General features: G+C 50.8%; 4 protein-coding genes across 10 annotated transcripts; 1 reads left to right on the forward strand and 3 right to left on the reverse strand.

Moving 5' to 3' along the window:
• Positions 1-130: 130 nt before the first annotated feature.
• On the reverse strand, positions 131-14,921 carry LOC122393975 (serine/threonine-protein kinase 10-like; the record flags this gene model as incomplete). Its single annotated transcript, XM_043390500.1, has 15 exons — positions 14,471-14,921; positions 13,663-13,827; positions 12,896-13,094; positions 12,426-12,604; positions 11,991-12,161; positions 11,256-11,357; positions 10,377-10,499; positions 8,642-10,058; positions 7,717-8,370; positions 6,441-6,598; positions 5,706-5,921; positions 1,461-1,724; positions 1,011-1,190; positions 442-705; positions 131-244 (listed from the first exon to the last, which is right to left on the reverse strand). Coding segments are annotated over exons 1-15 (4,368 nt in total), but the record flags the coding sequence as incomplete, so codon positions are not given.
• Positions 14,922-20,228: 5,307 nt separating this feature from the next.
• On the reverse strand, positions 20,229-29,027 carry LOC122393969 (PRA1 family protein 3-like). 2 transcript variants are annotated; one of them, XM_043390484.1, is made up of 4 exons: positions 29,014-29,027; positions 24,269-24,470; positions 22,842-23,059; positions 20,229-20,997 (listed from the first exon to the last, which is right to left on the reverse strand). In XM_043390484.1, exons 2-4 carry the CDS (start codon positions 24,451-24,453, stop codon positions 20,855-20,857), a joined length of 546 nt encoding a protein of 181 aa, XP_043246419.1. In that variant the 5' UTR covers positions 24,454-24,470; positions 29,014-29,027; the 3' UTR covers positions 20,229-20,854. The 2 variants fall into 2 exon arrangements, with proteins under 2 accessions (XP_043246419.1, XP_043246421.1); XM_043390486.1 differs by lacking the exon at positions 29,014-29,027 and adding an exon at positions 24,625-24,637.
• LOC122393967 (ankyrin repeat domain-containing protein 13C-like) lies at positions 26,719-45,460 on the forward strand. 6 transcript variants are annotated; one of them, XM_043390479.1, is made up of 12 exons: positions 26,719-26,771; positions 38,681-38,912; positions 39,281-39,322; positions 39,723-39,827; positions 40,169-40,300; positions 40,615-40,826; positions 41,587-41,718; positions 42,220-42,390; positions 42,697-42,849; positions 43,126-43,255; positions 43,736-43,853; positions 44,240-45,460. In XM_043390479.1, the coding sequence occupies exons 2-12, from the start codon at positions 38,741-38,743 to the stop codon at positions 44,253-44,255; spliced, it is 1,383 nt and encodes a 460-aa protein (XP_043246414.1). In that variant the 5' UTR covers positions 26,719-26,771; positions 38,681-38,740; the 3' UTR covers positions 44,256-45,460. The 6 variants fall into 6 exon arrangements, with proteins under 6 accessions (XP_043246414.1, XP_043246413.1, XP_043246415.1 ...); XM_043390478.1 differs by having other exon boundaries at positions 26,729-26,750; XM_043390480.1 differs by lacking the exon at positions 26,719-26,771 and adding an exon at positions 26,788-26,798.
• LOC122393959 lies at positions 29,449-36,083 on the reverse strand. Its single transcript, XM_043390466.1, has 4 exons — positions 35,924-36,083; positions 32,253-35,775; positions 31,846-32,006; positions 29,449-29,624 (listed from the first exon to the last, which is right to left on the reverse strand). Exons 2-4 carry the CDS (start codon positions 35,513-35,515, stop codon positions 29,449-29,451), a joined length of 3,600 nt encoding a protein of 1,199 aa, XP_043246401.1. The 5' UTR covers positions 35,516-35,775; positions 35,924-36,083.
• Positions 45,461-70,338: the final 24,878 nt, after the last annotated feature.

Below are 70,338 nucleotides of genomic sequence, written 5' to 3' on the forward strand. Positions count from 1 at the left end.
TATCAACCTTCGATTACAAGAGAGTCATGCTATTGCTCTTAGTCAGCTATAGCCAATCTGTACGGTATCCCCGACACTGTGCTGCACCTCATCCCGTCGCACTCTGCGGCGACCTGCCACCCAGACAGACCTGATGTCGCTGCAGGAAGAACACCTCCTTGACCTGATGTTTGCTCATCTGGTGTTTCTCGTGGATCTGCCGCTCCTCCAGCTCCCACACGGCCGACTCCTTGGCGCGCAGCAGCTGAGGGTGACGCAGACGAGAAGTCAGGCAACGTACAATTATACAATCCTACCGCTCAACTTAAACTCTCACGGATAATCTCATGACTCGGAGATCGACTCACGACGACTGACAATGACTCCACTGGCAACAGGCCGCAACACCGGCGGTCAGTTCATTGGGAGTGGAACTGCGGCCGGCGGCGGGTAGGTACGTACCTGCTGTTTCTGCTGCAGGAACTGTTTCTCCATGAGGGCGATCTTCTCGCGGTGCTGCTCGGCCAGCCGCTGCAGGGAAGACTCGTGCGACTCGTTCAGCCGTTCGATGAAGTCGCGCTCCTTGGCCTGGTGCTCGGCGTCCAGCCGCTCGCGGCGCGTGCGGAACGCCTCCTTGCGCCTGTCGCGCGGCAGCATGTCCGTCTCCTGCTTCAGCAGGCGCACCTCCTGCTTCAGCGTGTCGCGGAACGTCTTCAGCTCGCGCTCCTGTAAAGTGGTTACGGAGACGGGGCGTCGGTCACAGTGCAATTACTATCTCCGCTCTAGAAACCGTGGTCGCTAAATCAATATTCGGATCGGTGCACAAACAACGTCAGCTCCTATTATGATACTCAGATAGTCACAGTCTGAGGAAGACGAACTTCACGGCAGTCATGGCCGTCATAGAACCATGGTGCAAACTAGCAGCCAGCACCAGTACCAAATCGACCTGAAGGTTTTCTATTTGATGCTTATAAACAAGACACCCCTCCCCCGTCTCCATCCCCTTGGTGCTCCTAACTCTGACCGACCTGTTCGGCGCGGATCTTTTTGCTGGCGGAGCGCAGGTCGCTCTCCTGCTGCAGCTCTGCGCGCTCCACCTGCGACTTCTGTTGCCGCTGCAGACTGTCCAGGTCGCTGTCGTACTGGCGCACCAGCTGCGCCATCTCCGACTCGAACTTGCGCTGCTGGTTGTCGCGGCCCAGCTGCGACTGTGGGCGGACGGGCGGGACCAGACGGTCAGCGACACAGCCGGGGCGGCGGGAACAAAGAGGTCGTCGACAATGAGAGGGGGTGGAGAAAATGCAAGCCAATTTTATCGAGGCACTTGGACCGCAATTGTAAGGAGTGTTATTGCAAATGACTTCGAGATATTTGCGTATCCTCTATATCTCAATCTATTGTCCAATAATTTTGAAATAATAAGTTGGCTTTGTCAGTTAACACATCATGACATCATACACAATGAGACAATTGATTACCTTGGCGTTAAGCTCGCGGAACTGTTTCTGCTCCTGTTTCTGCAGCATCTTGAGGTCGCGCAGCTCCTGTTTCCTGAAGACGTGCTCGTCGACGAAGGCCGAGTCGTCGTCGCCGTAGAACACCTTGTGGGTGGTGGTGGTGACGATGACGCCGTCGATCTCGAAGCGGCGCGTGCGCTTCCGCGTCTTCTTGCGCAGGTTGGAGATGGCCTGTTCCTCCTTGGTGCGACTCATGGTGGAGGAGCGCGACACGCCCGACGTGTCCTGAAAACGCAGCGACGGTCAGAGAGCGCGACTCCCGACTACAATAAACCAGTAAAACGCCTTTTGGGCGAAGAACGAACGAGCGAGTTAGTGAGCCCTGCACGTGCGGAAGGGCGAGAGGGTACTTCCAACGGGCTTGCGCAAAGCACCCTTCTAACCGGTCGCTAGCGGTGTACCAAATTTGAACGCAATCGGCCCAGCCGTTCCTGAGATCTGGAAGCGGCATTCTGCACGTGCGCACGTGCAAACGGGGTCCAAACTGACTATTGCACGGCACCCTACTAACCGGTCTCCAACCGTGTACCGAATTTGAGCGCAATCGGCCCAGCCATTCTCGAGATCTGGAAGCGCCCCCTGCACGTGCGCACGTGCAGTAGCACCTTAACCGCAACACATGGGCATGCATTGCCTGGTGGGTGCCTACCTGTATGCCAAATTTCAGCGAAATCGCCCCAGTAATTACCGAGTTATTAAAATGGGAACAAATTTGACACCTCTTATTGTTGTATTTTGCACGTGCACTGGGGGTGACCCACATGCATCGAGAGTATCCTATTTTTGGTAGAAAGGATGCAGCTACCCTATAAAAATTACCGCAAGTCAATCGCCCAAGCAGCTGCTGAGATATGAGCCTCTCAAAATCACTACTTTTGCAAAACAGCTTGAACACCCTTGACTTTTCACGTGGCACGTGCCACGACGGTCACTGAGATGTATCAAAAGTAGTCAATTACGGGGTAGAAGGGATGGGGCTACCCAGCAAAAAAGACCGCAGGCCAATCGGTCCAGCGGTTGCTGAGATATAAGCCTCTCAAAAGCGTTACAGGCCGGGCCGGGCCGGGCCGGGCCGCTCATACTGAGATTTTTCCGTTATATTGAAAAGACTCGCTTCGCTCGCTGCGCTCGCTCGCTCGTAATAAGCGCACCAGCGACGAGATAGCATACACTGAACTGGTATGTCTCCTAAGTACAGCCCACCGCTAAAGTAATGTAGGGTTTTACCCTACATAGTAGTAAAGTACAGAGTACAGAGTACATAGTACAGAGTAGTAAAGTAATCTTGGGTTTTACCAATCTCAACGGTTGGCTTTGACTGGCGATTGTTTAATGCGGAGTGATCGAAAAGAAGATGTCAATAGCTAAAGTTGCAGCTGCAAGGGTAACGATACAATACATATAAGCTACATTCAAAGTTTCATTGTAGTCTGGCTAATCGTTCCTAAGCTTCAGAAGGCTGCAGAACATACCCATGACTGAAACCCCACATTACTTCTGCTGTGGACTGTACCTACTGCGCGGTGGCAAGCCTGTAACGAATAATGAATCCGACGTTTGTTTACGAAAAGCATCGGCTGTTTCGGGCATAACAGAAATTGTATTACTATATATTTATTATTTTTCATTTTTTATTGCGAACATGACAGAAAAGAAAACCCCATACACACAAAAGCGGGTTGCATCAGTGAACTGGGGTACATTTTTGCGCCTGCATCCAAAATATGTGCTATACCAGTGTCCTTTTTCATAAAGATTCTACAATCCGATTGTAGTTTGTACATTTGTAGTTTTCAAAGTACAATTTTACAAACTACTACTTTTCATAAAGCCTGGACATGCGGCGTCAATAGAATTGTACTTTCGATCCGGGAGCGTAGTTTTGCGGGGCTTCGTCTCCATGGCAACGGAGTAAACAAAAACTTCTGCAACAGTTTTCGATGTTGTGTTGCAAATTGCGTATGGTGTGCTGACAGTTTTTTGCAATTTTTAAAAGAAATAATTATTGATAAATAACTTGAATTGCTTTTAGGGATCAGCCATCGCTTTGCACATGCATAGCTAGAACTTTTATGCTGAAAGTATTAACATTTTCAACATTGCAATCATTTCAAGATGTACTTGTTTCGAGATTTGGTATCTGGGTAAGTCCAACAAGTCATTAGTTTCGTGAAAGAATTATTCATGAATTGTTCAGACAATAATGCAAAAATGGCTGAAAAAGGTTTAGGCTAAGCCTATCCGGGTTATAGAGTGGTTATTATGGATATTGTTGACCGTCATATTACCTAGCGACGAGCTATGTGACCTCAAATTGCTTTGAGCCTTGAATTACCCGTTTTGATAAGTAATGCAGCCTTGTGAAACATGAAGCAACAAGAAAGCCAGCGAATCAAATGCCAAAATCAAAATGCAAGAGCATTGTGACGAAGCGAGAAGCAAATAGATGGAGGCTGGAGCCACCCAGGAGACGGGATGAAAACTGATAAAAATACAAGCTTTCCTACTGCGTGAAAGGAAATGGGCTACAAGTCTTGAAGAGAAGATGCATGGTCATTCCATTGTGTTGGTTGAAGAAACTGAGCCGGAAACGAATAGGACATGAGCGTAGGCTGCTCTTTTTTCCCAGAGAACTTTATCCGCAAAAAAACTGTTATGTTAATGTAAGATTATGAGCTACCTATGTTAAAAAAAATGTTACATGAGTCGATCGATGGTAGGTATAGTACCTAGCATAATGTATTCAGATATTGATATCAATAATAGCTAGGTACCTATATATTTATCCTTCACTTTTAGATATTATTCGTGAACTTATTATGACTACTTACTGACAAAAAGGTTCGTATGAATAAGGAAAATAAATTGTTGATAAAATACCGTCTTTTTGTCGAATTATAAACAATGAATAGGCCCGAACGATGCTACGAATTTCAGCGCTTTAGTTCCTTCCGTTCAAAAACGCCATTGGCGTGGGTCAGCCGGATCGAGGGGGGTCGGGTCGAGCCGTTCAATGCCGGCATTTTTTCGGAAATGCGGCACACATGAAGTTGTATATAAACAGGAAAATGATGAAAATAACCAGTTAAGTGCCTTTTGGGCGAAAAACGAGCGGGAACAAAGTTAACACCTCTTCTTTTTGCTTTTTGCACATGCAGTGGGGGCCACTCACATAGGTCAAGAGTATGCGACCTTTGGTAGAAGGGATGCAGCTACCCTACAACAATTACCGCAAGACAATCGTCCTAGCGGCTGCTGAGATATGAGCCTCTCAAAATCACTACTTTTGCAAAACAGCTTGAAAATGAACACCCTTGACTTTTCACGTGGCACGCAGTAGCGGCGTAACACCTTCAATTAAGGGGTCTGCCGACTGCCGACTTTTGATCCCATTCTTTCCATGCAACGTCCATAGGGCTAATGATAAAATAGCAAAATCAAAGGGGGGTACGGTGCCCCCCACCCGTTCCATAGCCAATGGTGGTACGTGCCACTGAGGGTTTCTGAAATGCATTAGGAGTAGTCAATTACGGGGTAGAAGGAATAGGACTACCCAACAAAAAAGACCGAAGGCCAATCGGTCCAGCGGTTGCTGAGATATTAGCACGGCAAAAGTGTTACTGGCCGGGCCGGACCGGGCGGCTCAATACTGAGATTTTTTCGTTGACCTCGCTTCGCTCGCTGCGCTCTCTCGCTCAGTAATAATATATATCGTGTATCTGAGCATTGGTTATTATTGAATTAAATTATTAGCAACGTTAAGCTGATTCCTATGCTTCATCTCCGAAATTCTACACACGGTTAGGGCGTTGTAGATTTCGATTGTATTTTCCGTCAAGGAAATCCCAAAATCAGAGGAACCGTTCTTTTTATGAAACAGATTGCTAGTTTTTTGGCTGATAATTGCGGAATGTGAGTTGTAGGTTTGTGGAATTGTAGTTTGTACTTTCGGATTGTACTTTTTCCTTTATGAAACAGATTTGTACAATCGAAAGTACAAACCTACAAACTACAACTACAATTCTACAATTCCAGGCTTTATGAAAAAGGACACAGAGCGGGCAGCGGGGGAGTGTAGCGTAGCTTCTTTACCTGAGCCGGCGGCGGTGGAGTGTAGTGTGTGTTACATGCCCGGGTCGGTGTGGGGTAGTCTACCGAGTTGTATACCTGAGCGGGCGGCGGGGGAGTGTAGCGTAGCTTCTTTACCTGAGCGGGCGCCGGGGCGGGTCGTTTCTTCCTGAGCACCACCTCGTCATCGTCCTCCGCCTCCTGCTCAGCCGGCGGCGGCTGCTTCTGGTTCTGTTTGGAGGCGGCCGGCGGCGGCGGAGCGGCAGGCGGAGGCATGTTCTCCTTCTGGCTGCCAGCAGAGTCGGATCCGGTGCGCTCCTCGCCGCTGTCCTCGCTGCTACCGCGGGACACCGGCTGCACGGAGGGAGAAGAGAGGTCAGACACACAGTGGATCACGGGTAGGAGGCGAGTGGATAGGTCAGATACCAGCTGCAAGGACAGACAGGAGACAGATCAGACAAGGTGGGCGGAGAGAGCGTGGGCCGTGGAGAGGTCTCATTGATGTTATGTAAACTGAGGGACATCGGATAATCACTAGGTAGCGGCAATGACCTAGTGTCGTTGCATGGACGGAGCAAAGGTCAGACTAAAAGTAAGTGTTTATAGGACGTGAGGTGAGGGTTAATCAAGAAGGTTATCAGTATAATACAAAACTAGAACAACGATCACTTGTTATTTTAATAAATGGTATCGTGTGACCATGTTGTATGAGAAGCATGGTTACATAAGCAGCAACAGTCGTTGTGATTTGGAGATCACTAAATATAAGTACGTGCTACGTCGCACGCAAGGGAAGTGTCATCTAACCAAGTACAGTCGCATCCACTTCAATAACCGCCCCGCCAGCGACAGCGGCTGTCGCCGGAGACTGACCCGCGCCGTGGAGTTGTGCTGCGGCGAGAAGACGGTGTCGTCGTCGTCATCGTCTTCCGCATCGTCTTCCTCCTCATCATCCGGCAGCTGGTCCACGTCCGAGGAGCCGACCGTGGTGCCGGCCACCAGCAGGGACGTCGGTGAGGTGCCGTCGGCGCCTGCAGTGAGCAGTCGGTCACAGCACACCAGGTCACACCGGGGGGGGGGGGCATTAGCAGGGTCACAGCACACGTTATAAAGGGTAACACCAGCAGGGGCGCCTGAGTTGCGCCGGAGAGGTACCGTCGGTGCCTGCGGGGTCGGTCACAGCACACCATATCACACGTGGGACCACCAGGCGGGGTCACAGCACACGTAACACAGGGTGACACCAATAGAGTCACAGCAGAGCACGCCATGTCACACGGAGGTAAGTACTACCAGCAGCCAGTACGTCAACGCGTTTGAAAGCCAATTTGCATGGCAAACATGCCGTATTTGGCGTATAACATCCGGGTCCTATTCAACAAGGCATTGATATAAGCGGCTACCGGTACTGTCGGCACTCCAATTCTGCATGGTAATCGGGTCTAAGACGCATCAATTAGTAAGTTGTGACGTCATCTCGTAGGAAATTGTCGCGAACGCCGAGATCCCAAAGCGTTCCAAAGTGTCATGCAAGGACGATCAGTGCGTGACGTCACCTAAAGAAACACTAGTAGACACTGACAGTAATGTGGAATCGAACGAACATCCTGACATCAGCTAACGAATGTTCCATCAGCGGCCCATTATAAACGTCAAATGACCAAGAGCGTCATGCTGGTCGGACTATCACCTTCATCAGTATGCAGCGCAAACATAAGGAAGGTAAGAGCATCTACATGAAATCCTACATGAAATCACATAACGCGTGTTGTGCCCATGCCGTAATTCGCACGCACCATGAAGTAATTAATTCATCAAACTGTAAAACCAGACCCGGATCTAGAACGACAAAGAGGCTATTTTCGGTGAGCTCAAAGAAAATACGGACAAAGTTCACTGAGGCTCGAGTCTTCCCAAACCATCCCTGATGGTCCTGGTAGCTGTGGCCTTCATCACTCACACAACAATACATCACCGACGTGTGCCCTCCCCGAGTGTCCCCCAGAGACCCACGCCCTCGAGCAATAACGTCCATCACCGACAACCTCTCCCTGAATGTACCCAGAGACCCACGTCTTCGAGCACTGACGTCCACCACCGACAACCCTTCCCTGAGTGTCCCCAGAGGCCGGAGTCCCCGAACACTCACCGGCAGCGGTGTGGTCGTCGGCCGGCTCCACCTGCACCACCGACACGTGCGGCTCGGTCGTCTCCTGCTCCTGGTCGGGCAGCTCCTGCTCGGCGGCCTCCTGTAGGGTGAGCTCCAGCCGACCGGCGGCCGCCGCGCCGTCCGCCGGCTCCTGCGGGCCGCTCTGCACGATACTGCAGCCGTCGATCAGTACCTCGCTGTCGTCCAGCCGGCGGCCGGCCGCGGCGCTATCCACCGCGTCCCCCTCGGCCGGCGCCGGGCCGTCACCTGTACCGCCGCCCGAGCCGGGCTCGTCCACCGAGACGGCTGTGTCGCCGGTGTCGGCAGAGGCCGGAGCGGCGTCTCCCGCGCCGCGCTCCGGCGGCAGCTCCGACCAGACGGCCTCGTCGTCGGCCGAGGACGCCTCGGAGCCGAGCGAGATAAGCGCCTCCTCGAGCGACTGGTCGAGTGCGGCGGCGGCGGCGCGCTCCGCCTCGCGCTCGGCCTCCTCGTGCTGCAGCCGCACCACCTCGCCGATCAGCGAGTCCATGATCTGGTGGGCGCTCAGCTCGGCGTCGCTCTCATCTTCGTCGCCGGCTACCGGTGACGGCGGCGGGGAGAGCGCCTCCTCGTCTTGCTGCGGAGGGGCCGCGCCCTCCGCCGGCTGCGGCCAGTCTGACGGCGACACAAACACAACATCACACACCCAGCCGTGAGCCCGAGATATAACGCTGATTTATGCATAAATTATCAGCGGGTTGTAAACGTTACACAAAATATAACCATGTAACACTGAGCATAGCAAGCGCATGAAGGTGGGATGATTGATTAGATATTAAATAACCTTACAAAGACGTTGAGAGAAAATCAAATCACCATTTGAGAGCCACCCTTATCCTAAATAGGCGTACCCTACCGACAGAGCGGTCGCCCATCCTGAACTCACCGTCGACCACCTGTATGCGCGCACCGTCACCGCTGCTCTGGATCAGCGTGGTGACCGTGCCGCCCGACTCAGTGTCGTCAGCCGACACAATGACGCGCGCGGCGCCGTCACCCGCCGCCAGACCGACGCTGGGCGTCTCGGCCGCTCCCTGGTCCACCGGCTGGTCGTCCACCTCCATCGGAGCAGCCGGCTCCGGCTCCCGCTCCGGCTCCGTCTCCGTCTCCATCGCCGTCCCCTCCGGCTCCCCGGCAGTTGCCGGCGCGGGCGGACCGGTGGCGGTCGCCGGCTCCGCGGGTTCCCCTACAGCCGCCGGAGCCTCGGCCGCCTCGGCCGGGCCTGTCGGCGGCGCCTGCTCGGCAGGTGGAGACGGAGACGCGGCAGGGACAGCCGGGACAGGCGCCGCCGCCGACTCGGCCGGCGCTGACGGCTGGGGCTCCGCTGGTGATGACACCGGAGCGGGCATGGCCTCCTCAGCCGGTGTGGGCTGCTCTGCAGGCGGCACCGCCACTGCCGGCGGTGCGGCGGGCTGTGAGACCGGCGCTGTCGCTTCTGGCTGAACTTTGGCCTGGTCTCCTGCAGCTGCCGGGGCAGAAGGAGAAGCAGGGGCGTCGGCAGAAGACGGGGCCTCGGACGGGACAGCAGCAGCAGCAGCGGTCGGTGACGGTAGAGCATCACCCGCTAACGCTTCGGAAGACGCTGCCTCTGAAGGAACTGGGTCCTGGACGGTCACCGCCGCTGCCGCTACTGATGCTGCTACTGTCGCTCCTCCTGCCGCCGCCGTGGTCGCTGCTGCTGCTGCCGTCGCCGAGGGCGTTGTTGCAACAGCTGCTGCGGGAGGTGTTTCCTTCGCCGACGTCGCGACTGGAGTCGAATCTGGCGCCAACTCTTTGACTGGTGCAGGTGACGATTCTTTGCCTGCCGTCGGAGCTGCTGTTGGTTCTTTGGTTGGTGCTGGGGGTGGTGTTGGTTCGTTGGTTGACGCTGGGGGTGGTGTTGGTTCTTTGGCTGCTGGTGGGGGTGTCGGCTCCTTGGTTGCTGCTGCTGGAAGAGGCGTTGATTCCTTAGTCGGTGATTCCTTGGCTGGGGCTGGTGCTGCTTCTTTCGGCGCCGCTGAAGGTGGTGTTGGTTCTTTGACTGGTGTCGGTGTTGGTGACGCACCAGGAGCCGGGCTTGGTGACGGTTGTTTGACTGGTGCCGGCTCCTTGGCGGGGGCGGCTGCTGGTGCTGGGACAGGGGCGGACTTTTTGGCCGGCACTGAGGCTGGTGCCGGCTCTTTGGCCGCCGCCGGTACCGGCGTCTTCTCCTCGGCCGCGGCAGCGGGAGCGGCCTCGGCAGCCGGGGCCGGTGGGGGCGGCGCCGGCTTCTTTTTCTCTGGCGACTTGGCCGGCTCGGCCACGGCTGGCGGCTTCGGCGCCGGCTGCGGGGCAAACAGACCGTTAGCACCATCAGAGCACGTGCATTTGTTCGCAGGTGTCTGGAGGTAGGCAGGCAGTAGTTGGGTCATTTTCGGCACAACGAGAGACCAAAAATGCACGGCTCAGTAGGAAAACGGACTCGACCGAAAACAAATACATAGCAACAAGCTTTTTCCACTCCAAGTTATTTCAATATCGTTACCACGTTTTTGGCCTAAAACCTACCAAACCAAAAAAAAAAAAAAAATAGAGTCGTTTTACTTGTCTAATCACAGCATCTCTTAACTCTGCCCTGCCTGAGAAGGAGACGAGACACCCACCTTCTTTTTGGGTGATGCCGGCGGCGGCTCGGTGGCGTCGGCGTCGGCGGGCTCGGCCTCTTCGTCGCCTTCGTCGGTCGGCGGCAGGCCAGAGTCCAGGCTGAGTCGGGAGGCCCGCGTGTCCTGCCCGACGGAAGACGCGTCAACGCAAAGGTACACACACATTGACAGACGGACAAGGGCGCGGAAGAGGACCTAATGTGGACAGGACATCCGAATCCGAACCACTGTGCGTCGGTATTTTGGTCACGTTTAATATAAGCCGATATACTTCCCGGTACTGAAAAGCGGTTGCTGGTTGAGTGAGCGGAGATAACTGCCCCCCCCCCCCGCGACCTCGGACTCGGAGGCATGAATGACTGATTAATCCCGTTTCGTGGCGCATTTACAATGAGAACCCACTTGGCGCTGGTCCTACCTTACCGCCGTGAGCGGAGCACGGTGTCTGTCTCCGCCTCCTTCCCTTCTGAGCCGCGTGTAACACACAGACATACGGGGGTAGGGGCGGCACCGTGGCCGGGTGCGCAAAGCAAGGAACACAGAAAAGCCGCAGAGAGGCGGCGGAGAAAGGATCCGCAGGGCGAACAGACTGGTGATAAGACGAGAAGAAACAGATATGCGCTCATGAAAACTGAGACTCCATTCGCCCTCTGAACACATTACTGGCGTATTCGGTGCGGCGTAGGCGTAGACTGGCGGAGAACGAGCTGATACGCCAAGTACACAAAGCGTAATAGCCAGATGAGATAGCGACACGGCGATTAGGCAATGGGGAGTCTCCAGACCAGACCACACGCGCGGGAAAGAAGCATATGTGGCGTTGACAGCGAGAGCGATCCCCGTGGCAGTACTCCCCTCTCCCCCCGCCAACCGACCTACCTCGTCGGTGGCGTCTTCGATACCCTCGACCACGTCCGCCTTGTACTCGAGCAGCAGCTCGCGGATCGGCTTGTTATCCAGGGTGCGGTTAATGAACGGTAGCTGAGGGCACACAGTCACAGACGGTCAACGCACGGGCGGCCCGCAGTCGCACCGACCGGCACTTTGCAGCAAACATAGCTCGGCTCATCGTCCAGCTGGTGTTCTGTTACAGTGGAAGTTGAGATTGCACTGCTTTCGTTAAGCCGTAATAGGTTCACAATAAACTGTAAATTTTTACGCTAATGTTTTCGCAAAATTAAAATGAGTGACAAAAACGCGCATCTTCAGGCTCAAATTTTACAATTTTTTTCAAATTTTGTTAATTTTTACGCTAATGTTTTCGCAAAATTAAAATGAGTGACAAAAACGCGCATCATCAGGCTCAATATCCACTATCCAGTCCATTGTCACCTGAACCAGCGGTAAGCAATTGAGTCAAGTCTTCCGCGCGCAATACAATTCATAGGCGTCATTGAATTACAAAGCAGATCTCGCGTCCGATCTACTCAATTTCGCTCACGAAACGAACTTCTAGGAATCGTTTACTGAGGAAAGCGCCGCTTGGAATATCTTCTGACTGGCGGGACAAGTAGCAAATCCAATACGGCTGAAAACTGAGCACTCTCATCCAACTGCAAAAGTTCAGGACGTCACCGGAAGCCGCCTCCAGCAGTTCATCCAGTTCAGACCGACCTGGAGCAGCTCGCTGGCCTCGGCCCGCTTGCTGGCGTCCTTTTTCAGGCAGGCGGCGATGAAGGCGTTGAACTCTCGGCTCCACTGGCTCGGCCGGTCCAGGGTCGGAGGGTCGTACTTCTGTATCCGCAGCATCGCCCGCACCGGGTTCAGCTCGTTGTACGGCGGCTCCTAGATAGGTAAAAATCACGGTTACATGTCAAATATCGTGCACACTTTCGCCATTAATTAATAGTGGCACAAACAAGGCTGGTTCTTTTTGGGGCGTCAAAATAATGTCCGAATAAGCAAAACAAAATTACATGACTATTGGCCAAAAAGCAGCGTCATTCTAACCGAAAAGCAAAAGAACACTTAAGTCAATACAGCTACGTTCCAACACAACACACCAGCGGACCGCTCTGACTGACGCCGCAGCCCGATGTTCCCGCTCACCTTTTGCGCGAACTCGATCATGGTGATGCCCAGTGACCAGATGTCTGCCAGCCGGTCGTACGGGTCGCTGAGCGAGGTCTCACAGATGATCACCTCGGGAGCCATCCAGAATGGTGTGCCGATGAACGTCGTGTGTTTCTGAAGCGTGTGCTTGTTCTTGGCAGACACGCCAAAGTCGGCTGCGGGAGAGGATGTCACGGTAAGCAATAAGCATCGGAGGAGGAGATACAATGGTGGGCAGCTGGCGACAATAGAATGGCGCTAAAATAGGCTATACTTTTCAGCGAGACAGAGACAAGGCAGTGCGGCTCCAACGGCTCCGTCGGCACCGGCGACCGGATGACAGCAGCAGAAACTCGGACACTCAGACACTCACTGAATTTAAGGCCGAGGTTGAAGGCGGCCGTCACTCGAGACTCTCCAACACTCAGACACCCTCAGTTTGACGAGGTTGCCGCTCGGACACTCACTCAGTTTGACGCCTCCGTCCATGGTGAGCAGCACGTTTCCGGCCTTGATGTCCCTGTGGACCACCTTGTGCTGGTGCAGATACTCGAGGCCCTCCACCATGCCACGGGTGATGTAGGCGATCTGGGGCTCCTTCAGTCCGCGGTCCAGCTCGACCATGATCGAGTCCACGGCACCGCCGTCACAAAACTCCAGCAGCATCTGCACGACACACAGACAGGTGGTGTCAATCGCACCGGGAAGACACACGATAGCCGTCATTTATCAATCCATGCCCCATGATCCTTCGATTTCTAGCTAAAGTGTTGAGCAATTAAAGTTTAAGCATACCGTCAAACAAGCTGTTTATATCGAAAGTTAAATAAGAGTACGTTTCTATCATATCTGTTCTGATAGTCGTGCTTGTAGTATGGGTTAAATCAGAGCCCACCGTGCGGCAGACTGCGGTTTTACACAGCTGCTGCCAGTCAGGTCTCCAGACGCTGTCTTATCGATTACACCTGCACCCACCGACCACCGACCGGCTTCCCGATCAATACCGAACGACTGAAATGCCTGCCGTAAGTCGTATTCCCAAGGCTTCTGACCGACTGTCTGAGTATGCACTCGGCTTGCCGATTACCTTAGCGACGGGCGGCGGTCCCGCCCCTGCAGTCGGCTGGACAGCCTTGCGACACAAATAGCGGACCCCAGAGGAAAAGAGAAAGGAGAGGAAGGTATGGGAGGACAACGGGAGGGGAGGAGAGGGAGGGGCAGCGGTGCGACTCACCCAGAGCTGCTTTCTCTGCAGGTAGGCGTCCAGCAGTCTGACCACGTGCTTGTGGTCCATCTCTGTAAGGATGTCGATCTCGACCATGAAGTTGTCGAGCTCGTCGTCCTCTGCCATTTCGCACACCTTGGCGGCGCCCACTTGGAACGACTGACGGTGCACCGCCTACGGAGGGGGGGGGGGGGGCAAGACAGGTCAGTCTGGAAGCAGGACCTGACCCCGTTGAACGGAGCGGTTAGACTGGAGGGAACGACACCGGGCCCGATTGATCGACATCGAAACACCAAACGCAAACAACGACAGTCTGGACAGGGAACAAAACTTCGACGCCCCGCTTCCTACATACATAGGTACATAGAGGGGAACGAAGGATCAGCTATGGCATATAAATGGAAATCGGTACGACTAACGCACATGCAAAGTTGAGTTTGCGGCATTCATATTTGTCACGTGACCGTGTTATGCAATAGGTAACCACCGTTTAAATTAGAAACCGGAATCGGAGACGACTAGTTAGTTCCAGAAAAAAAAACATCAAACAGACAGGAAAATGAACAGCTCATATGCATCAAATAAGTGTAAAAGCATAGGAGAATTATAGGAAAACAGTCGCTTGAATGACGGCTGAATAGCGTGACACAGTTATTGATACTAGTATGATACATAAAAGTGGTGATAGACGATGAACTAAAGCTGACACGATCACGACATTCAATACACGCCGCGTCGAGCTGCGTGTATTGAAGTAGAGCTTACATAAAATAAAACTAGCACAGGATAAAAAAAAGGTCTGACGATCGGCACCTACCTTATAGACCTTCCCGAAGGCGCCATCTCCGAGCTCGCCCTGGAGCTCCCAGACGGCCTCCGGGTCGATCCCGACCTTCACATTGTGCAGCACGCGCCGCTTCTTAGAGGCACTCTCGCTGCCACCAGTAAAAAGAGACTTCAGATTCTTAAAAAATGCCATCTTCGCGTTTCGTTATACCATTGTCTGGTTCTGGAAAAGAGGTAGGTTGTAAGCCTTTTACTACCACATAATAAAGGCTTATTTGTAACAAACGATTTTTAAAAGGTAAGACGCCTCAATTAGTCACGACGTAGGGACGCACCTGTGGCATTAGAATACCAGCGCTAAAAATGCAATCAACGCAACGATCCTTTGAAGTCGGTTACAATAGCCCGAATCACGTTCCGTGATTCTACATCCACGAGCGACACTTTCAATGGACCTACACACGGCCTGTTCACATCATCGAGTCCGACTGCATTCCGCTGCAAACTCCCAACACAATATAATCATACAACACTCATACATACACAAATATGACTGCCTCATTCTCGTAAAACGGGGGAGGGGGAGGGGTGGGGCAGACCGGGCAACTACGGGAGTGACAGCCGCCCAGTGAACGCTACCGCCGACCCCGCGACACGCGCGCTGCACGACAATAGCGCCGGGCCGAAACGGTATCAGCTTACGCCGCACATTGCCGAGTTAGAATACGGTCCAGCTCGGCCGATGCAGCACCGTTTTCCGATAGTCAAAAACACATCAGCAATTTAACCCTCGCCGGAACTGTTGGTTTTCTACATACGCGTCGGCCGAGGAAGGGGCTTTACGACCCCCCCCCCCCATCTCGCCGTTTCGCTCCTGATGGAGCTAGAGCCTCGCGGAAAAAACAAGCGTGTGCGCCGTTACAAACGCAGCAACTGATACCCGATTTTAGGGTCTCAAGTCAACCGGTAACCTCTGAGGTCAGGTCAAGTGGCCCAAGTCACGGGTTCGGTTTTTTGATAACTTCGCAGTGAAAAACGGTCGCAGAGCCCGCGAAATATGATGCATCGGACCGGACCTTGCAAGGAGTGCATGAAATCACGATTCCGTGTGCTTGAGGTAGTTTGAGATCGTTCCCAGCGCCAAAATAGCAGTTTTCATTTTTCCCCAGGACTCATAATACTAATAGTGACTAGTGAGGTCACATAATGGTGAGGTCACATGACAGACAAGACCTCATGTGACCTTCAGGAAAAATCATAGATATTAAAGTTGTGAGACCTCTGGAGGATACTACGTCCTGTAAGTTTCATCTCCCTGTGAAAATTCCTCTGGCACTGAGGGCGTTGCGAATTTGCGACACCTGGGGACTGTGCAGAGGTTCAGTTATGACGCCATGGGTCAGTGACCTGACCTGACCTGAAAATGCAGTTGGTGTCACAAGATCCGGCTTGAATCTAAGGTGAGGTACGCCCAGTTTCAGCTCTCTACCGCCGGCGTGTTCGGAGCTTTCGCGAAAAAAAAACTGTGGGCGAGGGTTAATTGCCCTATAACTACACTGACACTGAAATTGTTTTGAAAATATCCACCCATCAATAAGATTAACAGGAATCTTGGCCATATACATCCCAAGGTCCTGACCTAACCAAAGTTCAGGTCTATTTTGCAACCTCTCCTTTATGAGTCGATGGTAGTGTAGCTGAACTGCAGGTGCTGAGATGAAGCAGATGCAACTGCAGCTGAATAGTTAAACTGACACATCTCAACAAGAGAAATAGGTACCCTGATACTAAACAAAATGTGATTGAACATTTTTATCAAGCCATTACAAAAAAAGCATGTCTACAAAAATATGTCTTCAAAAAATGGCAATTTTTATGGTTTGCAATATGGATGGCAAATGACCACAGGTCAACACTGAGGACAAATTAGTGACACAGCACTAAGAGAGAGCTATCAATTCATATGTTTATTTGTAATACCTTTTCTAAATAGGTAATTTATGATAAAAGCTAGGTATAGGTAACTATAACTGCTACATTGCTGTATAGGTCATCAGCTACGACAAGTTAAACTAGCACAGCCAAGCTGGTAGTGCAGGCATTATTCATTAGCTGGTAATCTCAAGATTACGGTAATCTCACTCACATACTACCAATTACACTGCTGTGCTGGAGGAAAGTGGTGAGGGAAATACTAAAGAGCACACTACAATCATAATCCCAAGCTTTTTATGAACCTCAACCATGAGCAGTGAGCACCAAAATAACACAATCCTCACAACTTCTATTTGCAAGATTTAAAATAAAGAGAAAACTTCACAAAAATAAGAACATCATTGTTGACACTTGATAATTTTGATTTCTGTATCTATATTCTATGCAATGCATGGACATAAGCCATGCATGGCAGTGTTTCATTTTTCAGCCTTTTTGGTGGCAAATCACACCTAATGGGGAAAATATTTTCATCTCTAAAATATGAATGACCAACTTTACTTCATCTCTGAAAAGAGTTTCATGTATTCCCAACAGCCAGTTCACTTGTCACTTGACAGTTGATGCACCCACATCCTTTTGTTCCACACCCTGTCAAGATCCTGACATGAAATCCTGGTTTATCAGTTAGCATAAAAATTGGCATTAAACCATTTTGCAAAAATACTGCAGTTATTTACTTTCTTTTTTTTTCATCCTAAGATTTTTTTTCTTCATCGGTACACCCAACCAATATCCAATTTTAGAACACTGATGCATGGTGAGGTGATAACAGCATAGTGCTGCAATTCAGGCTGCAATGCAATAGCAGCAATAGTACGGCAACAGCCTCTGCCAAGCCATATGGATAAGGTTTCCCTCCTACCTCTGTTCAATTTGTTTTAGATACACTCAGTAGAGAAATGACATGAGCACTTTAGGGCAGAAGTGAATGCTGAATAAACACTTAAAACATCAGTAGGTGTTATATAAAAACCTCTAAAAAAAATCAAGAATCCAATTAAAAATGACAATTAGAGCAAACCAGTTCAGTACAACTGAACTGAGACTATTTCAACTTTCAATTCTACTTTCAAATCAGGCTATTTTTCCTTTAAAGTTTGCAGTAAACTTTAGAAACCACATGAAAAAATAACTATTGATGTGCAAGAAGATATCTGATTAAGGTGGGTGATATTTTTCACAATTATGCGGCCCGGTAGCACAGTCGGTTAAGGTGTCATCCCGCGGTGCGTGCGCCGTGCAGTGACGGGTTTCGGGTTCAATTCCTGATTCTGCCCGTTCCACAGGCATTGTCCCTGGCTGTGTCACCAGGTGTGGGGTAGGCTCCCAGTTCAGCCGCAGCCTGGGGGTAGGGTTAGGACGAGGAGAAGCAGCTGTGCTCTCTCCTAATTGGCATATCTGCCAGTTGGACAGGCCCAAACAAAAAAAAACATATTTAGTGTGGTTGGCAAATCTCATGGATGACTTTGGACTAAGAATAAATGCAGCTGGCAACTTCTCTAATACTCACTCACTGCTCATGCTGCTCACGGATCTTTGGAACGAAAAGCAGGAAACGTTGAATCTAGCCACACCCTAATAGCTTGATCACCTGAGAAAGTAAATTATTAATAGTGCCAAAAATCTAAAGCTTCGGAATAAATATCATTTTACCAAACAATATTCAATTTAATAGCCCAATGGTTTGTAACACACATCATGGTTAGCTTTCCAGCAAAATATCCACACCTCAACCTACTGATTCACAGGAATGGTGCTAGACTACCCACTAAAGCAGTTCAAAACAATTATTTTTTATAAGAGCACACAAGTCAAATGTTACAAGGATATTTTCAATAAAAAGCCTGTTCCATCAGTTTTCGATCCCAATCCACACCACAGCGCCAACAGCAATACATGACATCGAATTGTAATCCCAAGACGATAAAAGGTATACAAGTAAATAGAAAGAACAAAACACGACTCGAGTTCGAATCAAATCGCAATCAATGCAATCTCGATTACTTACAACCCTGCCACTGTATAAACAAAGTAAGCCACGCCTCCCACTTTCACAGCGACAGGCTTTGATGACACACCGCGCACGGGCCCGCTCTCGCGCTCTGCAGTTTCTGTTTCTGTTTCCTCCACGGAAACGGTTCCTTTCCGGTCAAGCCGCGGACCCGAGGGGTGTTCACGGGCACCGCACACTGCTGCGTGCGCTGTGTGCGGTGCGTCCAGCAGGCGTGGGGGTAGGGGATGGGTAGGCGGCTCTGACGTCACGGCTGCGTGCGGTGGACGGTCCGCTGTGGCCAGTCCCGACCGGCCACAGCGATCGCTGTGTGCGGTGACGGAAGGCTGACGTAGAGACGAAGTGGGCGGAGCTTCGAGGCTGTGTGCGGTCCGACCGCACACAGGGCCCGTGAACAGCCCTCCGGACTACTAGTTACTCTCATCACCGCCAGATGGCAGAGGCTGTCGCAAACCGCAGACCCACGGACCAGCTTCCTCTTCATCGAACGAGACGATGTATAGGTGGATTAAATACGGCTCCCTCTGAAATTAGATATGGAAAGCTACTAGCTGCGACTTCTTTCAGTCTTATAGAATCGCGAGCCCGTAAGATGGATGGGCCGGTGGTGAGAAAGTCGCTTTCACAAGGCTCCGAACCTGTGCACCAAACTTCGTAGCGGGCTCGGCCACCACGGATGAGTATCAATAGATTGATCACCTGTCCGTGCTTCTATCCTCAGGATACTGATTACTGAAGTCCTTCTCCTCCACGCCACAACCCCTTCCGGGCTGGGCAGGCAACTTTATCTCATGCGGGCTGCTCCCTTGGAGCGGCATCGCTGCTCCCGAGGGAGCGCACCCCGTAGCCGGGTGCAGTGAGTGCCTTGGGGCTGGGTGGCCTGTCCTCTGGACGGGCTCAGCCCCGGCGACTCACTAGGGTGCCTGCCCATACCAATGTCTCCCCCTAATTCCTATCATCCTTCCGGCTCTGCAATGGTCTTGTCAGACCGAAAGGGCCTAACCCAACAAAACAAACAAAATAGATTGATCACCCCGTTCCGTGCTTCTATCCTCAGGATACTGAAATCCTCCTCCACGCCGCAACCCCCTCCGGGCTGGACAGGCAACTTATCTCATGCGGGCTGCTCCCTTGGAGCGGCACCGCTGGGCGCTGGCCGCTGCTCCCGAGGGAACGCACCCCGTAGCCGGGTGCAGTGAGTACCTTGGGGCTGGGTGGCCTGTCCTCTGGACGGGTTCAGCCCCGGTGACTCACTAGGGTGCCTGCCCAGACCAATGTCTCCCCCTGATTCCAATCATCCTTCCGGCTCTGAAATGGTCTCTTTATACCGAAAGGGCCTAACCCAACAAACAAACAAACAAACAAACAAACATAGATTGATGAAAACTGAGATGAGTGCCTGACGAACCTCGAGCGTACCTCGCAAAAATTGGCTTCAGGTCGGTGAAAATCAGGCAGTGTCCTCACTTCTATTGGATGTGCCCTTTTTCTGGCTGGCGCACGACGGAAGGCGGAGTCGGAGATCGAGCGAGCATCCATCGCGCCCCCAACGCACACAGATCGGGAGAAATCAACCATAAGAAAGATTAATGGTCCAACACGATAGAAATTGGAGTTCATCACGAGTTTTGTATTACTACCGTAAGCAAAAATGGAATAAGCCACCGTTCATAAGAATTCGGAGAGTTCACTATCCCTCGTTCAAAACGTCGCGCTCAATATAGACAAAGTACTAGTAATAGACAAAGTACGATGACACGGCACAGGCCCATAACATAACGCTGCCTTTACAAATCAGTTGGTATTGCTTCCTTCTACACAGACATGCTCCTCTCCGGTAGACCAGGCTACATCAGGATATTCCTATTCCCGATGACCAGCGCAAGCGCCTGGACATCTCATCACTAGTAAACAGCTGCCCACCAGTCCCAACGTCTGATCATACCGAACACACGCAAACACTGGCCGTCGAACCAATGGCGAGCTCACAGGAGCACTGGCCAGCCAACCGTAAATAACATTCTTTTGGCATCACCGATACGCGCAATGCACATGCGAATATAAATAAGATATGTCACAGCACACTAGAAAATATCATGGCCATTTCTGGAATGACTTTGGAATCAACAGTAGAAGGAATAAACACTCAGCTTCATACGCAATAAAACAAATACGACCAAAATGCATGCCTCTGTCCTTCAACTCGGCTATATAAGCCCGATAGCATAACCCTAAACCGGTAAATTATGGCACACATACAACCCCCCAAGTAGTTAGCAGCAAATCAGATTTCAGCGTTCGCATTCAGCAATAAAGCGTCTCAATTGCTCTAGCACCAACTGGCAAGAAGCGACGCAAAACTCCACACATGACCTCAAGCCATCTCTCAGGTGACGCTGAGCCTGCTCACATGACAACTTTGTCGCTTTCCATCCCCAGCTCGTCAAGAAAGAGTCCCATCGGCGAGCGGCGCATGCCGACCGACTCCATGCGGTTGGTGAGCTTGTTCCTGATGCTGCGGAGTCGCAGCGAGGCGTGTAGCAGCACCGCTGGGAGTAGACGGGGGGGAGGAGGGGGCACGGCCGGTCAGCGGAGGGAGTGGTGGCCACCACAGCCGGCATAGCCGGACGGAGGGACGGTGGCCGGCCGTCAAAGCGCCACTACCTACACTCAACACTGAGACATTCCGTTCGGTGAAATAAATACCATCAGAAAGGCCCAGACGATTTCGCACATCAACATCTGTGATGGTATGCGATGACTTGACTTCATGAAGTCTCGTGCCAGTACCCCCAATGGCATATGCTTCACTAGCCTTTTGACAGTCATCAAACATCGTAACTATTAACCCGCGCGGGGCTGGGGTCTCCAGCCGAACGCGCGGGGCTGGGGGGGGGGGGCTGTTATCTCCCGAACCAATGGTCCAATTTGGAAAATTCAAACGCCAATCGAAAGATCTCATAACGAAACAACTAAAAATATGTACTTAATTTAAAGTTTGAGGTCAAGGTCAAGGTCAGGTCAAGGGTACAAATTGCAAATTTCTACAGTATGGGCCTTGCACCGTAGTTGCCGAAGAATGGAGTCATGGACTGAGACTGATTGCCCAAAACGTGTTCTTAGGCTACCAAGACAATATTCATTGCATAAAATATCATTCAGAGGTCAAGGTCAAGGTCAGGTCAGGTTAGGTCAGGTCACAAAATATAGAAAAGGGCATGTGCGACACATGTTTTATGGGTCATTTTATTCATAGAATTCAATAGGCACACTCAATAGGTGATATGGACCACATCTGGATGAATTTCAGGTCGAGGTCAGGTCAAGGTCAGGTCAAGTGAGGTCAAATTTTGAAGTTGGTTGTTAAGGCCTAAAAGGTGTCTATCTGATGCAGTTTTCCACGGCGAATCGAATGGCGCTATTTTTGTTTCCGTACGAGGTAAAGAACTTCCAAAAAAAATCATTTTTCAAAAAATTTGTTTGTCGTGACGTCATAAAATTTTGAATAACTCCCACATTTTTTAACCGATTCTTCTAAAAATTGGTATGTAGGTGCACATGGACCACTTCTCTGACATATATTCCGGTTTTTCCGATACACGCAAAATTTTGGATTTTATAATTATTTTCCAAAAAAAAGTCAGCTTTTTGAAAAAGTTTGGGCCAAAATAAAAAAATATCAAAAAACCGAGATAGCCATTTGATAGACAAAGTAGAATCACGTATAACCTTTTTCTGTTACGTCTTGATTCCCTTGAAAATGAAGATGTTAGCGGCGTTTGAAATTTTGCCGTTTTTGAGACGAAAATGGCGAACATGACGTCACTAAAACGTCATCTTCTCAAAAAAAAAAAAATCCAAAGGATTTCGCCTAAAATTTTAAGGGAACGTGTCAAATTGATGTAAGAAAAGGTACTGAAAGTTTGGCGGCGCTGCGCGCCGTCGTGTTTGAGATATTGCAAATATTCGCAAGGGGGGTAAAACTTATCCCCCCAGCTCCGCGCGGGTTAAGCGAGGATTCCGTAAACAGGAAACACATTTCGCGGAAACAAAGAGACAAGCCAATTACATCCAACCCCTAATGAGTGATGTATATACTATACACGTCCTCTCAAATGAGCGTGTGCCGTAAACGTTTGTGTTATATGCATAGTATAGGAGTGGCGTCGTTTGCCGAAGCGCAGCAGTTAGACGACGAACAAAAACACCGGTGTATTTAGCGTGTGACGTCATTTACCAGACAGCGGCAGGCAGACCCCGAGCACTGAGCAGAAACACCGGTGTATTTAGCGTGTGACGTCATTTACCAGACAGCGGCAGGCAGACGCCGAGCAGAAACACCGGTGTGTGTATGCGTGCGTGTATGTGTGTGTATGGGAATGCCGTCATTTACCGAAGAGCGGCAGGCAGATGCCGAGCAGGAAGACCAGCACGGATCCGAGCATGGCCATGATGAAGTAGCCGCCGGTGAGGATGATGGTCAGGCTGAGCAGCGGGTGGTCGCGCCGGAAGCGGGACGCCATCGCCTTCCGGTTGGTGACATAGTAGAAGACGGCAAACAGCACGGCCAGCGCCGCCATCCCGCACAGAAACTGCTGCGGGTGCATCACCCTGGGGTGGGGACGGTCAGCGACAACGGTACACCCATGCGGTCAGCGGTCAACGGACAGCGGTCAACGATCCACCATCACCCTGGGGCGGATGGTCTGCCGTTCACTTATCATCCTGGGGCGGGGACGGTCAGCAGTACATCAGTGGTCCTATTATTCACGGATAGAGTGCAGTGAGCGGCCAGAAGTGATCGGGATTCTGTATAAAAACATCGATACTGCGAAGTATGATACGGCGAGAGCCACAGTGGGTCAAACGAGATATAAAAGAGTACCTACTTATATACAATACACATCTATGTAAGGAGTCACCAGCAGCCAGCATCGAAACCATTTCAATAAGATGCAGCACAATCAGCATGGTACAATCTGCTCCCTTTATAGCAGACTTAGCGCCAGGTGAGAATAAATACGCGAAGAATCAATTGATCTTTTCCTCGAAGAAGTAAAAACAATGCTCGTTCCTCGCTACTTCACACCATTAATTACGGAGCGAGCGAAGCGAGCGGAGTCTTACGTAAAATAAAGGAAATTTCTTAGTTATATGAGCGGCCGGCCGTGGTCACGCTTTTACAACGCTTATATCTCAGCAACCACTTGACCGATTTACATGCGGTAATTCTTTTAGGGTAGCTTAATTCCTTCTACCAAGTATTGAACTACTCCCGGTGCATGTGGGTGACCCCTTATGCACGTGCCACGTGCAAAACGTTCGTTAGAGGTGCCAGTTTTGTAATAGTTGCAATGTCTCGGTAACTACTGGGCCGATTACGCTGAAAGTTGGCATGTAGGTAGGCAGTAGGCACCCACTAGGCAATGCATTTGCATGTGCCACAGTTGGGGTGCTGCTGCACGTGCGCACGTGCAGGGGTCGATTCCAGATCTCGAGAACGGCTGGATCGATTGCGCTCAAATTTGGTACACGGTTAGGGACCGGTTAGTAGGGTGCCGTGCACAAGTCAGTTGGGACCCACTTTGCACGTGCGCACGTGCAGGGTGCCGCTTCCAGATCTCGAGAACGGCTGGGCCGATTGTGCTCAAATTTGGCACATCGCTAGAGACCGGTTAGTAGGGTGCTGTGCACAAGTCAGTTGGAGGTACCGCCTCGCAATTTCGCACGTGCAAGGCCCATCCTCTCGCTCGCTCCGTTAGTCGCCCCAAAAAGCGTTATACTGGTTTTATCGCCAGGTGATATAGCTGCAGCACTTACCCCACGAGGGTGAAGATGATCACCGCTGAGACAAAGTAGTTGGTCTGGTAGTAGAGCAGGTTCTGCAGAACACGGTTCGTCCATTTCTCCGGTTCCCGGTAGTTGGGAATTTGGAAGCGAGCCGAGTGTGCCAGGAAGTCATCGAAGCTCCGTAACGGCGCTACCTCCAGCTCCATGCCTGCCATAGTCCGCTACTGCGATTCTGCGAAGAAGGGAAGAAGGAATCAATTAGAGTAGGTAATGCAACATTCCTCAACGGTAGAGTTGTTCATCCATCGCAATTCTCTGTCTTCATGTGACTTTGTCCATACTCTTTGTCCCTGAATATTCATCCCCGAACTTTTACCACCTTTTACACTTTATCCGCGCCGGTTTCGCCTAAGATTCAAATAGGCATTTTACCCCAAGGCTTTTACCCCGACTTATGATACTTGCAGAATCATGACATCATTGTTTCTGTTTCACTAGCAAGTGTATATCTATGATCAGTATAATAAGATATAAATAAAGATACGAATAGCTCACAAAGCTTTTGACAAAATTTATTTTCAATATGACCATCTAATTTTTACAGCAAAGAAATTCAACAAAACAGTGGCGGCGGAAGCAGGGGGGCAAGGGGGGCAGCTGCACCCTAAAGTTATGGAAAGGGGCGCCTCGAAAATCTGTAGAGGAGGCAGGAAGTTAAGAGGTGCGGCAGCCATAAAGCTGAGCAGTGCGACACCGCAACTGATAAAGGCACTTGTGACACGAAGAGGGTGGCAATGACGTGAGAAAAGTATCTTTTGATATGCTGAAGAGTGGAGGGCATCCTTATCTGAAATAAAGGCAGATGCTGCCGACCCTGTCGAATATAATCTTGCCAGGCGATAAAGGCTAGGAGGGCGCAGCCACTCAAGAAGCGCGCCATGCGGAAGAGGGGCGCCTGCATGCGAAAGAGTGTGTGGGCCTGTGTGTGGGACGAAAAAGAAACATTTATGGAGACGTCTTTGAAGGCGATAGCCTCCGAACGCCAACACGAACATATGAGGGCTTATAGCGTTGCAGGCTCCATGCGACAAAAAGGGGCGCCTGATGGCCGATATGCGAGAGGAAATTAGTTTGTGTAACATTTATCGGGGGCGGTTTGCCGTTTACAACATATGAATGTTAAGGGAGGTCCGAGATTGGGGCCTGTAAAATTGCACTGTCCGTATGGGTGGTTACACCCCTAGTGCTAGGGCGTATTTTGCGTTTTTTTTTTTTTTACTGGGGAGATGATTATGACCAGGAATAGCACTCTGCAAACTTCTATGGGCGCCTGTATAGGGGCGAAACTGATTTTCCAGTGCAGGGACGGCCATCGGCATTGTGGGGCGGCATTCATTCCACTGGGGCGTCTGCCAGTGTTGAAGGGCGGTATTCATTTCAATGGGGCACCCGTTGGTGTTGGTGGGCGACATGTATCACCTGGGGCGCCTATCGGAGATTGGGGCGGCATTAATTTCACTGAGGCGCCTATCGGCGTTGACGGGTGGTATTTATTCATCCGGGGCGCTTATCGGGGCCGGCATTCGCTTCACTGAGGTGCCTATCGGTGTTTTAAGGCGGCAGTAAATCCACGGTGTCTGGGGCGCCTACCGGCGTCGAAAGGCGACATTCATAATTCATTTCACTGGGAGGCATATTGGTGTTGATGTGTAACATTCATTCTCCTGGGGCGCCCGGCAATGAGGGGGCGGCATTTATTCCGTTCCCCTGGGATGGGCCCCTATCGGTGTGGAGGCGTCGCCGTCGTATTAGTTTGAAATGGGGGCACCCCTGGGTGGTAATAGATGCATTCATTTCGCTGGGACGCCCGGACACCTACCAGCGTTGATTGCCTGTATTCATTCATTTCGGGCTCCTATCGGTGTTGAAAGGCGGCATTTATTTCACTGGGGCGTCACAAACCTGCTACTCCCACCATAAACCTCAGCCTATTCACTTCACGTTAGCAGTAACTAGAAGTCTCTTAGTCTCGGCATAGAGTCTCGGGTATCATTGCGTCGCGTCGGAGCGATTAGAAACCGGGTTCTAACGATCGAAATTTCGCAGCTCTAACCAACTTGATATGGTGATGAGGTTGTTTCTAAACGAACATTATGAAGGTTACATTTACGCTATGGAATGTACCTAACTATTTCTCGTTACATAAAAACTGTAATTCTGAACGTGTTAACAGGTACATTGTCAAACGTCTCTTCACTGTTTGTGTTACTACAACCTTGTATATGGTAAGGGGCGCCCAGCGGGAAGGGGCGCTTCAATATCGTTTGCACCCCTATCCTAGAATACCTTCCGCCGCCACTGCAACAAAACAAGAAGAAATCGCAGACGATCGTTTATCATTGATGACGTAATTTTATTTTTTCAACATCAAGATTGGAGACTTCCGAGATTTCTCTGTTCCTTGATTACTCCATTCGATGGGTGCTCTTTTGTGTTTTGTGTGATTGAAAAGGTGAATAAGGGTTTTTTGTGGGTAGGTGTTATTCATAGAAATAAACCCGTGGACTTCTTTTTCTTTGTTTTGTTGTACTTTCGATTGCTTGAAAAATTACACTCATTGATGTACAGCTATCTTTTCTTTGACTTTATTAAAGGAAAAGGGCCACCTTTAACATGGGGATTGAAACTGAGATAGCCATCTTGTAGCCCGTGTCCGAAAACCATCCTGTCTACCTCCTTACGGCCGATTTCGGCCTCCATTCGTAGTTATCGGCAATTTTAAAAGAAAATACGCCAGGAATGCGTCCTTATCCCAGGAATGCGTTCTTATCCGACAATACAGCCACCCGCGGCGAGGCTTTGGTTTTTTACCAATCAGCTCCAACCAGCTCAGCTTTAACCAATCAGCTTATCTGACACAATCCGACGAGTCTGTCTTCTGAACGCTGATTGGCTTGAGTGTGACGTCATCGCTATGCCATCATACAGTAGGTGCCGTAGAGAGTATCAACATAGTACCAATATGTTAAATAGTTTTAATTACTTTTTAGCGAATTGTGCACTTCTGGCACCAGTTTTAAAAAGAAAATGAAAAATAATAATGTCAAAATGAAAAACAACGATATCTTCATATTTCACGAAGGTGGCCCTTTTCCTTTAACCCGCGCCCCAGTGGCGGTCTCAGCCAACTTCGCCCTAGTGAGGGGGGGCATATGTTACCACCCACCTCTAACTCAAAAACTAAGAGGGCTAGAAAGACGCGGTAAAAAGCAGTCGATAGCTCTCAATGCGTACGTTTGAAAGTATTTCAGTCATTTTTCACCTTAGAGCAATATTGGGGTCACCAGAGGTCATCAAAGGTCAAAATTTGCCAATTGTCATTATATTTTTCAGAAAACATGCCGCTATCTCAGGAACTATGGTAGCTAGAATAACGCAGGGAAGAGCAATCGATAGCTTTTGAACTCTTCTTTTGAAAAGGTCATCATCAATATTGACCTCAGGTCAACGGTTTGGCCTCCAGAGGGCAAAAAGTCCAAAAATAGCTGTTTTTACGAAAAGTGTTTTTCGACAATAACTTTCGACTACAAAAAGCCACGACATTTCTATTGCCAGAATCGTGTTCCTCTCGCCGAGACACGTCGAATGAACTATAATTTGACCCTGAAAGGTCAAGTTGAAAATTTGACCTCAGGTCAAGGTCATGACCTTACCGGAAAAGGTCATGTTGCATATCAGTCGATGCGTCTCAACAAGGCAAACACAATGAGACCATCCCCAGCGTTCTATCTCTTTCCAATCGCGAGTTATTGGCAAAAAACTGTTTGTAGCCTCAAGTGACCTCGGATGACCTGTCTAGAGGCTATCAGCAAAAATGACACCTTGGTCATCACGAGTGGACTAAATCATTGTGATTCTGAAATATTTGGACTGTTCCGATGCGTACACACGGATCTAGAGGCATTTTCATTTTTCTCCATTGACTTGTAATGGAAAGGTTTCGCCACTGACCTGACCTTAGGTCACGGATATAAAAAATCCGAGATATATAAATTGTAGGCGCCCATAACAGCATGCAACCCACCAAGTTTGAAACCTTTCTGACAAACACTGCAGGCTGGACATGATTGCAAACTTTTTTTAGGCTTGGTCAGTTAACTTGACCTGGTGACCTTACCTGACATGACCTGGGGTCAAAAATTTCACACATTGTCCAAAATTGATGTACCAAAAGCTACCCCAAGCGGCGCGGCGCTACGCGCCGCGGTTTTTTATTCACACGCAAAAAACGCGACAGGGTGGTAACATTAAACATATTGTAGCGGTCTTTGTACTCCCACATGCTTCTGTACGTTGAACGCTTTATTGTACACAAAAATGAAAGACGTAAAGGGAAGGATACATTGAAAGGCAAACAAAGGAAAAAGATAGAAACAGAAGGAATGGCACAAAACACAGCCTTGCGCGCATGCAGCAAAGTGGGGTTTCTGCAAGCAGAGACAGCACATAACACAGTCAATGACACAGAAGTTAATGAGCGATGACCATTGACAGACAAAGAGCAAATGAAGATGGCAACAACCAATGATAAGCAAACATATGAAAAAGTAGATCATATGCAAAGTAAAGCGTTACCGAAGTTTCCGCTCCCAGTTCATGCCAGTCTCAGCATAGCAGTCTCAGCATGCCATCTCATCATGCCAGCTTGTCAGTTCAGGCACACACAGTTAATATTTATACATGTCTGTCAGTGCAAGACCTGAGAAAAGAGAAACCTCAGTAAGACTCGGTGGTCGCAACACTCCCCCCAGTGCTTATCCTAGGCCTGAGGAGAACACTAACTGGAGCGACCATCGTTGATTATTCAGCGTTCAGCTCAATGACCGCCGAAAACTTACGCTAGACACATTAACTCAAAATACGCACGAACGCACGCGTCAAGCACTGCACATTTCAGAGAAAAGCAGATATCGTACAGCAGCTTCAGTATCCAGCACTCAGCCTCCATGCACTATCACCTGCCCGTTCTCCGGCCAGTCACTCAGATATCGTACAGACGCACCGCGCCGGCGAACCGTAACGCCGAAACCGTGCGCAAAACTATAGAGTCCATCATCCGCTACACCTCTCCACTCAGCGTTCGTCCGAGCAGCTCACGCAGTCGTCCGCGCCAGGCAGACGCCGTCTCTCCCCAGTCTCGCATCCTCCGCTCAGCGGCCAGAGCTCAGGAGACCCCGTCGGCGGCGGGCCAGGTCTCGGAACCAGTCCCGAGCACACAGCCGATCACAGGTCCAGCGCAGCACGCCGCCACCCCTCAGCTCCAGGACGCGGCCATGCCGTACGTCAGCAGCCCGAGCCTTCTCCAGGTCGAGCATCGAGCAGCACGCTGGGCGCATCGTGTCAGTGCCAATGGATGAGGTACTGCTTAACAGGTAAGACAGGGGCCAGGACGGTACTTGAATAAGGCTAGGATAAAAGCGCCTAGCAACAGAACTTTCACTCTTCTTGACTTTCATTCTCGCTTTCACGGCCGTTTGCTCAGTTTCTTCCCTGAACGCAGCTTTCTAAAAAGCATATCTTGTTCGCTGGTCGTCGATAGGTAGATCCGCTGGAGGTCTGCACTGTCACAGTCCGGACACGACCATCATCTCCCGGAGAAACTTCCGTGACCTTGGCCAGCGGCCAGTATCCTCGTGGTGACCCCTGCTCGACCATGAGCACGATATCTCCAACTTGCAGATCGCGATCTTCATGAACCCATTTCTTCCTCTGGATGAGCATGGGCAGGTATTCACGCTGCCAGCGGCGCCAGAGCTGGTTGGCCAGAACCTGGGATTGCCGCCATTTCCCTCGACCCAACGCATCACCATCAGTGAACATCCCTGGAGGAAAGGCAGCCTGAGGGCTACCCAGAACGAAATGGTTGGGCGTGAGAGGCTCAGGGTCATTGATGTCCGAACTCACGTAAGTGAGTGGGCGACTGTTGATGGTGAATTCTACTTCCACCAGCGCGGTGTGCAGTACGTCCTCACTGACACACTGGTTGCCCAACACCACTCGCAAAGCGCGTTTGACCATCGCCACCAACCTCTCCCAAACACCGCCCATGTGGCTGGCGGTGGGCGGGTTAAAACGCCACTCGATGTGTCGCTGACTAAGTTCGTCGGTGATCTGTGCCTGATTCCACGCATCCAGACAACTCCTGAGCTCCTTTTCACCTGCGACCAGATTCGTGCCATTATCTGACCAAATGACACGCGGACGCCCCCGGCGGGCAAAGAAGCGCCGGAGGGCCATGAGGAACCCATCTGTATCCATCGAACTCACAAGCTCCAAGTGCAATGCACGCGTCGCCAGGCAGGTGATAAGCAGCACATAGCGCTTTTCGGTCTTGCGGAACTTCCGAACGGGGAGTGGGCCACAGTAGTCAAGGCCAACACATGCAAACGGTCGAGACATGTCAAACCGACTCGCCGGTAGGTCCGCCATCATTGGAGTCTGGGGCTGCGCACTTCTCCTCCTGCAGTACGCACAGTTGTAGATGAGCTTTCTTGTTACTGATCTTGCCTTGGGTATCCAGTAGAGAAGCCGCAGCTCACTGAGCGTCTGCTCCAGACCTGCGTGCAGTGCCCGTCTGTGGACATCGGTGACGATCAGTCTGATCACGTCATCGTTCTTACTGATGAGGAGAGGATGACGACAGGTCTCAGCCAGTGGGGCATTACGGAGACGTCCCCTCGCTCGGAGCAGTCCCCGCTCGTCGACATACGGGGAGAGATGGAGAAGCGTGCTGTCCTTCGGCAGCCGAGATCCACTGGCGACAGCTTGCAGTTCGGCATGGTACGCCGCCCGTTGGAGCTCTCTGAGGACGAAAACCTCAGCTGACTGGACCTCAGCCGACGTAAGAGCTCCACTTACACGGCTGTCTTTACTCCGCCTGGCGTTCTCGCAGAATCGCAGCACCCAAGCCACCGTGCGTTTGTACTTCACCCACGATGAGTACCGGGAAGGATCCACCAGTGGCCCCTCGCTGCTCTGTGCTGCAAATACTGCTTCATTTGGAGTCTTCATTTCTGCGTCTTCTGCGCTTTGCGTTGACGTGACGCGTTCCGGAGGCCATTCTTCACGATCCTTGGTCAAGAACTCGGGGCCCGACCACCACAGTGAGCATGTCTGGAGGTCCGGGCCTGACATCCCGCGAGAGCAAACGTCTGCTGGATTGAGCTCACCGGGAACATGGTGCCACTGCTCAGTCTCTGATGAATCTTGTATTTCTGCGATCCTGTTGGCGACGAAAGTGTGGAACCGACGACTTTCGTTTCTTAAGAACCGCAGCACCACAGAGCTGTCGGTCCACAGGAAGATTTCATCGAGACTGCACGTGAGCTCTCCTTTGACGAAGCTGGCCAGCCTCACCCCCAACACAGCAGCCTGCAGCTCAAGGCGAACAATTGTCAATTGCTTCAAGGGAGCGAGACGAGTCCGTGACATGATGAAGGAGGTGGTGTTCGTGCCGTCGGCACATGACATCCTGAGGTATGCGACTGCACCAAAGGCCTTTTGGGATGCGTCACAAAAGATGTGAAGCTCTCGACCTGTGACTTCACCATCCGGCGGAACATCAGCCGCGTAGCATCGCTGGATCTCGATGGTCTCGAGATGAGGCATCTCCGACAACCAGTTCTCCCAAGCCAGGAGTTCTTCTCCGCTCAGCTGGCAGTCCCAGTCGAGCTTCAGCTTCCAGAGGTGCTGGACGAGCAGCTTGGCCCTGAGAACAAACGGAGAGACGATTCCAATAGGGTCGAAGACCATAGACAGTCTTCTTAGAACGCCACGCTTGGTAGCTGGGACGTCCATGTCTGTTACCTTCACGCCGAGAACATCGCTACCAGGCCTCCAGACGCATCCTAGGGCACGCTGGGTGCCCTGGCCGAGATGCGCCAAGTCGAGCCCGGATGCACTCATTTCATCAGCTGGGACACCTTGGAGAGCTTCTGGTTTGTTCGTGGTCCACTTCGTCAAACGGAAACCGCCCTTGGCCACCAGCTCAGTCACGTTCGTACGCATCTTCCTCGCCTGTTCTACATCTGGAACCGAAACAAGCAGGTCATCCATGTAGAAGTTGCGCTTGACAGATTCAACAGTGGCTCTCGACTCATCTGTGTCCTCCTTGTGGTCCTCCGCCGTTCTTCGTAGAGCGTAGTTGGCCAGGGTCGGGCTACATCGGGCGCCAAATATGACGACCATCATTTGATATGTATCTGGAGGCCTGCTCCTATCCATGTGCCGCCACAAGAAGCTCAGCGCCGGCTGGTCCTCCACTCTCACCCGCACTTGGTGGAACATTGCTTCCACATCGGCCACGAGCGCCACTCTCTCCTGTCTGAACCTGATCAGAACACCAACCAGACTTTGCAGGAGATCAGGGCCGGTGATGAGGGCATCGTTGAGGGAGATTCCTTCACAGCGGGCAGCGGCGTCGAACACTACGCGGACTTTCGACTTGTTCGGGTTGCTTACCGCGTGATGGGGGAGCAGCCATCTCTTTTCGCTGGGCCTGGCCAGCTCCTCCGGTGACACTTTGCGGGCGTAGTTCTTCGTCACATAGCCCATCAGAACGTCTTCATAAGCGGCAGCTTTTGCTGGGTCACGAGACAGGCTCCTCTCCAACGATTGCAGTCTTCTCTCGGCCATCTTCCTGTTGTCAGGCATCTTCACGCCGTCTTTCTTCCACAGCAATCCGACCTCATAGTGACCATCTCGCAGCTTAGTCATCTCGTTGAGAGTAGCCTGCGCTCGGATGTCATCACGTGAACGAGACACTTGCCCTTCAAACATACTGCCGAACGACTCAGTAGCCCAGAAATCCTTCACAGCATCACAAAGATCCGATTCCTCAGTGGCCCGATGAATCAACATCACATCTCGCACCTGTCTGGGAACAAGCTCAGCCACAGATCCGGTGAGCGTCCAACCGAAGACAGTCCTGATTGCTACAGGGTCCCCTGGGTTTCCTGTCCTCACCTCGAGCTGGAGAACTGCCTCGATGACGTTAGCCCCTAAGAGGAGCTCTACCTTCCGTCCACGGCAGTCCGGTAGCTTCAGGCCCTGGACATGATGCCAGTGCTTCACTGGGAAGTGAGGCACCGTCAGATTGATTTCCTTCACTGAGAAGGCTTCCGGCACTACGACTGCGTAGCCTTCATCTCCGTCAGTGATCAGCTGCAACTGCAACCTCCTCGTCCTCTGCTGGGAGCCACTGCCTTCCACGTTTCGCAGCCGAAGTGTCTGCTGCTCTCCCTCCAGACCAAGTTCTTCAACAACATCCTCTGCAACCAGGGACGTCTGAGAGCCAGGATCAAGGAGCGCACACACCTTCCTGGTCTTACCACCTTTGCCGACAATAGTGACCTGCACCACCTGCAGGAGAGTTGTTACAGGCTTGCCACCCAGAGATGCGGCAGCAACCACTCGCTGTCCGTCCAGCTCAGAGCCTGGCACCTGGCTACTGGACTGAACGCCGACCCTCTTGCTGCCATGCAGCAGCCTGTGGTGCTTCATCTTGCAACCCTCGATGTTACATCGTTTTGCAAAACGACAATGTCTGACTGCATGACCTTTCCTCAGGCAGAAGAAGCATGCTCCGGACTTGGAGACAAGGATGGCTTTCTCGTCCACAGGCTTGCTGAGGAACGTGGGACAGGTTGTTACATCATGGAGAGCTTCACAGCAGATGCAGACCTTGCCCGACATGTGCTGAGCCTCCGTCACCAGTGCCGTTCGCTGGACTGTCCGTTCCATGGCGCCTCCTTGTTTCCTCCCCTCGTTGGCACTTCTTCCTGTTGGCTGCCTGCCAGGCTGCTTCGAGACAGCAGCATAGTTCAGGGCTATCCTGACTTGCCTGCGCAACCAGGAATCCAGGTGCAGAAGACTGGGTCTTGCAGGCTCGAGACTCAGAACATGTTCACTCCACCTTTTCATGAGATCTGAAGGCAGCTTTTGCACGACACGCCTCAGATTCTCAAAACTGTTCAGGTCCCCATCGTATTTCATACTTTCAAACACAGCTATGGCGCAATGGATTGTGGACTGGAATCTTTCTAGGCTGATCGGGTCCTGCAGAGAAGGAGAGGGACATGCAAACACCTTCTCCAGAGTTGAGCTCACAATGTCCTCCTGTCTGCCGAATCTTTCCTGGAGCATCTTGATCGCCTCACCGTACAAATTCCCATCATACAGCAGCCCCTTTATGGTCTGTTGCGCCAATCCGGTTACTGCAGACTGAAGATGAATCATCTTTTCAGTGGGCGTCAGCATCTCCTGATCATGTACCAGGGTGCGAAAGAGCGCAAACCACTTCACCCACTCTCCCGGATTACCATCAAACTTCGGAAGTGTGAGTCGGGGAAGGGCACAGTGAAGCAGTGGTTCTGAAACACCACGGGTTTGTAGTTGAGAAGCACCTGGATGCTGGTTGGCTCCATCAGTGGTAAGCTCATTCCCATTCCGAGTGGGTACATTGACACCAGCACTGGTCACAGCAGCGTCAGCTACACCAGCTGTAACAGGACACTGATCAGGATGGGGACGTTCAGAACGATCACGTGGTACATTGAGACAATGGGGGAGGTCTGAACCCAGTGTCGCAGGTTCCACAGCAGAGCCACGATCCAGCCCAGGACAGTCAGTGGGAAGCTGAGCCGCGGGTTCTCCAACAAAGTCATCCATCCGATCCCTGTTAAGATCATCCCCAGTCTCTGCGGCGCACAGAAGCTGGGCCTCGAGTTCAGCAGCTGCTCTGGCGTCCTCTGCCGCCTGTAGCTGAAGTTTCCTCTGTATTTCCTGTTCTTGCTTTTGCAACTCCAGCCGTTGTCCAAGTTGCTCAGCTTCAAGACGCTTTACCTTTGCTGCAATCCTGGCTCTGTCAGATGCCGTGGACTTGGAATTGGAGACATGGCTGCCAGATGCCACAGATGGTGCCTCGTCCTTCCGGCTGATCAAATGCTCTTCGATTCTGCTAACAGCGTCCTCATATTGTTTCTCTACATCCTTCATGTACACTGCAGCTGATTCGAGCTCCACGTCTTCTGTCAGCAATGACACATACTGCTCATTCACCTCCTGAATTGCCTCCAAGGCCTGATCCAGATCCTTCAATAGCTCACTTAGCTGGGTGCGGCTTCCCTTTGCATCGATGATGATGAAGGCACGTCTCCTGATCCTGGTCAGGTTTCCCAGCTTCTTAGCCCTGGCACCTTTCAGCGACTTGACATCCATTTTGTACAATAATTCAATAGACTGAGCAGCAGAGAGATGAGCCGATCCTTGTAGGTATGAGACTTCAATGTCCAACACGGACTTCGAAACTGTAGCGGTCTTTGTACTCCCACATGCTTCTGTACGTTGAACGCTTTATTGTACACAAAAATGAAAGACGTAAAGGGAAGGATACATTGAAAGGCAAACAAAGGAAAAAGATAGAAACAGAAGGAATGGCACAAAACACAGCCTTGCGCGCATGCAGCAAAGTGGGGTTTCTGCAAGCAGAGACAGCACATAACACAGTCAATGACACAGAAGTTAATGAGCGATGACCATTGACAGACAAAGAGCAAATGAAGATGGCAACAACCAATGATAAGCAAACATATGAAAAAGTAGATCATATGCAAAGTAAAGCGTTACCGAAGTTTCCGCTCCCAGTTCATGCCAGTCTCAGCATAGCAGTCTCAGCATGCCATCTCATCATGCCAGCTTGTCAGTTCAGGCACACACAGTTAATATTTATACATGTCTGTCAGTGCAAGACCTGAGAAAAGAGAAACCTCAGTAAGACTCGGTGGTCGCAACACATATGCCCCCCCCCCCCCCCCCCCCCACTGGGGCGAAGGTTAATAAGCAATTAATTGAGATAGGTTCTGAAGATAGCTGTAAGCTACATAATTTTTATCTCAATTTTCATTTTAATTTCATTCTTTCCCTTTCATGTAGATGTCAATATTTGACAACTAATATGTGTAAAGCAGGTGACCGGTATGGTAGACACCTGACAGGACACTGATTGATCTGTACAACGTATCTGGTCGAGCGATTTAAACGCAGTTCACACTTGCCCGTAAGGTCTGACGGTGACGGGCCCGACACCGTCAAAACGGCCGAAACCGACGGAGCGACGGCCGTCAGGTCGACGGGCATGTGTGAACCGGCAGCGTTTGACGGCCGGCAACAGCTGACTGCACCGGCGCCGGACCTGACGGCCGTCGCTTTGGAAAGTTCAGCAATGTTCAACTTTTGACGGTGACGGGCCCGTCGGTCTGAATGTCTGCGTGTTGGAGGATGAGGAAAAGGAACGTTATCATGGAGCATGGAGCTTAAATGCATTTTTAAGATAATTTATATCATTTTCTATCCATTTGTTGAGATGAAAATGTTTATTACGGCACGATATCTTGAGATTCGGTCCCTGATTTAAGTCAGCGAACCGATGTGTCTTTCATCAAAATAAAATTGTAGCATTATTTGACATAAAAATGCAAAAGCGTGGTTTTTTATTTCTGTAATTCAAAGAATATCTCGGCTTCTACCATCCCCATCCCCTTCCCCCATCTGCGTCCATCTCGAAAATGGTGCGCCATTTCTGTCACAACATATGGCAGCCAATGGGAGCTACCAAATCTCAACTTTCGTTTGACGGGCTGCAGGCCGTCAGGTCGACGGTGACGGGCCCGACACCGACAGACTGACGGTCATGTGTGAACTGCGTTTTATATGCATTACCTGTCTCTACCCTCTTCAGTCTTCACTCTGGTCCTCTTGCCATTGCTATAAATAAATTGTCATATTCCAGTGTAGAAATTTAACTCAGAAGGAATGGTTTTCAAGTAAAAGAGCGAAACATGATATTTGTTCATACAGGATCCCTCTATGACTTTAAAGCCATGCAAACTTTCTTTGCTCTTTTGGTATGCCTGATAGTTGATTGGTACAAATTGAAATTAGAAATGTCTTCAATAAACATGTATTTTGAAACATATTTGAATTCTGGGTGTGGCTCACGTGTTGTGATGTAACGATGATGTCATTGAATCATGGTGAATTTCCTAATATAAATATCATCATTCATGATTCACCTACTTACATCTGATCTTTCAAAATCAAGTAACTCATTCAGGAATTTAATCAGAGGGCATGAATGGGTGACTTATCACATGCCTTAACCCGCGCCCTGCTGGGGGGGGGGGGTGTTTGAACACCCCCCCTTGTGGTTTTTCGCAAATATCTCAAAAGGTACACCTTATCATACATCAATTCTACACATGTTGTGAAAATTTCAGACCAAGGTCATTCAAGGACCTGGTCACTTGAAGTGACCTCACCTCATAAAAAGTTTCAATGTCTGTCATAGCTACACCGAGTAACCGATGGCTTTGAAACTTTCAGCGATTGCTAAGAGCAATAGCATGTACAAAATGTATATCTCAGAATTTTGATATCGATGACCTAAGGTCAGGTCAATTTTGCGACCTCCCCATTATAAGTCAATGGGAGAAAATTGAAATGCGCCTCTTTTGGACGAAAGACATTATAAACACTCCCAAACACTGAATTACAAGTGGTTTAGACACACTGAACATGAAAATGGTGTCCGTGACCCCTGTTTATGCCCTGAGGTCATCTTAGGTCACGAATGGTATCTAACAGTTTTTCGCAAATAACTTTTGATAGAGGCATGCTAGAGCGATGAAAACGCCTTAGATGTGTTCACCTCGACGATACGGATCGACTGATATGCAACATGACCCTTTCTGGTCAGGTCATGACCTTGACCTGAGGTCAAATTTTCAAGTTGACCTTTCAAGGTCAAGTTTTAGGTCATTCGATGCGTCTTGACGAGAGGAACATGATGCCGGTAAAAGTAAGCTCGTACAAGGCTTGGGTCAAAAGTTATTGCAGAAAAACTTTCCGAAAAAAAATCGGCTATTTTTGCAGTTTTTGCCCCCTGCAGGCAAAATCGTTGACGTTAGGTCAAATCTGAGTGAATTACTCAGAACGGGCGTTAATAGGGCTATCGAATGCGCTTTTCCGCGGCGCTGTAGCTCTATTGGTTCCCGAGTTATGCGTTGGCTTCTTGGAAATTGTCGACATTCGACGTGGAAATCGACGAAATTTTGCCTTCAATGACCTCTGGTGACCTGACCTTTGACCTGACCAAAAAATTGACCGAAGTGAATTCCTCATTATTTTTGACGCTCTTTCGAACGCCGCGTATCGCTACGTGGCCCAGGAGCCGAGTTAGAAGGGGGGGGGTCCCCCAGCAGGGCGTGGAAATCCAGGACCCCCAGCCGGGCGCGGGTTAACCTAGCTTATTACAATTATGGCTAATGTGGTAGAGATAGAGCCAAAATTGCTACAATAATCAATAAATATTCTTATTTATTTCAGATCCAACCAATATAAATTGAAGTGAACTGCATCATATATGGTACCTCAGTTGATGCTAAAATGATGGCAGCCAGACAGTCCAATTCTGCAGCTCCAGCATTGGAAACTACAGATAGCAGTGATGCCTTGTCAAGAACTGAATATCCACTCCATGAATGTGTCTATAAGGGAAAAATTAAGAAAATACCCAATCTTCTGAGGCAGCATGACATAGATGGAAAAGATAAACATGGTAAGTTTTTCTTTCATTAAGTTGAACTTCTGCTTTTGGGCTACCTGTTTTCCCAAAATGTCTACAAATACCACTTCTTGCTGATACCTTTTTTCTTAATGTGTATTTATTGGTCCTTAAATATTGCAGTATGTACTGATATGATGCTGTTAATGCATTTACCAACTTTCTATTATTCTTAGCAATGTGTAGTTTTTCACCAAGTTTTATGTAAATGTTTGTATTTCCATTATTCAACTCTGACCAATATGCTTTAAAGCTCAATATTTCTTATCAGCCTGTTAATTTTCCTATTATTATTATCATTATGTGGTGTGCACTTTCCCTACTTGGTATGCAGCTTTTTATTGCTGTTATTTGATTTGCAGGAAATACTCCACTACACCTGGCTGTTATGCTGGGCCACAAAGGTAAGGCATACGTTTTTCAAAACTGAAAGCTGCCTTTGCTACCTATGCTAGTTGATTGTTTGGCATGTTTGTAATCACAAAAAGGCTGGAAATGGATAGCTTATGTGTGCTGAAATAGCCTCGAATCGCTTTCCTGGCCTGACATGTCTCAAGGGTAATATCACTGGTCAAAGGTCATTTGGGTCAAGATCATGCAATTTTCAGTTGAGACAGTTGAGGTGCAAAATTGATTAACTCGATTGTACTTAGTGTTTCGTCGCGATCCGTTGCTATTGACGCGAGTTATCCGTAAAAAAAAACGATAGTGGTCCGTCTGACCCCCACATCTGCCCCCTTTAAATACGAGAGTTACGGCTAAAATCGTGAGACTCTGACCTGTGATACTGTACCGATGCCACAGAAATCGTGCACTTGCTGCTGGCGAGGAATGCCACTGTGAAAATCAGGAACGGACACGGCTGGAGCCCTCTAGCTGAGGCCATCAGCTACGGAGACCGACAAACAGGTGATTTGACGCACTAGCATGAAAGTCAGCGAATTGTCCATCAGCGTGGGGATCCCATGGCTCGTGCTATGCTTATTTGTAGTTCCTTATGGGCGCAAAATGACCACCGTAGTCGACGCGCCCTAAAGCCCTAATCAACAAACAAACAAAACAAAGAACATGTCACCAGTTGTAATGGCCCTGTCCCAGTGTGCTTAGCTGTATCCAGCTCCAAATACAAATCGGAATCACGTCACTGAGCTGCGGAAATACGTAAGTTGTAAGTTTCATCTATTAGCGCTTTCTCCAATGTCGTCGCTGCTGAGGCTATCCGTGTGATGGCCTCTCTGCGCGTTTCTCAGTGTCGTCTCTGCTGCGGAAACTGAAGACCCAGTCACGGGAGCAGATGGACCGCCGTCGGCCGGCGCTGGTGGCCGCCCTCCACCAGATACCCGACTTCTACATGGAAATCAAGTGGGACTTCCAAACCTGGGGTGAGTCGCTGTGACGCTCGGTAACTGTCGGCTCCTAGGTTTATCTGTCGTTATTCTCGTGATTATTTATGCTTTCTATGTATATTGGCCCATATTGATGGTACGATATGGCTGACGCTGATGATTCCTGCTGTGTGTTATCCCGAACCGAGGGAGCTTTCTGTTATCGTAGATTGATAACCCATGCTTCGTAATACCCCTGACTGATGCTGCGTGCTCAATGATGACGCTACAAACTCGATGCTGTCCTCAGTTGACCCAAGTTGTCTGTTGTTCCTGACTGAGTACTCACCCGCCGCTCTGCCTGTTTCCAGTCCCGCTACTTCACCGCATCCTGCCGTCGGACACGTGCAAAATCTACAAGCGCGGCGCCTCGATCCGACTGGACACCACGCTGGTGGACTTTGCCGACTTCAAGTGGGAGCGCGGCGACATCAGCTTCCTGTTCAACGGCGACTCGCCGCCGTCGCAGTCGCTCTCGGTGCTGGACAACAAGCTGCGCGTCTACCAGACCGTCCGATACGAGGTGAGCGCCGCCGCGGGCTGCGGGTGGGAGCGGCGTGAGGCCCGCGGGACGGAGTCGCAGGTCACGGGGTGGAGGCTCGGGTCACGGTGTGCGAGACCGGGTTTACGGTGGTTCGCTGGGCTGTTTCTGGTTGGGGCGTTGTTTGGGCGGACGGAATATGGGGAGCTGTGCAGTGCGGTAGTGTTCGTTGTGTAGAGCCAGTTGCGCAGCTGCGGCTGAGTCACCTGCCTACGCAGGCGACTGTCGCTGATCTAACGCTGTTATTATCATGTAACAGAGGGTCGTGGCCTTATCGTGATTCGTCACGCTCGGGGGTGTCTGTTTCATGCTGCTTTACTCAGCCGTTGCACTCGGCGAATGGTGTGCTGATTCATTCATTTCTCCATTCATTGATTTTTCATTCATCTGATTATCAATTATTTGTTCATTCATTTCCCAAGGCACTCCATTCACCGTAGCTCTTGCGTCGTCAAAATAAGTAGAAAAAATTGCGCCGTATTAGAACCACATAGCATAGCGTCAGTCATACCCAAGCACCATAGAATAATGCCCAGTTCAATATAATTATTTGACAGATGTGTAAAAATGCAAGTGTCAGCAAGGCCGGTCCGTGGGCAAGGGAGTTAAAGTGTTTTTTACAACGTAATGAGCGACGGAACGGCCTTGCTGACACTTGCATTTTTACACAAATGCCCAGTTCGCTGTGCGCTCGTTTGAACGTCTGTGCCCCTTTCTGACCGCTCGCCGCTGCCGCCGCCAGGAGACCGAGCTGGAGATCGAGGAGGAGATTGACATCCTGATGAGCAGCGACATCGTGTCGGCGCAGATGTCCACCAAGTCCATCACGTTCAGCCGCGCTCAGCAGGGCTGGTTCTTCCGCTCCGACCGAAAGGTGTGTACGTCCGACGCCGGGCGCGAGGTGGTTCATAAGGCGGGAGAGTTCTGCTTATACACATCACAGTTATAGATGGCGTTGTCCTAAACCTTTGGCCTCGCCTAGTGTAGTGCGACGCTGAACACAGACGTGCGCAGATGTTTGTAAATCTGAAACCGTATTTCTGAAATCAGTAGCAAAATTTCTCAATAATTCACGGGAAATACAGAGTTGAAACCGTTTTATAGTGAGAAACATAACTTCTTGTATAAAACTTTTTAATAGATTAATTATCTAGTTCTCTGTTTAAATCATTCCAATATTTTGCGTTCTTCATCAAGTGAGATATAGTAAATATAATGTCATTACATAATGCACAATGCACATGCCGGTTGCCGTTATCAGTTGCCGAGCACTGTCGAATCAGCGTGGTCCGTCTCAGCTCACTGGAGTGTCACCGTGTCTATATACCCTCTCATTGCGCCATTACCGACCGATGGTCCCTCGCCGCCCCCTCAGGAGCCGGTGGGTAAGTACGAGGCCGAGTTTTACGACGTACACGGCGTGGTGCTGGAGACGAGGAAACGTCGCGAGCACCTGTCAGCCGAGGACCTGCAGAAGAACAAGGCGCTCCTGGACACCATTACCCGCGGCAGCGCGCACCAGCTGGACGCCGAGGAGGTCCGAGAGGTGAGCGCAGACCGGACGGACGGGACGAGGGGGGGGGGCAGACGGATGGACTGACACGGACGGACATGTAGACTAGTATGGACATGCGCAAGGCTAGAATATGGACCGATGGACGTATCGACAGAGTTTGGGGCGGACAGGGTGGCGGCTTCTTTTGTTAATATATTGGTCGTACTTAAGGCCACTGTTATGCATTAATAGGATTATTCATCTCTCTGTTTTTGTTTGCCCGCCCGGTCTCCCGCACATGTATTGCCCATGTCTCCGCGCCGCCTGTGGTCTGACCCTCTGTTCCGATGTCGGCAGCTGCCCCACCGCAGCTCGCTGGACCCACCCAGCACTCCACCCGTCTCCTGGGAGGAGTACCTGGCCGCCGACCCGGCCAACCCGCCGCGCGTCGGACGAGCCATCATCTCCAAAGTCAGCTGCAAACGCTTCAAAAACGCCACTCTGGCCATGGTGAGATCGGCCGAACGGGAAAGGGTGGGCCCCGGGGACAATTGGTTACCAGTCTATGGCGTTTGTCAGGCTATGGTTTGTTATGATAGATTGATCGGCATACTTCAAAAGCTTTTTTATTGGACTAGTGGACTATTCATGTTCGTGCCCGTTTTTAATTGTCTCCTCGATTTATTGAGAGCATTTTGTGTTTTACTGCATTGATCGTAGCTCGCTCTGACCCTGGCGGTGGGAACCCAGTCCTGGTCTAACCGGGTCCGTTCGGTGTCTCTGCAGAGCCAGGAGTTCCCTCTGACGGTCAGCATGCTGCTCGATGTGCTGGACGTCATAGCGCCCTTCAAACACTTCAGCAAGCTGAAGCAGTTCGTTGAGTGCAAGCTGCCGCCCGGCTTCCCCGTTAAGCTCGGTGAGTCTTGTGGGCGTATAGGTACTGCCCTAAAATATCCCCTCTATCTTGAGGTTATCTCAAATGTTTTTGTTCGCTTAGTAATTCCCGCAGGCTGTGTTGTGTCAGTGTGTTTGCGTTTCGTTTGTCTTACATAATACTGCGCCTGGTTTTGTTTGCGGGCCACTGTGCCTGATACCACTCTATATAAGGTCTGTACCGATTCGGCAGTTGTGCTGTTGTCAGGCAAAATAAGCTCCTCCCACCGCATTTTGCTGACGGCATGGTACCGATCGGCTGACGAAAGCTTTAATAGTGGCTGACCGTCTTCAAATGGGACGTTGTAAACAATTATTACGCCTTATCTTATTTCCCTGCGTGGAGAGAGACCAGAAACCCAACAAGATTAGTATTTGATATCTATGTTATTTTTTGTCAACGTCACGTATTTGTTGCTACCCGCTGATGGTCTAACGCCGTGCCGCCCGCGCTATGTTCCAGACATCCCGCTGATTCCAGCCATCACGGCACAGATCACCTTCCAGGACTTCTACTTTGACGACAGCCACCCGAGCCACCTGTTCGCGGTGCCGGCTGACTACACGGAGGACCCGGCCCGGTCAGTCCCCGGCCACGGACACTGGCGGGCAGGGTGGCGCGCCGGCAGAGGGCGAGGGTAGTCAGCAGTCATCTCCACGGGGCGGACACAGGGGGGCGCCGGCCGCTAGCGGGCAGGGTCGGGGCCCACAGAGGGCAAGGGTAGCTGGCGGACAGATGATGTTATAGGCGGCGCTAACGTAACCCACCGTCATGCTTTCTGCTTTCGTCACCATCTATGCTTGGTCAGGCTGGTTATCGAGATGTTTTTAGAAAAGAAATGGTTTATTCTGTAGGATATCTGGATTGAAATGTATTGTATTGAAGGCCAATGCTCAGCTGTGCACAGTCCAATGCCACGTCTGTGCTGAGTATGTTGACTGACCGACTGTCGTGTGTTCCGCGCAGGTTCCCCGACTTGTGACACCCAGAAGACGCGTGCATGTGTGGCGCGGCGTGGGCGGCGCGGCCGGCCGACGAGCCGCCGCTGCAGCTGCACGTGCCCGTCCACTGGGGCCCCGGCAGCCTCTACTCGTCCGAGCTGTGCCTCCAGCTGGGCTGACGGACGGCCGACGGCGCGGCAGCAGAGCTAGAAGACAGGGCGCCACGCTCAGTGACTGGCCACTGTACAGGCGAGTGCGCTGGGCGGGCGGGTCCGGCCCGGCGCGGTCGGCGGGTGACATGTGATTTAGGTCGTGACAGTGACTGCCGAGCGGTCCCTCCCCTGTGGCGCGGCCGGGAGTCACGGGAGGGATGTTTGCCCCGGGTGGTGTGGGCATCCCTTCCATCCTGGTGGGGTGCGCGCGCTTCGGAACCGTCAATGCCGAGATTTAGGTACCAGACTGTGTATTAGCGTGTTGGACACATAGTTGGGCATTCTAGAGGCAATATTCCGAGGTGACTTCGGGCTATAGCTGGCCTTGTGGCGGCTGGGAGGCCCGGCGCCCCTCTGCGGCCGGTAGCGCCGCCGTCACCGACTCGCCCGGCCGATGCAGCCCTGTCAGCCCAGAGGTAACGTGCATTGCTCAATCACCCATCAGACGTGCCCGCCGTGGCGCGTGCTGCGCCGCCGGGCGAGACCGGCCACTGGTGATTCGCACCTCGAACTAAATCGCCCGCGTATATTTTCGGCCATTGTGATGACCAAATGGGCTGATTTGTTAGGAGAATTGTGTGAGTACGTGTGTGAGTGTATGTAGACACGATCCATCGACACCGGCCGTCGGGGGTAGCTCCGCGGCGGGGGTGGGAGGCCCGCGCCGGCGGCGGGCCGGTGGTATAGTGTCCAGCCGCCCCACGGTCCGGCCGACCTCGTACCGAGTCGTGACCGCTCTCTGTGATTAGTCCGAGTTCGCCGGGCCGCCGGCGGGCCCAGAAATGACGGCCCACAGCGCGTGATCAAGGCGCGGCCGAAATGCTAGCCAATTTAGTGTTGTTCTCGCTAGATAGGGAGTGTATTTATTTTGTTTCTAGTGTGCAGCATTTACCATAGAGGAATACCTTTACGCAATAGGTATTTGTTAGGAGAAAACTGCAAGATTATCAAGGTTTGTGATGATTCGCCGATGCCATACGTTATGTTGTCCTCCATCAAGAAGTGTCGTCGAATAAAGACAAAGTGGTCCCCTCGACTATGCCATCAACTTCCTCACCCTGCATTGTGGGGTCTGAGTTGAGTTCCCACTGCCGGCCTCCATTTGAATTACTGGTGGCGAAATCAAAATCATCTTCAGTCATTTCCAATCGAGCGGAACGAATGCCGGCTCTGGATTTATTTAAATACAGCACGCACAATTGGCAATCATCGCAGTGCGCGTCGCGCGTCTGCAGCGGCAGTGGCTTTCATTGATGGTTTAGTGAAACTTTGTGACGAGCCTGGATCGTGATACGGTGTCACATGTCAATGTCTTAGCACTAATCGGACATGATTGCCCAGCTGAAAGCGGATACTTCTGATCTCCAGATTTTCAGTTTCGATAGTCATTTTTGTGCGTCACATTGCCGATTTGTACGGGTAACTTTGTTTTTAAGCTCGCACCATACCGATGCCCATTTCCTTCCGTTCCTTTTCTCACTTGAGCTATTTCGCTTAGCATCAGCATGATTCCTGTATTGGCAGCGGTGTGTGCATGGGGGCAGCTCATTGAGCTGTCCATTGCCCGCCTGACTGCACTCCTCCCGGAGACTTCGTCCAGGGAAGGCGAGTATCTCTCCCAGTACCTCTCTCGATCTATCCCCGGCAGTCGGCCGCCTCAGCTCGCTGGCCGCTGTCGCAGTCAATCTCGGCATATCGGCTGCCCGGCCAGAGCCGACCCGATACGGCGGTGCTGCAACATTGGTGTAAGGCCGACCGCCGGCTGATCCGCCGCTAATCGTGGCACAACTGGGGATCAGCCCGGCTGCTCCACTCGACAACACAGCACCGACCCTGCCCAAGGCAGAAACGGCACCGGTGGCGGCTGAAGATACAGGCCATACCGAGCGGGTGGGCCGGCCGCCGCGTGTGGTCAGAGGCTTCGCAGTTTTCTTTTGCGTCTGGTGATCGCCGACTAATCGGCTTTGGTTGTGCGTGTCGGCGGGCTTCTCGGGGCAAACAACGCGCTGCGGCCGGCTCCGGTTACCGTGCCAGTCGCCGCACGCGGCGGTACTAGGTCATCCCTCCGGACGGTCGCCGCGACTGGCCCACGTTCAGCTCGCCGGAGACCGTGGCGAACCTGCTGGCGATGGGCTTTGATGGGGCTTTGATGCCTTTGATGTTATGTGGACTAGTTACATTACAGACAGATGCTGCTTCTTTTGATTGAAATCCATATGTGGGATGGCGCCAATTACACTGACGTTTTGTGAGGATATGTCTACGACTCTACCCTACCTAATAAGGTATTTGAAACGTTTTCGGTTCTCTGTTTAGCTTTTGAACAGATCGAGTCCAATGCTCTGATTGAATCTTTCTTGTTAAATAATTGAGTCCTGACTTTCGAATTCAGCTTTAACTTTACCGCATTGTGTGTGAATTTTACCCCATTTGTGTGTGAATTTTTAGACCATCTTTTCCAAATATGTATAGGGAATTTGGTATTGATTCCTTGTGTGGCACAGTTTCCGGTGGTGTGTGGAGACGCCCACATTTCCACGTATCTGATACCAGTCGGGAAGTAATGCTGTCGCGCCATAGCCCGGAGCACGCCTATCTATAGTGTGAGGCCATGGTGTGCGCACATGTCCCGTATGGGAGCGATGCGAACACTGGACGACGAGGGGTCGCAGGTCGACCTCGGTACGCACCCTCTTCAAAACGGAATCCGGATCATCTAATATTATCGTCACCGGCTTCTGGTTTATCAAGTTTAATTGCTACCGAATCGGTGGGCGGTATCAGGAGAGTCAACATTTGGCCGGTGTAAAGTTTATAGCGCCGCGCGCCGTTTACGATGCGGCAATCGGGGCGGGTGCGTCGCCGCCGGCCGTGTGATTTACTGGCGGCTGGCGGCGCCGGCGGCGGCACCTCTCTGTACCGCTGATACCGATGACGCCATCAATAAATATCTCGCAGCTCGTGCGGCAGAGGGCGGCCCATTGCCCACACTTGGGCATTAGCGCGGCATTAGGCCGTGTTGGAACAATAACTGTCCTATACGGACGTCGTAAACTGTCCAAATAAGCAGAACTAACAAATCATTTTGTCGCGCCGCGTGGTGGCCGATAGTGATAATTCGTGTGTAATCCGGCGGGCCGTGTGCGCGGCCGGCCGACAATCAGCACCGCTAAACACGGCCGGCCGATGCGCCTGGCCCTGCACGGCAGATGGCCAGCGCACGGACCGGCCGCATGTGCCACGCCTGGGCTACATACGGTCCGAGTACAGTCGTGTACAGGTTGATGGTCCTCTACTCTTTATCCACCGGGTTCCTATGGCTCAGCATTGGCAGCAGCCGCCTGGTACCGGTAGGCTGTGCCGCATGACCCGAAAGTTATGCGGCACAGTCTACCCGCGCCGTTTGACATCGGCTCGGGTCGCCGGGTGGAGCGCTTTGTAGACCAGCTATTGCGTCAGACCAGCGCGGCGGGGGAGGGGCTCGTCTCAGTAATTGGCGTGGGCTGGCGAGTGGTGTGGGGCGTGTTGGTGGACCATTGGGGCTGGTCGGGTGTGTGTGGTCACTTCCTGGACCTGCATTGCACATTTTGCGTCGCTTAACAATTGATTCCTGTTTTTTGATAAGCACAATGCACGGAAGACCCAGCGAATATAATTTACTTTACTTGTGCATTGTGCAAAACGTGATTTGGCACGGTATCGAGGCAACCATAGGTCTTGTGCCTATGCATGATATTTAGGCAATATGTTTATGAAAACGGTAGATTGATGCTAGATGTCAATTCGTATGCTAAATGTCGGCACGTATTAAATGAATGAATGAATCAATCAATCAATCAAACAATTAATCGACATGTATAAAACCGTATAAATGGCTCGCAACCACTAATAGCAATCAAACCATCCTAACTCGGAAAAGCAGCCGGAGCCCTCATGAGGCTCGAACCGGGAGTCCACGCTGTAAATTTTGCCTATGATCCATCATCATTTCACCAAGCTAGAGTGACCGGCACCCGAACCCACAAAAACATTAATTGACTTTGCCGCCGACCTCCCGGCCCCGCCGCCCGCCCGGCCAGACTTTGCCCCGGCCGTAGCCACCATCCGGTGTAGCTCAGCGTAGGAGTGCGCGACTGCCAAACTGACCGGTAATGAGGTGCCCGGTTCGAAACGCTTCGGATGCTGGATGTTTGTTTCTCGGTGGGAGGCTTTGCGTTTAGCCCACTTTTCAGAAAGATCATTTGGTGACTGACCTGTTTTCTTTCCTTGCTGCAATTCATGAGGAGACCGTATGCACCCTTACCTGTCCTTCAGCACCCCGCTTGGGAGATGGGTGGTTGCCCCCCCCCCCCAGGGGGTGATGTGGGGTTTTGTGAGTATCTCTAAAACGAATTTTTGGAGGGGGATACGATCGGTTCTATGCGACAAGTGACCACACACGCCCAGCCCCAGGTCCGCTCACTCCCTACCCACATCACCCCCTCCCCACACCACACTCCAGCCCGCCTCATCCACCGAGCCGAGCCATAACGAGCCTCAGGGCACCGGGGCGCGACCTGTCAGCGATGTTACATAATAACAGTGACAATATATCAAATCCGTGAACTCTATGAATGTCGTCTCGCAGATCCGGCAGTTTGAGCTCCAACGACTGAATGTTGAGGTGTCCAATTATCAGGTCTGGTCCAGTGTCGCCGTGGCGGCGCCAGCTCGCGCCGCCTCGATGTCCCCGACGCCTGGACGCGCCCCTGCCCCCGCGGCGCACGCAACCGCCGGCCCCGTCCCCGCCGGTTCGCTGACAGATCGCGCCCCGGGGCGCTGAGGCTCGTCATGGCTCGGCTCGGTGGATGAGGCGGGCTGGAGTGTGGCGTGGGGAGGGGGTGATGTGGGGAGGGAGTGAGCGGACCTGGGGCTGGGCGTGTGTGGTCACTTGTCGCATAGAACCGATCGTATCCCCCTCCAAAAATTCGTTTTAGAGATATTCACAAAACCCATGGGGGAGGGGGGTCAACCACCCTCTCCCAAGTGGGCTGCGGAAGGACAGGTAAGGGTGCATACGGTCTCCTCATGAATTGCAGCAAAGAAAGAAAACAGGCCTGTCACCAAATGATCTTTCTGAAAAGTAGACTAAACGCAAAGCCTCCCAACGAGAAATAAATATCCAGCATCCGAAGCGTTTCGAACCGGGCCCTTCACAACCGGTCAGTTTGACAGTCGAGCACTCCTACGCTGAGCTACACCGGATGGTGGCCCTGGCCGGGGCAAAGTCTGGCCGGGCGGGCGGCGGGGCCGGGAGGTCGGCGGCAAAGTCAATTAGGTAATGTTTTTGTGGGTTCGGGTGCCGGTCACTCTAGCTTGGTGAAATGATGATGGATCATAGGCAAATTTACAGCGTGGACTCCCGGTTCGAGCCTCATGAGGGCTCCGGCTGCTTTTCCGAGTTAGGATGGTTTGATTGCTATTAGTGGTTGCGAGTCATTTATACGGTTTTATACATGTCGATTGATTGTTTGATTGATTGATTGATTCATTCATTCATTTAATACGTGCCGACATTTAGCATACGAATTGACATCCAGCATCAATCTACCGTTTTCATAAACGTATTGCCTAAATATCATGCATAGGCACAAGACCTATGGTTGCCTCGATACCGTGCCAAATCACGTATTGCACAATGCACAAGTAAAGTAAATTATATTCGCTGGGTCTTCCGTGCATTGTGCTTATCAAAAACAGGAATGCAATTGTTAAGCGACGCAAAATGTGCAATGCAGGTCCAGGAAGTGACCACACACACCCGACCAGCCTCAATGGTCCACCAACACGCCCCACACCACTCGCCAGCCCACGCCAACCACTGAGACGAGCCCCTCCCCCCCCCCGCGCTGGTCTGACGCAACAGCTGCTCTACAAAGCGCTCCACCCGGCGACCCGAGCCGATGTCAAACGGCGCGGGTAGACTGTGCCGCATAACTTTCGGGTCATGCGGCACAGCCTACCGGTACCAGGCGGCTGCTGCCAATGCTGAGCCATAGGAACCCGGTGGATAAAGAGTAGAGGACCATCAACCTGTACACGACTGTACAGTCTGTCTTAAAAGTACCGCGCAAAGTGACGGTGGATCCATCAAGCCTGACTGAGGTAGGGCCTACTATAATTTGAAAGTCACCGAAACAATTGACGTGGGGAATGGACGAGGATGCCAATTGATTCGGTGACTCAAATTCAGCAGGCCCTTCCTCGGTCAGGCTTGATGGATCCACCGTCACTTTGCGCGGTACTTTTAAGACAGACTGTACCTACGCGTCACTGTACGACGGTTCGTCCTTACACGGGCACAAGCACATAGTGCTTCTGAGCTATGGGCGATGTGTATGAGAAGTTCCCTCGCCAGGTTGGAATGTTAGCAAGGATTTCGACAAGGCTTTTTCAATAACGTTGTTAAAATCTAAACGTTTTACATTGACATTCTAAATTGGTTATTGATAGGTAATCATGATTCGAGGCAGTGACGTACCCAAGGGGGGGCCACGGGGGCCCATGGCCCCGGCACTGGCGGATCCAGGGGGGGGCCACCGGGGCCATGGCCCCCCCCAAAAGCCTGAAAGGGGGGGGCCAACATATCTTTTGGCCCCCCCCCCCCCAAAACGCTTGAAGAAAAATTAATGTGAGATGGTTGCGTAGTAGATACCTACTAGAATCAGCAGCGTGATTCAATAGCGTAGAGAAAGTCAGGGGTGCGGGAACTACTTTCAGACTGGGGGGGGGGGCACACCATAATAGAGATCAGCCTAGGGTCCCCCCAAATCTAGTTTCTCACCGGTTTTAGGCCACTTATTTTTCATCTCTTGGCTTTTTCAACAAAAAAAAGAAAACATTTGCAAAAAGGGCGGTATTCCGTCTGAAAGTTGTGGTGGCACCGCCCCCCACTGGTGGATTCAGGGAGGGGGCCACCGGGGCCATGGCCCCCCAAAAGCCTGAAAGGGGGGCCAACATATCTTTTGGCCCCCCTCCCAAAACGCTTGAAGAAAAATTAATGTGAGAAGGTTGCGTAGTAGATACCTAAAAGTTAGAATCACCGGCGTGATTCAATAGCGTAGAGAAACTCGGGGGTGCGGGAACTACTTTCAGACTGGGGGGGGGGGGGCACACCATAACAGAGATCAACCTAGGGTCCCCCCGAATCTAGTTTTCTCACCGGTTTTGGGCCACTTATTTTTCATCCCTTGGCTTTTTTCAACAAAAAAAGAAAACATTTGCAAAAAATGGGGTATTCCGTCTGAAAGTTGTGGGGGCACCGCCCCCACGGCCCCATAGTTGGGGGTGGGCAAGCTGTCCCCACTGCCCCGGTTCCCGCGCCTATGGAGAAACTACCGGGTTTACTAGCTTCCTTCATAAAGTGTCGTCATGTCTTGTCGTCACCCGAGAAGGTCTTATTGCATACATATCGATTGAACTGTCAAGTTAACAAACTTGCTCTGGCAGCCTGACCTGACATGACCCGGCAATTTTTCATTCACGGAATATGCGCAATAATTTTTTTAGGAACACTCACTGAGTTGGCGTTGAAAAGCTTGTTTTGTTTGGTAATTGTACAAGAAGCATATCAGGGACCTTTTTGTCCCTTCCCGTGAAACGGTAAAAGACTTATTTCGGTCAGAGCTCAGGCCAATCTCTAAGGGGTCAGTCGGGTCACTTATTTCTTAAAAGGGTCCTTACGGCATCCAAGGACCAATTCCGGCTTTTGAGTGCACCACATCAGCATTTGATGCTGCGACAGATGGTGAAATATGAATATATGTTACAGGCCGTATGAAAATTGTCCGTTTGCAAACGGCCTGGCCCAGTCAGGGCATATGAAACAGCCTGAAAACACCGGCCGTTTGCAAACCATGACCTGAAATATCAGACCGTTTGAAAACGGCCTAGTTAGTTTCGGCCTAGCGGATCCAGGGGGGCCACGGGGTCATGCCCCCAAGCCTGAAAGGGGGCAACATGTATTTTGGCCCCCAAAAACACTTAAGAAATATGAATGTGAGAAAGTAGCGTAGTAGGTAGAAACTACCGTCAATCATTAAAAATATGTGAGCTTGAGTGTTGGTCTCGTCTTCACCCAAGAAGTTCTTATTGCATACTTTACCTCTCGATCGACGCGTGAAGTTATCGTGTAAGTTATCATGAATCCGATCGCGACGAAACTTTAGCACCCTCATGTTGACAAAGTCTGAAAATTTCATGACCCTGACCCAAGTGACCTTTGACCTGTGGCCTATTTCTGTTTGGCCATGTTTGAGGCCATGTTTGGCCGGAATCGCGATTCCGCGTATGTCGGCTCACATTATCCGCTCGTTTACAGTCTTTTCGTGGTTTAAAACGCTCAAACATGTGAAATGATGTTGGTCCCAACCATTGTGGTAGGTGTCAATGTCACCTTAGGGTCAAGTCAGGTCATTGACCTTTGATGACCTCGGTGCACTTTTCCGAGTTTAACATGTTTCTAGGATAGTTTCGTTTAACTGATTTTGAATTTAGCATTTAGCAACCATTTGAACATTTACGAAGTAGTTTTGATGCCTTCGTATCATGTTACGTAGCTGCCAGTGGTAGTCGGACACCTGCTACACGGACGCCCATAAGTACTGGTTGACCTGGTTGACCTGACCTGGCCTGCCCCGACATGGCCTAAAGGCATGAAGACATCATCTATGATCCAAACTAACATGAAATTCGTGATCAGCACAAAAAAATCTATTACAGCCTTACTTTAGGAGGTTCTGACAGGCCCTGATTTTCCCGTCTTTTGGGTCTGTGACCTGACCTGGGCGGTGTTTCACGGCACGCTGCCAGCGCTGTTGGCACTTTTGGTTTCCATGGAGACATCAACTAGCCTATACCTACAACACTACCGAAGGTTGACCTTAGCTCGCGGAATGCGCTGGCAGCGGCTGGCAGCGCGACCGTGAAACACCGCCCTGGAAGGTCAACCAATGACCAAGGACCTTAAAATCGGGTATCATCGGCTTCCTCTCGTCACTCACAGGCAACACACTCGTTTTTTCCGCGAGCTCTAGCTTGATCAGGGGCCGAACGGCAGAGAGGTTCAACCGACACCTCCCAGCCCGCGAAGGCTGCGCCAAGCACCGACCCGGAGCGGTGGTCGACAAAAGCAATTTGAAGTGTTTTCAAAGTAATATTAAGGCACGGGTTGAGTGGGCTCAGGGCTGTGACGAAAAATAAGTGGCCTAAATCCGATGAGAAAACAGGATTTGGGGGTACCCTAGGTTTGGCTCCTTGCACGAGTTGGCCCCCCCCCAAAACGCAAGTCTGGATCCGCCAGTGGGCCCCGGTATATTTTTTTTCAAACACTGGATAAAACGTCTTTTACTAGGAAGAAAAAATGACATCAAAGTTTCATTTATGTGCCCCTGGTTACCCGAGGGGCCCCTGATGACCCGATGGGCCCCTGCAGTCATCCGAGGGCCCCCGGTTTCCTCGGCCCCTGGTCGCCTAGGGGCCCCTGGTAGCCGGGGCCTGGTCGCATGGGGGCCCTGATTGCCTAGGGGGCCCTGGTAGCCGGGGGGCCTGGTCGCATGGGGCCCCTGATCGCCTGGGCCCCTAGTCGCCAAGGGGGCCCCTGGTAGCGGGGGCCTGGTCGCATGAGGGCCCCTGGTTGCCTGGGGGCCCCTGTTCGCCTGGGCGGCCTGGGGGCCCCCGGGTGACCTAAGGGCCCCTTCGGAAGCAGGTGGCCCCCTCCTGGGCGAAATCCTGGGTACGTGCCTGATTTGAAGTCTCATAGGAATGCGTTGAAAGTCGTTTTTATAAGTTATAGATAGGTATATGTCAGGTTTCGAAGCCAAGTTTTGCAATCCGTTCGAAAGAAAAATCGTGACCTATGACGCGATCATGAGTAGTCTATGACGGCTGATCACTTGATTAGCTTATGATCAGTGGGAGAGGGATATGATCAGACGACTTGATGTAGCCAGGTGTTCATAATTATCAATTGTAAGCGTGTTAACCCGCGCACCGACGGGGGGGGGCGGATATCCGCCCCCCCTGAGGTTTTTCGCGAATAGCGGGAAAACCGCGGCGCGTAGCGCCGCGAAATTTGGTATGACTATTCCCTTATCAATTTTACACATGGTGTGCAAGTTTGAACCTCCTACCTTTCAAGGTCAGGTCACCAGGTCACTTTGAATGACCCAACCTCAAGTCACTTTTTTGCAACTTTGTCACCGTGCCAGAGCTACAGTAGATGTCGGAGGCCTTTGAAAGTCGCAGGATGTTATTAGGTCATTAGTAGCTACAATTTGTATATCTCGGAATTTTGATATCGGTGACCTAAGGTCAGGTCAATTTCGCGACCTCCCCATTATAAGTCAATGGGGGAAAAATCAACTCCCTGTTTTTACCACTAAAACGGGTCGGAATGACCCCATATACCATACATGACTTCATATACGATCAATCTTCACTACCTTGAGGTCTGTTTTGCTGTTGGGCAGCTGTGAGGTCATGTGACGTCATCAAAGGTCACCAAAGGTTTTTGGCCAATAACTCCGTACAGGAACAAGATACAGACGCGTGGATGGTCTCATTGTGTTCCGCTCGTCAAGACGCATCGAATGATATACATGATGACCTCGAGGTCACGTGACCTGAGGTCAACCTTTGACCTTGACCTTTCGAGGTCAACATATATATCATTCGATGCGGATTGACGAGAGGATCACGATGATGCCCTTAGTTTGTTCCTATCTTGACTAATTCGAAAGTTATTCGAGAAAAACTCTCTCCATATTTAGCGCCGCCATTTTGACTTTTTCGACCCCTGTGACGTCATCTTTGACCTGACCTGAAAATGACCTTAGTAAAAATTGTAGATCTTGACCGTGCGTATCCGATGCCGTTTACCGCTTGTCGCTATCTTGCTTCGTTCTCGAGATCTCAGGGGGGGGGGCGGTCATCCGCCCCCCCCCCGTCGGTACTAAGTTGGCGCAGACCCCCGTCGGTGCGCGGGTTAAGGAATCGGCTTCGAGCTCTTGCTCATTTCTCACCACTTTTTTTTTTTTTTTGTTAATTAGGTAACCGAGGAGGCCTTGGGACCAATCATTAAGTCACATAAAATGTGTGTTGGGCAGCAATGCGCTGTGTCATCATAGATAACAATGGCTGTATCAATAGGTCACTGTGCCGTTCGACTGCCTATGTGGCTAGGAGTGAGTTATCTGGCTGTCGGCCGCCCCCCCCCCCCCCGCCTGGTCCCGGAGAGGATGTGAGCAGGATGAGCAGTGAGCACCCCTCCCCACCGTGACTGCTCAGAGCGCATCACACGGGCCACGAGCCGCCGACCAGAGCCGGAAGGGCGGCGCCGGCCGGTCGCGCACGGCGCACGGCGCACGCACAGCTGTCTGCCTGTGTGTGAGCCCTCGCAACCGCCGGTGTTCGCAGGACGCCACATAACTATGGGAAGGTGTCCAGTGTGTGTACGGGGAAGTCCTGCGAATGACGGGTTGGTGGCAAACAAGAAATTTGAGAATTTCTATAGCTTCATAGAGCCGCAGCCGCAGGCATATTTTTGACCGCCTCCCTATCTCATCATTTGTACTGTGTTCAGCAACGAACATTGACCCCCCCCCCCCCTAAAAAAACGTTTGCAACGTTCTTGGCTCAAACAGCGGCCATCCATCGCTTCCCTCCATCCCGCCTCCCCCCCCCCCCCCCCCCAGTGCACTACTGATCTGCCGCCCTTGAGTATGTGTGTAGAATAATTGATACGTTTCAGTGGTTTTCTACTTATGTGTCTGGTCATTTGTTGCTACTCGTTTGTTAAGAATGAATCAGAATAGATCATAGATCATTGTAGTAATAGGCATATGTAGAGAGTAGAGGTCACAAGTTCTGCACTCTAGAGCGGGCTTCTAGGTGCACGAGTGATATATCCATGCAAGTGCATCCAGCATTCCTGACGTAACACCAGTAGATAAGGTGAAGTCTATTTCGTTACCATTGGGCAGGTGCTTTTTCATCTTATCATTGGCCCATCTGTTGTCCCCAATTCTTCTACGAAACCTCGTCACTTTTATTCATCAGTTCACTTAATATGTGTCGTTTTTGGTAACTGTCCAGCTGTCCGCACCTAAATCAGGTGTTTGAGCCCTCCGTCGGTCTACTGTCAGGCAGACAATCGGTCAGGTCCGTCCGTCCACCACTCTGTCCATCCGTCCGTCCATCTGTCCGTCCATCCGTCCGTCCGTCCGTCCATCCGTCCATCCGTCCATCCGTCCGTCCATCCATCCATCCATCCGTCCGTCCGTCCGTCCGTCCGTCCGTCCGTCCGTCCGTCTGTCCGTCTGTCCGTCCGTCCGTTCGTCGGTTCGTCTGTCCGTCCGTCAGTCCATCTGTCGATTGGTCGTCTGTGCGTCCGTCCATCTGTCCGTCCGTCCGTCCGACTGTCTGTCTATCCGTCCGTCCGTCCATCCGTCCGTCCGTCTGTCCGTCCGCCTGTCTATCCGTTCGTCCGTCAGTCCGTCCGTCCGTCCATCCGTCCGTCGCTCGTCTACCATGGACACGGTGGGGACCGCCAGTCGCGTGTATAATGGGATTACCCAACTGCCGGCCGGGCGGGCGGACCGACAAATGAAACGCGTACTCATGTACCAATTAGGCTGACGGCCCTTCAAAGCCCACCGGCCGCCGGAGAGGTGGGCAAACATCACTGGTCAGCTCACACAGACACACGCACACACACCGGTGAGCGCATAGTGAGCAGCGACCTTCGACAGCACCGGCTGAGCGCAGTCAGCTGGGGAGAAAACACTGCCGTCTTAGCCAACAACCTTGACCGGAGAGGCGCACCCCTAGTCACCGGGGGATGTGATTGAGGCAGCCGGCCTGGAGCTGTCGGTTTCGGTGCCTCTGTTGTATTCGTGCACCCAGCCGGTGTAAATGGACTCGCTCTCGGGTGGCCCGACCAGTGTGACTTACTGAGGTCTTCAATAGACGACGGAATCTAACAGCTACTCTATTTAGAGTCGTTTGACATAATTTAGAAACCTTCCCTGACTCCCTCAGTATCTGATGTAGAATGCTGGACAGCGACATGGGACTAGAAATTAGAATCATGCAGGTATCATGGGCATTGGGAAAAGAAACGCTTCCAAAGTTAGTGTGGAGCTGGACCATTTTGTTTCGTTTATTTAACTCGACTCATGGCGCTAAGATAAGTCCATCCCTCGGTTTATTTTGACCATCTCTCGACGAGCATTTAACTGTAAGTTGTAACTTGGTAACCGCAATGCTTGACGTTGGAATGTCATGAACAGTGAGACCCGATGGAAAAAAAGACTTCTGTAACGTGAACAATGAAAATTGCGGTGCCGAATCTCCCCAATCAGACTTTGGGAAGGGTATTGCAAGTGTTGGGTCGGTAATTACCGAAAATCACCAATTCGATTGGTTAATAAGGCTTCCCGCGTGGCCGTAACGTTCCGGTGCCTTGAAGTTATGCTGTACCGCAAAGCAGCACATCGCATTACATTCCCGTCCATAGGTGGCGCTGGTAGTCGGCGCCTGCAGGTATGCTGTACCGCCAGGCACCGTGCGGTGGTCGGCGCCTGCAAGTATGCTGTACCGCCAGGCTCGGTCCGCGTAAATCGTTAAACCCGTTAGGTATGCCTTTTAGGTATGTATTGAATCTGTGACAGCGCTGGGAATGTCAATGCTCGCACTTGCGGAAAGTATAGAACGAAACGATTTGATATTCGCTTCAAAGATAGACATGAATTGCTTATTTCACCTGTTACCTATATTCCGGCATGAGCATCAGTCAAGCACCTACCTAAGTACATGTCCATATGAAATTGTACCGGCACCTACAAAAGTAGGTATGGTAAAAGACTCCATGGTTGTAATAAAAACACATTAAGGAATGTTTTCCCTTGCAATGTAACTAGGTATTTGGATTTCTTTTACAAAACCGCCTTGAAAAAATATGCTGTATGTTTCTATAATTATGCAAACTATCTCAGTGTCACCGTGCCATGTATCCCAGTATCCCAGCCTTCGATTTCCAATACCTTCACGAGCGAACGACAGCGACAAATGGGCGAGGAACATCAACGATAATGTCGCGCGTGTCTCGAACCAAACTACAAATGACGAATATGACTGGTGGCTATCAGATCCATCAGGCGATATTGTGCAGCTATATGTAGATCGAAACAGGCGACCATATGCTTACCAGACACTAGACAGTGCACGCGTACAAGCTTATCAGCTTGTGAGCCAACGACTCCGACCAGGCCAGACCACCGGTCCCGAATATAGCAACACCAGAGACCGACGACCAAAACCGTGGGCCAGAGACCGTGACCTATCGGCCAAGTTTGCTTTTCAGGGCTCCAACTATCGATAGCTGATGGGGGCTGCGTTTGTGAAGTTCCCTGTTGTGACAGAGGTCCGGCTGGTGCGGTGGTCAGGTTGTCGGCGCAGTGACGGCGGCGGTGAGGGCGGCGCGGACCCGTTGCCCGGCAGCGGCCGTGCACCGCACCCGAGTGTCGGAGCCGACGCTGTGAGCCCGCAGTCGCTCACACGCTCACCGACTCCATTCAGCCGCACCGCTGCCAGCAAATCCAGCGCTAATGTCGTCCAAACCCCCGTGTTATGAGCCTGAAGAGCGCTCCGCTCGGCAGGACATCCGATAAAATCAATGCCGAAATCAAGAGCAGGAGGGAGTGACAAAGCTGCTGCGCGCCGAGCGCTGATGTCATTAGTTTCAAGTGGCGGCGGATAGATGTCAGGTGCGTCGCTCAGCGCCGACAGATGGTCGAGGGGCTGGCCGAACGGGGCGGAGCGCAGGGCCGCCCACTCGGCTCGGCTGGAACTTGGAAGGGCCGCAGGCGTCCTATGCCACGCTCTGTGTATCGAAGCCCGTTCTGCACCAAGAGCAAGCAACCTGTTGTGTGTGCAAGGGAGAGGTCATGCTCATGCTCAATGAACCTGACGAAAGTCGATATAGTCGCGACCCCTCCCATAGTTTGAGCACAGAGCTGAAGAGGGGACTACTGCCTCCCTGGTTGTGGCCGGCCCGCATCCCCGCCCGGCGGTATACCCACAATGATTGGAGACTGAGCGATGTCTATCAGCGCCGCTCTTGGCCGACAGGGTACTCGGGTGGAGCTGAGCAGCGCGGCCCCGGACCGGTCCCGAGGGTCTCCCATCTGGCGACCGATTACAGCGCGCTCAACACACACGACACACACACACAATGATGCTCAGTTGGGCCAGGGGCCCAGGAACGGTGCCGAGTACAGGCGTCCTATAAGCTTTCCTTGCAGGCACGTCGTCTGCCCACACTGAAAAAGAAATGTGAATAGCATGGTGAGGGGGAGACATCTTTCCTTCCTTTGAGGTTAGGACAATAACCATTGAAGCACAATCTGGCAAGCTATTAAGTGCTCAAGAGACTCTGTTCTCCTTGAAAATGTTAAAAAAATCACGTGGATTGGGCTTGCCTCGAATTGCTCTGCTCACATAGGCCAGCTAGGACTGACAATGAATTGTCATAAGAATTGCAGAAAACGGTGTGGATAAAATATTGCCCGTTATATTCAGTTCTGAAGTCGCCAGAGGCTTGGCACTCGGTCAGATGTCTAGTCTATGTATAGCAGTGGCGATGCTAGTGTAAATCCGCCGTGAAAGTTCGACACTGAGCTATCTATGTAGAGTGACGAAACTTTAATTAGAGTCGCGAATCGCGACCGCCACTCTGAACTTTGTCGCCCTTGGATAAAACGCGCCAGGTCGGCGTAAAAGAGAAGTTGGAGGGCACATTGCATTATATAGGTAACTGAAGAGTGAAGAGACGTTTAGCGCTCGTTGCCGCAAAATAGCATTCGGTAGGGGAGGACCGTACAAGAGTACGCACCTAATGCATTTTGTCGTCTCATGCCGTTCGGTTTTGGTTTACGGCTACGATCAGTATATTCCCATAAAGCCTGATCATTTGTCCACAAACTGTCATGACCACAGCGGCCTACGTCCAATTTAAAGCATGACCGTAAGCAATTTTCTAACACCCTGCATTTGCGTACTCTTGCCCGATAGGCAGTACAAGAGTACGCACTTCGTGCGGGTGGAATACGCACTACGTGTATGCATTCCTACTCGCTGGAATCAATGCATTCATGCAAGTAATTAAACTATTGTTATCTTTATTGCCGCAGCCACTAAAACGGTCACTCTTAACAGAGTCGAGGCGCCCCGCTGTGGTCGTGCAAATGCCCCCTGGTCTACCAGAAACAGTGATGCTCTTCGTGGTTTCCCCAACTGTTCGGCGTCCCCCGAGTGTCATCCACCTTGTTGGCCAATCCCGTGAATCTGCTGAGGGGTTGCGCGCCTGATACACTAAGTTGGATGAATGCAACACAACCACGCACTCGGAAAACTACGTACTCTTGTCCGCCACGGCAATGCGTACTCATGGCCGACACATACGGTAGACACAAAGCGGGCTGAGAGCTGGCGCCACAGTCGTGGCGTAAACAATTGGGACTTGGCACACGCACCAGATTCCCCGTGGTATCTTGATAGGAAAAAATGAAAATTCTATTGCCACTCCCTGAGGAATGTCACACCTTTTCCTGCACCCCAAAAAGTCAAAAAGCGATGTGAAAAACACGTCTAAGCCTCTAAAAAAGACAAAACCCGTAGCGCGCCCACTTTCCACCATCGAAGCCGCGTGAAAGGCAGCTTCCTTAGGACTCGAGATGACGCTGATGAGGCGTTGCTAAGCAACCGAAACAGCTGCTGCGTACTCATGTCGCCTGCGTCCTCTTACCCGCCCTTACCCTATTCACTTGACCAGCCGTATTCCGAGCCATACGTGGTCGGCTGTCATTATTAGTATTTATTTGCCATTTGTTTGCTGGTTCGTGTTTCTAGCACCGAAACAGTTTAGATTATGGATACAAAGAATGTTTTACACCTTTATTTTAGTCAGGTAGGTACCATGCTCTACCACTTGGGTACCTATACACTGGCGGATCCAGACTTGCGTTTTGGGGGGGGGCCAACTCCTGCAAGTAACCAAACCTAGGGTACCCCCAAATCCTGTTTTCTCATCGGATTTAGGCCACTTATTTTTTCGTCACAGCCCTGAAACGATATTTTTTTTAAACTGAAAATAAAAAAATATAGAAATGGTAGCCCACCCAACCCGAGCCTAAACATTACTTTGAAAACACTTCAAATTGCTTTTGTCGACCAATTAGCCCGCTCCGGGTCGGTGCGTGGCGCAGCCTTCGCGGGCTGGGAGGTGTCGGTTGGACCCCCCGCCGTTCGGCCCCTGATTAAGCTAGAGCTCGCGGAAAAAAACAGGCGTGTTGCCCGTGAGTGACGAGACGAAGCCGATGATACCCGATTTTAAGGTCCTTGGTCATTGGTTGACCTTCCAGGGCGGTGTTTCACGGTCGTGCTGACAGCCGCTGACAGCGCATTCCGCGAGCTAAGGTCAGCCTTCGGTAGTGTTGTGGGTATAGGCTTGTTGATGTCTCCATTGAAACCAAAAGTGCCATCAGCGCTGGCAGCGGCTGGCAGCGTGCCGTGAAACACCGCCCAGGTCAGGTCACAGACCCAAAAGACGGAAAAATCAGGACCTGTCAGAACCTCCTAAAGTAAGGCTGTAATACGTTTTTTTTGTGCTGATCACAAATTTCATGTTAGTTTGGATCATAGATAATGTCTTCATGCGTTTAGACCATGTCGGGGCAGGTCAGGTCAGATCAACCAGTAGGGGTACTTATGGGCGTCCGTATAGCAGGTGTCCACTACCACTGGCAGCTACGTAACATGATACGAAGGCATCAAAACTACTTCGTAAATGTTCAAATGGCTGCAAGATGCTAAATTCAAAATCAGCTAAACGAAACTATCCTAGAAACATGTTAAACTCGGAAAAGTGCACCGAGGTCATCAAAGGTCAATGACCTGACTTGACCGTAAGGTGACATTGGCATCCGCCCTAATGCGTGGGAGCAACATCATATCACATGTTTGAGCGTTTTAAACCACGAAAAGACTATGAAAGCGCGGATAATGTGAGCCGACATACGCCGAATCGCTATTCCGGCCAAACATGGCCTCCAACATGGCCAAACATATGGTGCGTTCGGAGAGGCACATTCCACGTGGAATCCGTTGAATATTCCATGCGCGCGGAATATTTCCGGAGATTAGCCGTTCAGAGAGATACGCCTCCGAACGCGGCACGGGGAATATTCCCGGGGACGGTGAATATTCCATGCTCTCCGAACGCACGGATAGTCTCGAGAAATAGGCCACAAGTCAAAGTTCACTTGGGTCAGGGTCATGAAATTTTCAGACTTTGTCACCATGAGGGTACTAAAGTTTCGTCGCGATCGGCTTCATGATACCTTACACGATAACTTCACACGTCGATCGAGAGTTAAAGCATGGATGAAGGAGAACCAGGGGATGAAGGTTCTTTCATCCATGGTTAAAGTGTGCAATAAGAACTTCTTGGGTGAAGACAAGACCAACACTTTTATCAAGCTCACAGATTTTTAATGATACGGTATTTTCTCTCTACCTACTACGCCCTTCTCACATTCATTTTTCTTTAGTGTTTTTGGGGACAAAAAATATATGTTGTTCCCCTTTCAGGCTTGGGGGCATGACCCCGTGGCCCCCCTGGATCCGCTAGGCCGAAACTAACTAGGTCGTTTTCAAACGGTCTGATATTTCAGGTCATAGTTTGCAAACGGCCGGTGTTTTCAGGTAGTTATATATGGCCTGACTGGGCCAGGCCGTTTGCAAACGGACCGAATTTTCATACGGCCTGTAACATATATTCAGATTTCGACATCTGTCGTAACATCAAATGCTGATGTGGCGCACTCAAAAGCCGGAATTGGTCCTTGGATGCCGTAAGGACCCTTTTAAGAAATAAGTGACCCGACTGACCCTTAGAGATTGGCCTGAGCTGTGACCGAAATAAGTCTTTTACCGTTTCGCAGGAAGGGACAAAAAGGTCCCTCATATGCTTCTTGTACAATTACGAAACAAAACAAGTTTTTTTCAACGAAAACTCAGGGAGTTTTCCTAAAAAATTTATTGCGCATATTCCGTGAATGAAAAGTTGCCGGGTCATGTCAGGTCAGGCTGCCACAGCAAGTTTGTTAACTTGACAGCTCAATCGATATTTATGCAATAAGACCTTCTCGGGTGACGATAAGACATGACGACACTTTATGAAGGAAGCTAGTAAACCCGGTAGTTTCTCCATAGGCGCGGGAACCGGGGGGAGGGGGCAGTGGTGGCAGCTTGCCCCCCCCCCCCCCAACTCTGGGGCCGTGCGGGCGGTGCCCCCACAACTTTCAGACAGAATACCGCTCCTTTTTGCAAATGTTTTCTTTTTTTGTTGAAAAAGCCAAGGGATGAAAAATAAGTGGCCTAAAACCGGCGACAAAACTATATTTGGGGGATCCTAGGTTGATCTCTATCATGGTGTGACCTCCCCCCCCCCCCCCGTCTAAAAGTAGTTCCCGCGCCCCTGGGTTTCTCTACGCTATTGAATCACGCTGCTGATTCTAGTAAGTATCTACTACACAACCTTCTCACATTAATTTTTCTTCGAGCGTTTTGGGGGGCCAAAAGATTGTTGGCCCCCTCTTTCAGGCTTTTTGGGCCCATGGCCCCGGTGGCCCCCTTGAATCCGCCAGTGGGGGCGGTGCCCCCACAACTTTCAAACGGAATACCGTCCTTTTTTTGCAATTGTTTTCTTTTTTTGTTGTTGAAAAAGCCAAGGGATGAAAAATAAGTGGCCTAAAACCGGTGAGAAAACTAGATTTGGGGGGACCCTAGGTTGATCTCTATTATGGTGTGCTCCCCCAGTCTGAAAGTAGTTCCCGCGCCCCTGACTTTCTCTACGCTATTGAATCACGCTGCTGATTATGGTATCTACTACGCAACCTACTCACATTAATTTTTCTTCAAGCGTTTTGGGGGGCCAAAAGATATGTTGGCCCCCTCTTTCAGGCTTTTGGGGGGCCATGGCCCCGGTGGCCCCCCTGGATCCGCCAGTGGGGGCGGTGCCCCCACAACTTTCAGACGGAATACCGTCCTTTTTTGCAACTGTTTCTTTTTTTTGTTGAAAAAGCCAAGGGATGAAAAATAAGTGGCCTAAAACCGGTGAGAAAACTAGATTTGGGGGGACCCTAGGTTGATCTCTATTATGGTGTGCTCCCCCAGTCTGAAAGTAGTTCCCGCGCCCCTGACTTTCTCTACGCTATTGAATCACGCTGCTGATTCTAGTAGGTATCTACTACGCAACCTTCTCACATTAATTTTTCTCCAAGCGTTTTGGGGGGGGGGGGCCAAAAGATATGTTGGCCCCCCCTTTCAGGCTTTTGGGGGGGGCCATGGCCCCGGTGGCCCCCCCCCTGGATCCGCCAGTGTACCTATATCCTACAGACGACAAGTTAAGGCTCACAAGGATGTTTTCATTGAAGATGTTCAGCTGCACTCTTTAACCTTCCAGGCGGTGGTGGTGGTGGTGGTGGGGGCATTATTCCCCCCCCCCCTTAGTTTTTTTCGATATATCTCCAGAACCGCTGCGCCGATCGTCACCAAGCTTTCAGTACCCTCCGGGGAATAGCTTTTACACATTGTGACAAAAAATCCCTAGCCTATGATAGATTGCCCGCTAATGACGTCGGAGTGACGTCATTTCTACCATTTTCGACCCAAAAAGGTTTCGCGGGAGAAGAGCTGTCAGGCCATCTTGGTCAGGCCTACAGAATTAGAGATACAGAAAAATGTTTTTACATTAAATGTGTAGATTAACAGGACTACAAAACCGTTATCTCGGAATTATGAATATTTTGGATTTTGACCCCCCAAAAAATCAAAAAGTAATTTTTTGATATAATAGGCAAAAATCTCAAATGGTTTTTGAATTTCGAAAAAAACGGAATATATGTGATAGTCCCTACCGTTTTCTATCCACATACCAACTTTAAGATCGGTAGGTACCTCTTTTTTGGCCAATTAATAGCGAAAAAAAACTAAAAATTTATTACGTCAAATTTTCAAACTCAATTTTTAGCAATTCTAGGCCACGTAGCCGGTAGCGCAAAACAAAGACCACCATTAGACTCGCCGTGACGAGCTGCATCGATTCCACACCCATTTTATGCAAAGCTATCAACTTTGAAATTTGACCTTTTTGACCCAACATTGAGCTGACCTCCACCACAAAGGGGTCTAAACCGTACCTGATGGTCTTATAACCAGCACAATTGAGCTGGAAATGAAAAAATGGCCATAAAACATGCATCGCACAACCCTAGTAAAGTTGGGTTCATGTGCTGACCCTGGTGACCTGACCTGTGACCTGACCTGGTATTATCAGTGACCACCAATAGCAATATATGTACTAGGCAACTTACGTCTTATCGCTGATTTTCGACAACATGCGTTTTAGTCGATGTTATGGCGCATTCCCTAGAAGACCCGTGAATGGCGAAACATTTATCTTTGACCTGACCTGTGACGTCATCGGTGACCCCGAGGTCAATGAAATTGGAATTCTTTCGACAAATTTGACAGAGCTATCGAATGCCGTTTGAGTTTTACGGATCCGTCCATTAGTTTACATACGGGGGGGGGACAAAAATGCCCCCCCCACCGCGCGGAAGGTGGCCGTGATGCCCACCGCCTGCCGGGTTAAAGTGACCATCCCACCTTAACATAAGTTTTGAGTTGTGATAGCCAAATTGGTGGCCATGGCCTGAAAATGCCGGTTTGGGCACTCACAACATCGAAAAATGCTTTAATTCGGAGATATGGAATTTCAAAGTTGCAGTTTTCGGATTATAATCGTATCGTATCGTATCGTATCGTATATTGAGGGCTTATCCACATGTGGCTATTATGGCCCAGTCATTTTACATGATACAGGTGCGTCGACAAGGAAGCATAACACATCGACATAATAAAAATACAGGGTAAAAAGGTGAGTGAGATGGCTTAAAATACAGTTACGTACACATAATCTACTAATCAAAACAGTTGATCACCCTTCGCCGCGATGCGGACCCGGTGGCATCTCGTGGAAGCTGATTCCATGCCGCCGCGGCTCTATACGGGAAGAGCCGCCGCGTGGCTGTCAGGCGGTAGCGGGGGAGCTCGAGTGCCGCAGCGCCTGCAGCATTGGCACGCGTCAGGCGCTCAGACACATCGCTACGCGGGCGAATCATGTCTCTTAACGCCACAGGCGCACCGCCGACATGTAAGGCACGGTGGACATTCACAGCGTCACGGCGTGCCACTACCTGCTCCACACGAGGCCAACCGAGTGCCGCCAGCGTGGGAGCCGGTTTGAGTGAGATGGCTTAAAATACAGTTACGTACACATAATGGGCTAATGCATTGGAATGCCCCCTTAGAGTTTGCGACGTCAGCGCAGATCTAACGATTTTAAATCTTTTACTAAAATGTTTGGTAGCACGCGGTGGTATATGCCGCTTTGCGCGCAACAATCGCCGCACTTTCAAGTAAAGTCGCTAGGAACAGCGGAGATCCCAAAAGTAAACAAAAGTAGAAGCCTAATATCTTGAAAACCGGTGAATATTTTTCGATGAAATTTGGTAGATATTCGTTTTCGCTCTTTCTGAACCGAGCGACATCACTTTCATGTCAATTCATTAACTTTTTAAGGTGGGAGGGGTCCCTTCAGTGCAATTTTCCAAAATAGCATCCTCGCTTAGCTCGGTTCGAATGTCATTTTCAAAAAGAAAATCTTCATTTTGTTGGAACACTATTTTAAAACACTCTTGGGAAATCGACCAAATAATCATCCAGTGTCACAGGTGATGGAATACTTTTATTGTCTTTGCTGGCGATAGTTCAAATGCACTTGAAAGAACTTCTGCGCCTGGCGAAAAATAACGTTACTTTTGCATTGATCTGGAAACACGAAATCAGTCGGTAGGTCTGTTCACCCGTCAAACGCTGCTATTTTATTCATGGTATTGCAGGCACCGTGTACTTAACAAACCTATTTCATCTCATCATTCCTTTTTGCTCATAAGCGAATCAAAGATTTTGGGCTCGGTGAGATTATCGGAAAATATTGGCGACATATTACCATGTTATCAAATTATGTCCGGCTTTGGTCGTGGTCCGGTAGCCGGCGGCTCCTGCGTGCGTTACAGATACCGGCCCGGCGCTCCCCCGTCATCCGTAATATACTAAACGGCTTATGAGTGGAGCCGGCGCGCTGATTGACTGGATTTGGCGCCAATCGGATTTGGCGCGGCCACGTCCAGCCGGCCGGCCGGCACCTGCGCGCCGCACGCGCGTGCAAGGGAAGGTATAGGCGCGCTGCTCGACGCGCCGCGTCCGTGGCACCAACACAGGACATCGTTAGCCAGTGGGCAGATCAGATGTCACAGGTCGTCCTACGTGTCGGACCCGGGCCGCTGCTAGTCTGAGCAGATGGACACACTGAAATGGATAATGGACTGGGTCCAACGCTGGACAAAGCTGATAATGATAGAGAACTACTAAGCTATTAACTACGTTTATCATTATCATCATTGCATGGCGCATTGCTCCTTCTTCCTACTTATTTTACCTAAAGTCAGGACGAATGAGGGGGAAATAAAGATGTTCAGAAAAACATGTTTTGTCTTTTTTGCGAAACCTATTCATGCACATGCACAGCCACCACTTATCAGCTTCCCCTAGGTGCAAGTAATATTATCGCAGTGGTGGATATGTTATCATCAGAAAAGGTACGGTACTAGGCGGAACGGAGATGACCTACGTTACGCTCTCTGAAGAGCCGACAAATGACGATTGACAATTCTTATAAGCCTCTTCACCTGGTCGCGTCTCCTTCGATCGCCGTTATTGGTGGCCTGTGACGGTCGGCTGACTGGGACGCTCGGGGCTCCCAGGTCAGACCGCCGGCCCGGAGCCGTCCTCGCCGCTGTCTCCGGGGCCGGAGGCGGCCGCACGCCTCTGTCACACCACTGACACGCCTCCCGAGCCAATATTTTCATCCCATCTGTCAAAACTGATAACACGAATTATGAAGCGTGACAGGAGTAATTATACAAGCACGCTGAAGTGTTGGCGACGGTCCAGCTGGAGGACAAGACAGGTCGGAACTCCTAGAACTCCTGGCTCTGAGTATGAGCACACTTGCATGCGAAAATGTGATGGTACGGTGACGTACCACAGGTCCGTATTTATCCTCACTGCTTCTTGAATTAGTGAAAGAAAAGTATGTCCCGAATATTGCGGCAAGCGGAAACGACGAATTATTCGATCAGCAGAAGACGACTCTCGAATCTCCGAGCCATGGTTGCATGTCAGCTGTCCTGCGCATGGGGGACGTCCTGTGTGTATGCGACTATCCGGCGGAGCGGCAGATTTCCTGTGGCGACGGATCGGAGCCGCGCGGCCGCGGGTATCCCGTGACGGGACAGCGCCGCCGCCGGGTCCGTCGGCCCCTCCTTCTGGTCGGTGAGGCGGTGCGAACCGGCGCGGCGGCGGCCGACGCCTCGGATTACCCCGCTCACTAATCATAGCCAGCTGGCGCGCCGCGCCGCCGCCGACGCGGCGATGGATCACTCTGTTTCACGTCACGTGACCGGCCGCGGCACTGACAAATGAGCCGGCCGGCAAATATTTGTGTAAAGCCGTGAGCCGGCAGTGGGTGTTCGCAAGGGCACAACAGAAGCGGGCAGCGGATGTTCCCACTCGCCATTGTCCGGTGACATGCAGCTCAGCTATAGGTATCGAGTCTGGCGATACTGCGGACACGGCTATATGCATAATTACATTAAGGAAGCAATATTTAAAATTGAAGCAATTTGATGAAAATGCCTGGGACATGTGAGCATCAGTATAGGTATCTGATAACATGCTCTCGATTCACCATTGTCTTACAATGACTGAAATCAAACATTCAAATAGGTACCTACCTATCCATTGCGACTCTTTATTCACCAAGTTGATAGGTGAATAGGTATTCATGATCCAAATGCGCGGTGCGCCCCATATTTTCATGCGATTCGTACCAACTCAATGCATTCAATTGACGTATATAGGTGCAGCTTTCTTTATACCTACCGACCGAAAGCCAAGACCATTAGCCCGAGCAGGCAACATTTTATTTGAACCATTATCTTTTTTCAAAACGCGACTATATGAGATTATTAGTGAGCAAAACACTTTTTAAATAGGCCTTCTTGCATACAATATAAAATGCCAAAATAAGAATATCTTTCTAGTTGAGGTTTATTTGCAATTGGGTCTACAGTGCAGGGATATTTTTATCTCGCACTCCTCTGAAATGCAAAGATAAGAATTTGTTATCTCTGCATCCCTCTGAGATGCAAAAGTCTCGAGGGTTCATAGCGAAAAATCAAGAGTTCAAGTGATGATGGGTCAATAACCGAACGAAATTGTTTATGGATGAATCTTATCAAATAAGAACAAACTACTCTGAATCTATTTTTACATAGATGAATGCATTTAAATATAATATTTTATTAATTAAGAATTGTGGCATTCAAACTTTGCGTCTATCGTACAGGGTCTTTCATAATGAATGTTACTTTTGAAACATCTATTTCTCAGGACATATACCTATGTTCCTCATGTAATATGTACCATCACATGAAACAGAAACACATTAGCGTTTTTGCACACACAACTTTCATTTTAATGCTCCTCAAGAATTTTCCACTGTATCGCCCTTAATTAAGACACACATTTCGGCCCTCTGACGAAGGTGTCGCACCCCGCGCCTCACAACGTCTGGGTCCAGGCTTCCAGAAAACCTCTCCTCTGTGGTTCGCAGTGGATGGCTGCA

This window comes from Amphibalanus amphitrite, unplaced genomic scaffold (genome assembly GCF_019059575.1).
Source record: "Amphibalanus amphitrite isolate SeventyFive unplaced genomic scaffold, NRLGWU_Aamphi_draft 000566F_arrow, whole genome shotgun sequence".
Taxonomy (NCBI): Eukaryota; Metazoa; Arthropoda; class Thecostraca; order Balanomorpha; family Balanidae; genus Amphibalanus; species Amphibalanus amphitrite.

What these genes read in the sequence shown, in the direction of transcription:
- LOC122393969 (XM_043390484.1), bottom strand. Translation starts at nt 24,453, where the DNA reads ATGGCAGGCATGGAGCTGGAGGTAGCGCCGTTACGGAGCTTCGATGAC. An exon ending in ATCATCTTCACCCTCGTGGG is followed by an intron (nt 23,060 to 24,268) that starts GTAAGTGCTGCA and finishes TCCCCACCCCAG; the next exon opens with GGTGATGCACCCGCAGCAGT. An exon ending in CATCTGCCTGCCGCTCTTCG is followed by an intron (nt 20,998 to 22,841) that starts GTAAATGACGGC and finishes GTCTACTCCCAG; the next exon opens with CGGTGCTGCTACACGCCTCG.
- LOC122393959 (XM_043390466.1), bottom strand. Translation starts at nt 35,515, where the DNA reads ATGGATGTCAAGTCGCTGAAAGGTGCCAGGGCTAAGAAGCTGGGAAAC. An exon ending in GGCGGTTTCCGTTTGACGAA is followed by an intron (nt 32,007 to 32,252) that starts GTGGACCACGAA and finishes GTTTGTTCTCAG; the next exon opens with GGCCAAGCTGCTCGTCCAGC. An exon ending in GGCTGATGTTCCGCCGGATG is followed by an intron (nt 29,625 to 31,845) that starts GTGAAGTCACAG and finishes CGATGCGCCCAG; the next exon opens with CGTGCTGCTCGATGCTCGAC.
- LOC122393967 (XM_043390479.1), top strand. Translation starts at nt 38,741, where the DNA reads ATGATGGCAGCCAGACAGTCCAATTCTGCAGCTCCAGCATTGGAAACT. An exon ending in ACGCCGAGGAGGTCCGAGAG is followed by an intron (nt 42,391 to 42,696) that starts GTGAGCGCAGAC and finishes CGATGTCGGCAG; the next exon opens with CTGCCCCACCGCAGCTCGCT. An exon ending in AAAACGCCACTCTGGCCATG is followed by an intron (nt 42,850 to 43,125) that starts GTGAGATCGGCC and finishes GTGTCTCTGCAG; the next exon opens with AGCCAGGAGTTCCCTCTGAC.